This window comes from Podarcis pityusensis, assembly GCF_964106645.2.
Source record: "Podarcis pityusensis genome assembly, chromosome: 4".
Taxonomy (NCBI): Eukaryota; Metazoa; Chordata; class Lepidosauria; order Squamata; family Lacertidae; genus Podarcis; species Podarcis pityusensis.
The window spans coordinates 292,993-357,873 of NC_138027.1; the positions used below are offsets into that span (position 1 = coordinate 292,993).

Below are 64,881 nucleotides of genomic sequence, written 5' to 3' on the forward strand. Positions count from 1 at the left end.
TTCATGGACCTGGACTCTGCGGGGAGGGGGCTGAGCTCAGGCACCCCCTTGCTGCTCCTGCGCCCCCTCGCCACCCTCTGGAGCAGAAGAGGCAGGCCAGATGAGGAGGGGGCCCTGCCCGGCAGAAACCGTCTCTCCTCTCTCCCCCACCAGCTTTTCCTGCGGCTGCTTGAGGGGCAGGGGACTCTCCCCCCACCCCAGATTTTGCTCTTGGCTCTGGAGAAGGGGCCCCGCCTCCACCACCTCCTCCAGGCCACCAGGGCCGGCACTTTTGACACACTCCATGGTGGTGCTGGTGGGAAACAGCCACAAAAGAGGGGCTGGCTTTTTGGGGAGAGGGGGAAGCGGGGTTCTCCCTCTGGCCACAAGGCAGCTCCAGCCCCACACTACACATTTCCTGCCCTCCTTGCTGGCATAAACAGGGAGGGGGGCATCATCCTCTGGCCCCCAGCTGCTGTTCTGCTCCAGTACTTTTCTGATGGGGGGTGAAGTGGGGGTCCTGCGTTTGGGCAGCTCTGACCTCTCCCTAGTTGTGCTCCAAATTGTGGCGGTGGGGGGGGGGGAGCTGTGTGCAGGAGGCCTCAGTCTGGATGTGCTGCTATTGGGGTGGGGGGTGAATGTGAGGATCCCAAGCTGGGATTGCCCCCCCTCCCAGTATGGACCAAAAAGTAGCATGGCTTCAGCCTTGCGGGGAGGGGGGGAGATATGTGTGTGTGTGTGTGTGTGTGTGTGTGTGTGTGCGCGCGTGCGTGTGTGTTTTACGGCCAGTACCCCTGTGTTGTGTTCCTAGGTGAGGGGGCTCCATGGGTGGCGGTGGCAGGGGGGCACCAGGGTGAAGGAATGGGTGCTTCTTCCTGCTGGGTCCCCCAACCCTCTCTGTAAAGATTCCAGAATAAACGGTACGAATCAGAGCCTGCCATGCTCCTGTTGCCGACTCCAGGGGAGCCCTCAGCCTGGCACACTCCTACTCTGTGGCAGCCCCCCCCATCATTCCTCTTGATCTGTGTGGGATGGGGGGTGCAGGCAGGGGAGGGCTGCCAGGCAGGCAGCAGGAGGAGGCGCCCAGCAAGACCCCCATATTGCAGGGGGTTGTACTAGAAAACCCTTTGGGTCCCTTCTCATTCTGTCCTCCTCCCCTGCTTGTATCTCCGTTGAAGCCTACCTGCTGCATTGGAGGAACTGGGGGGCCAGGGAGGGCCTGCCTCTCTCCCCTAGGGGTCAGCCAGATGCCCTCACAAGGTTCCCTTCCAGAAGGGGCTCCTGCCCGCCCCCTTGAGAGACCCCCTGGCTCCTCCTTCCTGGCTCCCCCAGCAGCCGAGGCCCCCTCCCCATGTAGTCTGTTGCGTTTCAGTCGAAGAAGCATGACTTCCGTTACTAAGAGGAATGATGGAGAGATCCAGGAGGAGGAGGAGCGGGTGACCTTGGAGACAATCAAAAGGGTTGCGTAGAAATAAAGTGCAATGTTCTGTTTCTAACTGGAGAAAAGCTCTTATGTGGGGATCCCTCCTACGAACCGACCTTCTTCTGTGGGGGGATTCCCTCTGGGGCACACCGGGGAGAGCTGGCCAAAGTTGCTTCAGCTGAGAGTGGACTGGCATTTGCTCAAGCCCAGCTGGCTGCCCCATGGCACCGGCATGTCTAGGGCCCCTAAGAGGCAGGCAGGCAGGCAGAGGGTTCTTAGCCTGGTGGTGGAGAGCAGGAGCCCTGCGGGATCAGGCCACAGACCTATTTCCAGGGTGGGAACGCTCAGGCCTGGTGGCCAAAGGCAGCTCTCCACCCCCACCCCCCATCCCTCACAGGCCCTGCTCCCTTCCCTGCTTCTCTGTGGCATAGCTGGGATGGGGCTTTGCAAAGGGGGGGGAGTACTGGAAGAGTGAGTCTCCCTCTTCCTGGGAGGGTGCAGGGCTGGTGAGGGAGCCGGCTGGCCTTTGCTGCTGCCCAGAGATGTCAGGAAAGCAGCAAAGGAGCTTACGGTAAGCACAGATTCCCAGTTCCAGCCTCAACTAGCTAATCTGGAGAAAGCAAAGGCAGCTGTGCTGGCTCCTTTGTTCTCAGAATAGTGCCAAGGTGAGAGAGAGAAGTGGGAGGAAGCTGTAGAACAGGATGCAACCAAGGAAGTAGCATGAGCAGCAGGGAGCTCCGCTCAAGAGGTGAGAAGCACAGGGACAGCCGGGGGGCTGGGACTCCCTCTTTCCTGTGCAGACCTTCTTTTGCAAGCTGAGTTGCACCCAAACGTCCAACGTAAAGCCTCTTCATTGCCTGGGGAGGGGGGTGTCTGGTTTTTGCATGATTTGTCACTTCTCTCGTCTTGCCCACACCTGTGTGGCTCCTGCAAGGTTGCCTTCCCCCAGATCAATGTAATCCAGTTCCTGCTGCAGCCAGGCAGGTGCCCAAGGGGGGGTGTCTGAGCTGGAGGTCCTGATCTGGCCCCCGGCCCCCTGTTTTCCACCTGGGAGACTTGTCCCGTGGGGACACAAGGACCTGCCCCGCCTGACACAGCTCCCTTTGAGCAAAAAGCTGGCGTGCTCTCTTGAGTTCAGTTTTTTAAAAAGACTAGTAAAGGGACTTGGAAGAGGTGTCTAAAATTATGCATGGTGCGGAGAAAGTGGATAGAGAGAGCACGCACACACCAGGACACTAGACCATAAGAAGCACCAGTCCAGCATCCTGCTCTCACAGCCAACGGGATGCTCTTGGGAAGCCAGCGACCAGCACCTGCTCCTCCTGTGGCCGCTTCTGGGAGTCAGAGGGATGCTGCCTCTGACAGGAGGGAGCACACTGGGGGAGACACTGGAGGAGGGCGCCATACCTTGCCCTGCTAGAAGAAATGCCTTCTCTTCCCCATCCTGACTCTGCACTTCCTTGGTTGAATCATAGAATCATAGAGTTGGAAGAGACCACAAGGGCCATCGAGTCCAACCCCCTGCCAAGCAGGAAACACCATCAGAGCACTCCTGACATATGGTTGTCAAGCCTCTGCTTAAAGACCTCCAAAGAAGAAGACTCCACCACACTCCTTGGCAGCAAATTCCACTGTCGAACAGCTCTTACTGTCAGGAAGTTCTTCCTAAGGTTTAGGTGGAATCTTCTTTCTTGTAGTTTGGATCCATTGCTCCGTGTCCGCTTCTCTGGAGCAGCAGAAAACAACCTTTCTCCCTCCTCTATGTGACATCCTTTTATATATTTGAACATGGCTATCATATCACCCCTTAACCTCCTCTTCTCCAGGCTAAACATGCCCAGCTCCCTTAGCCGTTCCTCATAAGGCATCGTTTCCAGGCTTTTGACCATTTTGGTTGCCGCCCTCTGGACACCTTCCAGTTTGTCAGTGTCCTTCTTGAACTGTGGTGCCCAGAACTGGACACAGTACTCCAGGTGAGGTCTGACCAGAGCAGAATACAGTGGCACTATTACTTCCCTTGATCTAGATGCTATACTCCTATTGATGCAGCCCAGAATTGCATTGGCTTTTTTAGCTGCCGCGTCACACTGTTGGCTCATGTCAAGTTTGTGGTCAACCAAGACTCCTAGATCCTTTTCACATGTACTGCTCTCAAGCCAGGTGTCACCCATCTTGTATTTGTGCCTCTCATTTTTTTTGCCCAAGTGCAATACTTTACATTTCTCCCTGTTAAAATTCATCTTGTTTGTTTTGGCCCAGTTCTCTAATCTGTCAAGGTCGTTTTGAAGTGTGATCCTGTCCTCTGGGGTGTTAGCCACCCGCAGCTTGTTCTTTTATACAGTGGTACCTCAGGTTAAGAACTTAATTCGTTCTGGAGGTCCATTCTTAACCTGAAACTGTTCTTAACCTGAGGCACCACTTCAGCTAATGGGGCCTCCCGCTGCCGCCACACAATTTCTATTCATTCTGAAGCAAAGTTCTTAACCTGAGGTACTATTTCTTGGTTAGCAGAGTCTGTAACCTGAAGTGTCTGTAACCTGAGGTACCACAGTACATTTGCTTAGTCTATCTTTTCCTTCTAGACTTCATTTCCCAAGAGAAGCCTTCTTGCCTCCAATAGCTTATTTGACGCTAGTTACAGTTAGGTAGCCGTGTTGGTCTGCCACAGTTGAAACAAAACAAAATAAATAAAATTAAATTTAAAAATTCCTTCCCATAGCACCTTAGAGACCTTAGAGTTAGTTATTGGTATGAGCTTTCGTGTGCATGCACACTCCTTCAGATACCTATTTGACACTGCTCATTAACCATGCTGGCATCCTCTTGGCGTCTTTCCTGATCTGCAGTATGCACCAGCTGAGCTCCTAGTGTGTCTTGGGAGGTGGGGGGGGGGGGTCACCAGCTTGGATGGCTCTGAAAGAGGAGGGGCAAATTCAAGATTGCAACAACAGGATATCATAAAAAGAGGAATCCTGCTACCTGCAATCTCTGAGAGCCTCACCATAAAATGCCTGAGGTTCCTTCACAAATTGGCAGCCAGCCCCCCCCCCCATTCCTCTGGACTCCCTCACCTATTGCAGGCCCCAAAAGAAGAGGGGGAGAGGATCACTTGTGGGGCTCGGGCAGGAGGCCAGGAGAGGACTCCCTTAGTGGTGATGGAAGCAGGAGCCCCACGGCCTCCACCCCAAAGGCCTTGGTTGGTGGGGGCACTACAGGGAGAGCTCCAAGAAACAGCACCCCCCCCCCCCATATTTCGGTTCCTTGGAAAGGAGCGGCTGGGAGCACGTCGAGACATGCCGAAGGAAGCAGAGCCCAGTCCTGCCACGTCCAGCAGACCGCGGCCAAGCAATGGCATGCGGAAGGCGGGCTAAGGGGCCCCTGCAGGACCCAGGAGTCCGGCCGCTCCCTCTCTTGTAGTCCCGCCTCCCTCCCGCTGGGGGGCGGGAAGCACAGAAGGGATGAAGTCTCTTTGTAGGTCGGGGTGTGGCGCACACCTTAATATCTCTGAAAGAAAACCAACAGCACCTGTTGTGACGGAGTCAGGCAATGGGGGGGGGGGCTCCTTGGTTGGGGACCTCCAGCCCCCCGTCACCAGCTGAGATGCGGCCGCCGGTGCCCTTTTCTGGGCGTCTTCAGCCACCAGCTGAAAAATAACGGCTTAGGGACCCGAGATGGAAAAGAAGGAACAGTTGTTCGCCCCGTCGCAGCTGGCAGTGCCGCCCCCGGGATGGACGTCGAGGCAGCCGTCGGTTGCCGCGGGACAGGGGCGAGCGAGTCTTCCTGGACCTCGCCAGCCTCGCTTTGTGTAGGCAAGCCAGGACTGTCCACTCCGGTGGGGAGCCCTTTCCCGTCGGGGCTTCTTTGAAACCTGCGTGAGCTGCGGGGCAGAGGCCTGGCTGGGCAGCAACACGTCAGCGGGGAAGGGAGGAGGAGGAGGCAGCTGGGCGCCACCCTCGCCTGGCTTTTTCGGTGTTATCCCTCCGCGTGCTAGCTCTGGGCTTCATCGGGAAGAGGCCGATGCTCCCGCCCCGTCTCTTGGCGCCCCAGCCCTCAGGCGATACGTCTAGAGCCAGGCTGGGTGGGGCACGTCCGAGGCCGCCCCCTTCCGACGACTCCCTGACGCCGTGGGCTGGGAGCGGACACCCCCGACGGCTCTCGACGCGTCGGCACGCCTGTACTGTACTCTCTTCTCTTCCTACCGACAATGGTGACCGTCCGGAGCTCTCCCGCCTCGCCCACAGACTGGACGGGCCCCGCGGCGACCCCCGACGCCGACGCCTCCTCCCTCTCGACGGCTTCTCTGCCCCCGGACCCCGCGGCTGCCTCGCCGCCGCCTCCGCTGCCGCCGCCCCCGCCGCCGCCCGTCGGCTTGAGCCCCGGAGCGCCACGGGCCTGGCCGGGCGGGGAGGGTTGCTCGGGGCGGCGGGCGGCGCGGCTGCGCAACTTCAACTGGGAGGCCATCCCGGCAGAGCGCATCCGGGGGCGCCACAACCTCTGGACGGCGCCCGGGCGGCGTCGGGGCGACGGCTTCCCGCTGGACCTCGCCCTCCTGGAGGAGCTTTTCGGGCAGCGCCCGGAGCCGCCCGGGGGGAGCCTGCGGGGGCAGCCGCCGGCGGAGCAGGTGAGCCCGACTTGGCGGACGGCGACGCAGCGGGCTTCGCCCTCCCGGGCGCCCGGAAGAGGCCCCTGGGAGCCCCGTGGGTGGCCGCCTGTCTGGGGAAGTGGGGGGCGCGAAGAGATCCGCTGGGGTGCCAGACGCAGCCTTGAGAAAGGAGAGGAGAGGGTTGCGCGGCCCAGAGTGTGAGCAGAGTGGAGGGAGAAAGGCGTGGGGCTGGCCTGCTCTCTCCCTCAGGATAGGGGACCTGGCGTGGTGGTGGTGGGGTCAGTCCCTGGCTCAGTCCCCAACGGAGAGGATCCAGCGGAAGGCGAGGGGAGCGTCTGATCTCTCTTCTCCTGTCAGGGCAGAGGGAGCACCCGGAGAGCCAGGGGAGCCACTTCCCTGGTTTTGTCCAAGCCAGCTGCCTTTCGTGGGGCCACCTGTCCCTTGATGTGAAATGCAGCTCTTGGCACCTGGAATCTGGAGCCTTGGAGCTGGGCTGGGGGGCTCAGGGCCAGTCAGGTGGCGTCTTTCAAGGGTGACGCCTGCCCTGGTTGGATGAGAGAGCAGGGGAAGCAGCAGGAATGGTGGATCTTGTTTGTAAGAAAGCCTCTTCCCAGAAGGCAGCTGCCTGAGTGAAGCAGGACCGGGCTCTGGGCTTCTAGGAAGGTGCTGGGACAGGATCAGGGCCTCGGGGGTGCAGAGAGGTTTGTGTGTGTGACGCGTGGTGGCCGGGAGAGGCTGCACTTTCTTGCTCAAGTCCTTCCCTGCTTCTCTCCCTCCCTCCAGGTCTCCCTGCTGGACTCCAAGAAGATTCTGAACCTGGGCATCTTCCTCAAGCAGTTCAAGAGGTAGGTGGCAGGGCAGGCAGGAGGGCGGCCTTGGGCTGGCGCAGAAGGTGCCAGCGCAGGTAAGGGACCTGCCTCGTCTCTCTTCCCAGGCCGGTCCAGGAGATTGTGGCCGATATCCAGGATGGAGCAGGAGCCCTTTACGGGGCGGAGAAGCTGCTGGAGCTGACAAAGCTGCTGCCTGATGCGGAGGAGGTGACTTCTGGGAAATGGGGGGGGGCGGGAGGCTTGCTCTGCTCCCCAACTCCCAAGTGACACCTCCCCTTTTCTCTTTGGGAAGGCCAAGAAGCTGGCTGCGTTCCGAGGCTGCCAGAGCCGCCTCTCGGAGGCTGAGGTCTTTGCCCTGCTCCTCGTCCAGGTGCCCAGGTGAGAGGGTTGGCGTGGGTCCAGGGGGGAGCAGAGGTTTCAGCTGGTCCTTCTGCTCCTGCTGGGCTGCCCCAGAGCAGAGGGACAGGATGCCCTCCTCAAGGACCGGGAAACCAAGCATGGTGAGGAGCGGTTGAGGGCATTGGGGATGTTTAGCTCAGAGAAGAGAAGGCTGAGAGTGATCCTCAGGTATCTGGAGGGCCAATAAATAAAGAAATAATTAACGGTGGAAGATGGAGCTGTTTTCTGCTTCTCTGGAGGGCATGAAACAAGGGATTCAACTGTCAAGAAAGGAGATTCCAACTAAACATGAGGAAGGACTTTCTGATGTGCTTGATTCCTTCAGAGGTTTTTGAGCAGAGGGGGTGTGGCACCAGCCATGGATTCTGGAGCTGCCATTCCTGCGCTGCAGCGGCTGGACTAGAGGATCTTTGAGGTCCCTTCCAGCCCAGCAGTTCCATGATTCCCTCCTTCTCTTTGCCCTGCCAGCTACGTCCACCGCCTGAAGCTCCTGGTCTTGCAGGAGGAGTTCTTCCCGCAGCTCAACTCGCTGCAGTCGGCCATCCAGATTCTGACAGAGGCAGCCCTAGGTACCCATGGGGAGGGGGGGCATCTGAGTCCTGGGCATGTGGCTTGACTCTCCCCGCTCAGGGGCCAGACATTGCCTGGAGGCTGCAGAATGGCTATCAGCTTGTCCTGGTGGCAATGCAAAATTCTGAAGTGGGGATCTGTCGGCCATTCAGTTGACAGGGCTGGTGTCCCAGAGGCACTGGAGTCACCTGGCAGGGGTGCCATCCCACACACCCCTTCACCAGTATGGACTGGATTGATCTCTGTTGCCCCCCCCCCCATGATCTCATTTCCCCCTCCCCTCCCCCAGAGTTGTTGGAGTGTGAGGAGCTGCACGAACTCCTCCAGCTGGTGTTGAAGGCAGGAAACTACATGAATGAGGTGAGGGGGGTTGGCTGGCAGGGGAGGGAGAGGGCTGCCTCTGGTCTGGCAGGCAGGAAATGCCACCCTCTTGGGTCAGCCTCCAGGCCCCATGGGAGGTTGGGAGGGCAAGGGGGTTGAGGGGTCCCCAGTTGTAGGGGGGTGCTCCACTCCCGGTGTGCCTCAGAGGTGGCGTTACCTGAGCAGGAGGGGGCACCCAGTTTCTCTGCTTCTCAGCCATCCAGCTGGCAATGGGAGCACCTCCTTGCACCCCCACAAAAGCCTGCAACAGAGGGCAGAGGACCTGCCCTTCAGCGGGTGGCGCAACCTGGCCCCGAGTCTCTGCTCTGAGCACCGTGGGCAGTTGGCACCTGGCCAGCCAGGGCTTCTTTGGGTATGGGGCTGGTGAGAAGAGCTGGAAGAAAATGTGGCTTTGGGGAGGGGCATGGGCAGCAGCAGGGCAGGGCGTGAGCTGTGGCAAAAGAGGCTGGCCGTTGGGCTGGGATGCTCTGGCCTGTGACTCCACCTGAGGACAGCCCTGTTTCAGGAAGGTTTTAATGTTTGATGAGGATGTTTATCTGTGTTTTTGTTGGAAACTGCCCAGAGTGGCTGAGGCAACCCAGTCAGATCAGTGGGGTAGAAATTCTTATTATCAATATTATCCATAGACCGGTGTCCCCTCTTCCTGCAGGGAGGCTACGCTGGCTCTGCGCTGGGCTTCCGCATGTCCTCACTGCTGAGGCTCACGGACACAAAGGCCAACCGGCCAGGAATGGACCTTCTGCACTTTGTTGCCCTGGTGAGCTCTGCCAGCCCCTGAGGGGGCACAGCAGGTAGGAAGGGGGCTGGTGGGGTGTGCCCCATGTGGGTGGTGCCCTCAGCAAACGCCGGCAGAAGGAGGGCCAGAAAAAGGACTCCTTTCCTCATGATCGATCCCTAGTGTGGAATTTGCCCCTTTCACAGCTGCCATCCATGGGGTTGACGTCTCCAGCGACCATCCACTTATGACCCCAACATCTTGCTCCTGGTCTGTGTGGTATATATGTGAAATTAAGATGGTTTTGCTCCAGCTTGCACTCTTTACACCTGTTCACATTTGTCAGGGGTTCAGGAGCAGAGGCAAGGGCAAGGGAGGAAACAGAGAGCGAGGGAGAGGAGGCAGAAGAAAAGATGAGTGATGACGACGACCCGAGATCTCCGAGTCTTTCCAGTGAATCAGAAGATTCACAGAAAGGAGCACCAGTGGCCAGGGCAAGGGGGGAGCCTAGGGGGACACCCCAGGAAGATAGAGCCAGAGGGGACTCAGAGGGGAGCAGTTGGAAATCAGGACCAGCGTCACCGCCAGAGAGCAGGGAGGAGGAAGGGCGCCAGGGATCAAGCGCTGGCAGCTCACAACAGGGGGGAGGGCACGAGTCAGGAGTGGCCACACCTCCATCGGGGAGCGAAGAAACGGTCAGACGGAAGGTGGAAGGTTGGGCGCGCGTGCCAAGTTCAAATGCACAGGAAGGTGGCGCAGTAGGCAGCCCGGAAAGGGAGCCAGGTCCTAAAGCCCGCCGAAAGGAGGGAGAAGAGTCAGGGGGGTCAGCGTCAGCGTCAGAGGAATCCCGGAAGGAAGAGACCCCGGGGGGCAGAGGGACCCAGAGAAGAACAGTCAGGCGGAAAAGGTGGAGCAAGGCTAGGATATTAAGTTGGTGTACAAGGGGCGGAGACTCAGATGGAGCTTCGCCGATCTAACCATGAGACGTAGAGTTGCACGCAGCAGCTTGAGAATGGAAACTGTAACTCAATAAAGACTTTTATTTAATGATCGCTGGCTAGCGTGATCCTCTGTGAGCTAGGATCTGGAAGCAGCTCTGACAGTAAGCTCCATCCCCAGATTGTGGGCATCTACGTCCTCGCGGAGAGGAGAGAAAGCGGGTGCCTACTAGCGAGCTCACGAACGGCAGACAACATGACGGCCGAACAGCAGATAGTGGAACTCAGGGAAGCAGTGACACGACTGAATGCCGAGGCTCTTGCATCCAGGAAGAGAGAGGAGGACGCAGCTGCCGCCTACAGGGATCTCCAGGTCAGGTTGGAAGTGCTTACGAAGCAAGGGCAACTGACACCCAAACCGGAGGGGATTGGGTTGGGGAGACGAACAGGCGGTCTGGTCTCTCACTTCGATGGGAATTTGCAACAGTACCCCAACTTTAGAGCAGATGTAATGTGTGCACTGCAAATGCTGAACAAAGACTTTAGAGATGAGCAAGAGAAGGTGGGATTCATCATGTCCCATTTGCATGGAGATGCTAAAGCATGGCTGCGCAATTTGTGGAGAGATAAGGATCCGGCGCTCCAAAATGCGGATGCCTTTATTAAAGCGATGGATGGGTGCTTTTTATCAAGCATTGACGTGGATCTTGCTCGGCAGGAGATACATGGACTGAAGCAAGGGAGGGCCAGCGTAAGGCAGTACCATGCCCGCTTTTTCGCTTTGGTCAGTGCCCTGGAATGGGACAGAGATTCGGCTCCTGTAAGAGACCTGTTTTGGGAGGGATTGCACGGCTCGGTTAAAGATGAAATTGCGAGGGGGGAGAGACCCCGGACCACGCAGGAGATCGTTCAGAGGGCGCTGGCGGTGGGGGTGCGGCTGGAAGGACGTCCGTGGAGCAGGGACGAAGGGCGTGGAGGGCGCGAACCAGCCAGGGGCTCCTCCTTCCTTCCCAGAGAAGCAGCGCGTGCGCAATCCACGCCTCCGCCAGGAGGAGGAGCGGAACCTATGGAGGTTGGAGGTGCAAGGGCTCAGTCAGCAGCCAGAGCCCTAGCACCGGCAGCAGTGAAAGCGAAGCCTCCTAGAGGGAACAGGAAGTGTTACATCTGCGATGATCCACAGCATATGGCGAAAGAGTGTCCCCAGAGGCTCCACAAGCACACTGCAGCCTCAGCAATGGTAACTGCAGCAACGCAGCAAGGACAACCACAGCAGGGAAACGAAGGAGTCTGGTTGGAAGAAGAGGCACTGGGGCCCAGCCAGACGTGTCAGTGAAGCAGTCCCCAGAGATTTTACAGTCCATGGACCCCCTCCCGCCCAAACCGGTAGTGAGGCTCACCGCGTCGCTCCAGCTGCCCAATGGAATCACCATGGACGTGCCAATCACCATTGACTCCGGAAGCAATGCGGACTTTATAGGGCAGGACTTTGTCGACCGGCACGCTATACAGTTGCTGCCTGCCACGCTGCCCCTGCAGGTTGTCACGGTGGATGGCAGGGAGCTGCTAGGGGGGCAAGTGGTGAAGCAGACGCCACCAATGGTGATGCGACTTGGGAATCACAGGGAAATCATCAGCTTCAATGTCACTCAACTATCGGACACGCCCATTGTATTGGGCATGAGTTGGCTGGACAAGCACAGCCCGACGCTGGCTTGGTACCAGAGGCAGCTGACCTTCGGCTCTTCCTTTTGCGCTGAACACTGCATCGTGCCCAGGCAGGAAGGAGGGGAAGAGGAGTCACAGCTGCAGCTAGGCACGCTGCAAGCGGTTCCCCACAAGTACGCAGAATTTTTGGAGGTTTTCTGCGAGAAAGAGGCAGACAGGCTACCCCCCCACAGACCATATGACTGCAAAATTGACCTGATGCCGGGGGCGGCGCTGCCCAAAGGGAAGCTGTATTCCATGTCTGAGGACGAACTGCAGGAACTCAAAGAGTTCATAGATCATAATTTGGAGCGCGGTTTCATCCGAGAGTCCAAGGCAGCGGGGGGCAGTCCGGTATTCTTTGTTAAGAAGCGGGACACGCCCCAAAAAAGACTTGTAGTGGACTTTCGCATCTTGAACAGTATGACCAAGCCATCGGACTTCCCCATGCCCCGAATCGACGACCTCCTCGCAAAGGTACGGAAGGGCAGAGTGTTCACCAAGTTGGACCTGCGAGGGGCATACAACCTCATTCGCATGCGGGAGGGAGATGAGTGGAAGACAGCCATGTTCACGCCCCTGGGCACCTACGAATATAGAGTTATGCCTTTTGGATTGCAAAATGGCTCCCACGTTTTTCAAGCTTTCATGCATCACGTGTTGGCGGGGCTCCTCTACAAGACGTGCGTCTGTTTCTTGGATGACATCCTGATCTTTTCGGAATCGCAGCAGGAGCATGACAGACACGTCAAGGAAGTGCTGAGCAGGCTACAGCAACATAGGCTTTACGCCAAGCTGGAGAAGTGCCAATTCGACGTGACCGAGGTGGATTTCCTGGGCTACAAGTTGTCTGATAAAGGGCTCGCCATGGACAGCGCCAAGGTCCGAGCAGTGTTGGATTGGAAAAGCCCACGCAACCGGAAGGAGGTCCAACGGTTTGTCGGCTTCGCGAACTTCTATCGCAAGTTTATCAAAGGCTTTGCGATGCAGACAGCGGCCATCACGGACACGCTCAGCTCCAAGAAAAAGAAGTTCATCTGGACAGAGCAGGCGGAGCAGTCCTTTCAGGCACTCAAGCGTCTCTTCGCGTCGGAAGAGCAGCTGCTTCATGTCAACCCCAGCAGGCCGATGAGGGTGGAGACAGACGCTTCGGACAGAGCCGTGGGAGCAGTCCTGCTGCAGAAAGACCCGCAGGGGGTTTGGAGGCCGGGAGCGTTTTACTCAAGGAAGCTCAGCAAGTCCGAACAGAACTACACCATCTGGGACAGGGAGTTGCTGGCCATTCATGCAGCGTTCAAAGCGTGGAGGCACTTCCTGATCGGCGCCAAGCACACGGTGCAGGTCTGCACGGACCACAAGAATCTAGAGCACTGGCGCACGGCACAGTTCCTGAACCAGAGGCAGATACGTTGGGCTGAGTTCTTTGCGAATTTCGACTTCCGAATAGAGTATGTCCCGGGGGACACCAACATCATGGCGGATGCTCTCTCCCGTAAGCCACAGTATCTGGAGGAGGCAACGCCAGCGGCCGCCATGCACATCTTCGCACCGACAGTGTGGGCGTGCGCGGCGGCGACAGTTGACCTGGATGCGGTGCGACGAGCGTTGCAGGATGACTCCTTCGCGCAAGCAAAGATGGCAGAGGTGCACAGGGGCACGGCAGCGACCGACGAGTTCCAGCTGCGAGATGGTTTGCTTATCCGTAAAGGGGCCATCTACGTGCCGGGAGACGAACTTCGCGCCAAGGTACTGCAGCAGCTGCACGACGCGCCCACTGCCGGGCACTTTGGCAAGGAGAAGACGGTGGAATTAGTAGCCAGAGACTTCTGGTGGCCCGGAATGAGAGGGGAAGTCGCGGACTACGTGGCGAGGTGTGACACCTGCCAGAGGTCCAAACCAGTGCACAGACCGCCGGCCGGACTGCTGGAACCGCTGCAAACTCCGTTCGAGCCATGGGAGAGAGTGGCCCTGGACTTTGTCACGGATCTGCCCAGCTCGAGGGGCAAGACGGCTGTGCTGGTGGTGGTGGATTTGTTCTCCAAGATGGCACATTTCATTCCGTGTGCGAAGGTGGCCACGGCGGAACAAACCGCCAAACTGTTCATAGACCACGTGTTCAAGGTTCACGGTCTGCCGCGGTCTATTCTGTCCGACCGAGGGCGACAGTTCATCTCAAACTTCTGGCAGAGGCTGATGGGCTTCCTGAACGTCAAGATCAACCTGGCGTCGGCTAGACACCCGCAGACCAACGGGCAAGCGGAGCGGGTCAATGCCATCATGCAGCAGTACCTGAGATGTTATGCGAATCAACAGCCTGCGACGTGGGTGGATTACCTGCCTCTCGCCGAGTTCGCCTACAACAACACGAAGCACGTGTCCACGGGGGTCACGCCGTTCTTCGCCAACAACGGGAGGCACCCTAGAACCTTCCCGGGACTGGAAAGAATGGGGGAGGGGGAGCCGCAGACAGCAGATGCGTTCGCGTCGGAGTTGCAGGAGGTCCACGATCAGCTGCGGCGGCACCTGGAGCTGGCTAAACACGCATACAAGGTACAAGCGGACAAACACAGAAGGGTTGGCGAAGAGATCCATGTGGGAGACTGGGTCTGGTTAGCAGCCCACGCAGTGCCGGCCAGGTCGTTGGCGAAGAAGAAACTAGGGCATAAACAACTGGGGCCCTACCAAGTCGACGAACAGGTCAACCCGGTGGCTTTCAGGCTGGCTCTTCCGGAGGGTTCCAGAATGCATCCGGTGTTCCACAGATCGGTGCTCACTCCCTACAAGGCACCTCACAGGTTTCAGGAACCAGGAACGGCACCGGGTCCGCTCCGAGAGAGAACCGGGCAAGGGGGAGTGGCACAGGAGGAGCGCATCAACGAAGTCACGGAGATTTTGGACTCCAGATGGGGGGAAGAGGGGGTAGAATACCTTCTCGCCAAGGAGGGCACCCCGGCCAGTGCCAACAGCTGGGTGCCGGGCTACGCTTTAGACGAACCTCTGCTCAAAGAAGAGTTTCATGCCCTCTTCCCACATAGGCCAATGCCAGCAGACTTTTTCGACGACTGGCTTTTCACGCCCACGCTTTCAGCCAGCACGTTCCGGGGGTTCGACTCGGACGAGGAACCGACACCGAGCTCTGCCAGCCCCTGAGGGGGCACAGCAGGTAGGAAGGGGGCTGGTGGGGTGTGCCCCATGTGGGTGGTGCCCTCAGCAAACGCCGGCAGAAGGAGGGCCAGAAAAAGGACTCCTTTCCTCATGATCGATCCCTAGTGTGGAATTTGCCCCTTTCACAGCTGCCATCCATGGGGTTGACGTCTCCAGCGACCATCCACTTATGACCCCAACATCTTGCTCCTGGTCTGTGTGGTATATATGTGAAATTAAGATGGTTTTGCTCCAGCTTGCACTCTTTACACCTGTTCACATTTGTCAGGGGTTCAGGAGCAGAGGCAAGGGCAAGGGAGGAAACAGAGAGCGAGGGAGAGGAGGCAGAAGAAAAGATGAGTGATGACGACGACCCGAGATCTCCGAGTCTTTCCAGTGAATCAGAAGATTCACAGAAAGGAGCACCAGTGGCCAGGGCAAGGGGGGAGCCTAGGGGGACACCCCAGGAAGATAGAGCCAGAGGGGACTCAGAGGGGAGCAGTTGGAAATCAGGACCAGCGTCACCGCCAGAGAGCAGGGAGGAGGAAGGGCGCCAGGGATCAAGCGCTGGCAGCTCACAACAGGGGGGAGGGCACGAGTCAGGAGTGGCCACACCTCCATCGGGGAGCGAAGAAACGGTCAGACGGAAGGTGGAAGGTTGGGCGCGCGTGCCAAGTTCAAATGCACAGGAAGGTGGCGCAGTAGGCAGCCCGGAAAGGGAGCCAGGTCCTAAAGCCCGCCGAAAGGAGGGAGAAGAGTCAGGGGGGTCAGCGTCAGCGTCAGAGGAATCCCGGAAGGAAGAGACCCCGGGGGGCAGAGGGACCCAGAGAAGAACAGTCAGGCGGAAAAGGTGGAGCAAGGCTAGGATATTAAGTTGGTGTACAAGGGGCGGAGACTCAGATGGAGCTTCGCCGATCTAACCATGAGACGTAGAGTTGCACGCAGCAGCTTGAGAATGGAAACTGTAACTCAATAAAGACTTTTATTTAATGATCGCTGGCTAGCGTGATCCTCTGTGAGCTAGGATCTGGAAGCAGCTCTGACAACATTGAATTGCTTTTGCCATTGGGCCACCCATTTCCTCTGTTTATGAAGAGCTCCAAAAGAACCTCTGCAATCTGTTTATTTCTTTTTTTTACCATCCTGAACAATTTAGCATCAACAACATGATTTGGTGCCTCACTGCTCACCTCTTGCTCCAGTTTAAAAACAGATACTGGTCCTTTGGCCGGTCCGCTAGTTCCTCCTCTCAGTTTCCTGTTCTGGAAGAGGACCGGGGCCACCTTGGCCCTTCTTTTCTCCCCGTGGGGCGGAAGGTGTTGTTCTCTTCCCATGGACTCTAATCAGCTTCCTGGCTGAGCGGGGACTGAGCCAGATTCCCCCTCCCGCTCTTTCTCCCCTTTCCCTGCCTTGACCCTGCAGTCGTCTTCCTGGAAGGACAGGCCAAGGTCTCCAGGGCTAACTCACCACCTCCTTCCCCTTGCAGGAGGCGGAGAAGAAGGACCCAACTCTCCTGCAGTTCCCCAGAAAGCTGCAGCACGTGGGGCCTGCTTCACGGTGAGGAAGGGCAGTGCTCTGTGCCCCCATTTGGGGGGGGGAGAATGGGAATGAAGGGTTGGGGGGCATCCCTTCCAGTTCCTGCCCTTGCTCCAGTTTCTCATTTGCTCTCTTGTCCTTCCTGCTGGGCCTTCTGAAGCGGACTGGGCTTGCAGCTGGGGGGGGGGGCGTGAAGCAAGTGCAGCTCCCCAACAGCGTGTGACTCCCTTTGCAGGATCGTTGACCAGGAGGTGATGGTGGAGCTGGAGAGCCTGGAGCAGCGCCTTCTGAGTGCCCAGGGGGAGCTGGAGGGGCTGGGGCTGGGCGCCCAGGTGGGGCCCTTTGTGCAGGTGGCTGGGGTGGAGCTGCAGGCCGTCCGGGCCTCCCAGGAGGGCCTGAGCCAGACCGCAGCCACCCTGTGCGCCTTCCTCTGCGAGGACCCAGAGACCTTCACCCTGACTGAGTGCTGCCGCATCTTCCAGTCCTTCGGGGAGCGGTTCCTGGCTGCCGTGCAGGTAAGACCTGGCCCCCTCCAACGTGCTGGTGGGGTGGTGGCCTGAAGGGGGCAGTCTATGGGCCTCTGGAGGGACATAGGAAGGCGTCTTGTACCTACTCTGGTCATTGGCAGCCAAGGCTCTCCAGGGACATTCCCAGCCCCGTCTGCAGGCGCCCCTGGTGGGAACTGAACCCGGAGCCTTCTGCAGGCTGCTGAGTTAAGGGCCCTCCCCCCACTCCTTCTCTCCCCTCCCCCAGTCCTGATCACACATGGACCTTCCCCCCATCTGGAGGGCAGGGGTGGGAGCAGGGGACTCCTCTGAGGTGGGGAGGCAGATCAGGCGGGCTTAGAGCCCCAAAACACCACCACAAACTGGCTTATAAGTAGAAAACCAAATTTGCTAGAATAATAGCTAGAATAGAGATAGACTTGTAACCATTCAAGCAACAAACATACTAAGGTGCCACGTGCAAAACAAAGGCTGCTCAACAAGTAGTGTTTTCAAATCAAAGCCACCACCCCTCTGTCCGAAAAGCTGCATGATACAAAATAGCACTCCAATTACAATGTATGGTAAACCATAAAAATTAGAAAATATCAGTCTCATAATATACCTTACCCAGTCATACAAAACGGTTTGCTCAGGATAAAGAAAGTGCCTGATGAAGCGTGTAGCGAAACCTGTAAAATATCCGGAGAATGGGTCTCCTTTTGCCCACTTGCGTTATTCCCACCAGGGGGTGGCTTTGATTTGCCTCCCCGTGATTGATCCATGCACACATTGCGTGAATGGTTACAAGTCTACCTCTATTCTAGCTATTATTCTAGTAAATTTGGTTTTATACTTACAAGCCAGTTTGTGGTGGTGTTTTGTTGCATTGGCTTAGAGCTCCCTCACCAGTCGGGGCAGAGACTGCGGGTTGGGTTCCTTGCAGTGGCTCTGCCTGGGGCACCTGAAGGTCCTTGCATGGCCTCCTGCTTTGCTGTGGCTCCAGCACCCCCTTCCGGTGCTTCCACTGGTTGGGTGAGCATGTGCAGAGTGCAGGATCAGGTCCTGGCTCCCTCCTTCACGCAGCCCATAGTGGGACTGCGGAACTCCCTCCCACAGGAGGCAAGGCGGCCACCAACCTGGATGCCTTGAAAGGAGGATTAGACAAATTCCTGGAGGTGGGGAGGTCTTTGGAAGGCAGCTAGCCAGGGTGTCTCTGCTTCTGGGAAGCGCAGGAGGGGAGAGGTTTGGTGCTCGGAGGGGTCCCCGGTTGGCCCCGGTGAGAACAGGATGCTGGCGCAGATGGCTCTTCTTCTCATGTCCTCCTCCTCCTCCTCCCCCCCAGGACAACCAGGCTCGGGAGGCCGCCATGTGCCGGCAGCAGCGCCAGGAGCGCGAGCGCAAAGAGAAGCAGAAGCGGCGCTCCATCGCCAGCTGCTCGGCCCGCGACCCTGGCCTGCAGGACGTGGAGATGGACCTCTTCTTCCTGCGACCCCCTCGCTCTCGGAGGCGCAACCGGTCCCAGCAGGGCCTCCGCCCGGCCCTGGAGAGCCCCCAGAGCACCAGAGAGAGGGCCCTGCCCCTCGGCCGCCGGAGACACACGCTCACCGCCCTGCCCCCCTGCACAGAGCCCCCCAGGCCAGCGGAGCCGGAAGCTGCCCCGGCCACCCCCACCCTCCCCCCTGGCTGTGGCAAGAAGGCCGGGGGGCTCTTTGGGCAGGGCCTCAAGGCCTTCCTCAGGTCCCCCCCCATGGCCACGGTGGCCGCCTCCCCCCAAGGCCCTGCCTCGCCCGAAGCCCCCAGCGGCTTCCGCTTCCCCACCCTGTTCCAGAAGAAGACCCCCCAGGAGGGCCCAGAGCTCCCCACCTCCCCCCTGGCTTCCCCCAAGGACGTCTCTGCCCTGGTGGGCTTCTTCCGCCGCCTGAGTGTGGGGGAAAAGCCACGGCAGGGAGCCCAACTCTGAGACGGGGCGGCTGGGAGGGTCCCAGGGCAAAGCTGCTGCCAGGCAAACCCCCCCCCCAGAACATGGGGGGCCAGTTGGGGGGGCCCTTCTCTCCCACTGCCCACCTTGTACTGCCTCCACTCAAACTCTGCACTAGTCTAGAAGAACTGGTGTCTTGCTGCTCCCCTCCTCGCCCCCATCCTTGCAGGATCAGCCCCTCTTTCTCAGACCACAGAGCCAAGGGCTGCGGCCGGCAATTTTAAAGTCTCCCCCCCCACACCAATAAAAACACTTCTATATTCTCTCATCTCCCCTTTTTAAAAACTGTTCTGTCCGTTGACTCTCAATAAACTTTTTTGGAGCTATTTCTTGCCTGAGTGTGATCTGAGCCTTTGCAAACTCTTCCTTCCGGGGGGGGGGGGCTGGGGGGTGTTTAAAACCGGTGATTGACATCATCACCAACTGTCCAATCAAGGCCAAGGCACCTGCATCCATTGGATCCTCATCATGGTTCGATTTTGCTCAATAGCAACTCAGGGGAACTGGGAATAAAGCTTATTCATACAACAATAGCAACCCACAGACATGTAACTGAAACACGTCTCTTCGCTCTGTTGATATACAAAGCTTAAAAGAAATGATAAATGGAGATGATATAAAATGGAATTACAAACGATACAGAATGTATACAGAAAAGGGGAAATAGAAAATTGAGTATATGGTAATTCACACAAATATGACTGATTGAATGATTAATTTTCTATTTCAATCCAATAATGGCCTCATTATACCAATTGTTGTTTAGTCATTTAGTCGAGTCTGCCTCTTTGTGACCCCCTGGACCAGAGCACGCCAGGCACTTCTGTCCTCCACTGCCTCCCGCAGTTTGGCCAAACTCATGCTGGTAGCTTCAAGAACACTATCCAACCATCTCGTCCTCTGTCGTCCCCTTCTCCTTGTGCCCTCCATCTTTCCCAACATCAGGGTCTTTTCCAGGGAGTCTTCTCTTCTCATGAGGTGGCCAAAGTCTTGGAGCCTCAGCTTCAGGATCTGTCCTTCCAGTGAACACTCAGGGCTGATTTCCTTAAGGATGGAGAGGTTGGATCTTCTTGCAGTCCATGGGACTCTCAAGAGTCTCCTCCAGCACCAGAATTCAAAAGCATCAATTCTTCGGCGATCAGCCATATTTATGGTCCAGCTTTCACTTCTATACATCACTACTGGGAAAACCATAGCTTTTACTATACGGACCTTTGTTGGCTAGGTGATGTCTCAGTTTTTTTTTTTTAAAAAATATTTTATTAAGGATTTTCTTGTTTTACAGAAGTGTAGTGCCTCGTATTTTTTTTTCCATGTAACATTTTTACAAATCCGTTTCATTTGTTGAGGCATTAGGGGGAGAAGAAAAAGAAAAAGAAAAAAGAAGGGGGGTGGAGAGAGGGAAGATGGATAGGGGTGGGGTCGGGTGGTGGTGTTTCTATTATGTTTAATGTATGTAGAGTTTGGTGTCAGCGTTGCTTGTGTTGTTCACTTGTGTTCCTTTGGTGGTGAGTGAGGTTGGGGTTGGCCTAGGGTGTGGCTGTTCATTTGTGGTTGGCTGTGGTGATCTTTGTTTTCGTGTGTGAGTGAGGTGGGTGGGTGTTTTGGATCAGGTTAGCCATATTGATTTGTATGCTGTTGGTGGATTATTGTCATTGTCCTGTTGGGCTGTGTATGTGATAAAGGGGAGCCATACCGGGGTGAAGGCGTCTTCTTCTGTTTGTCCCCGTGTCAGTTTCAGTTTATTAGTTAATTTTTCTAGTAGTGCTGTTTCCCATACTATTTGGTACCATTGGTCCAAATGGTACCTGACTCCTGACAGGTCTCTCCAGTGTCTGGTTATGGTTTTTCTGGCTGCTGAGAGCAGGTGGGTTATGAGTTCTTTGTGGTGTAAATGGGCATTGTTGTCTTGGAAGATGTTTAGTAGGGCCAATTCTGGGGTGATGTCTATTATTTGCTTAGTTATTTTACATATTTCTTGTATGGCTGTTGTCCAGAATAGTTGGATTTTGGGACACTCCCACCACATGTGGAGGTATGTGCCTGTGGAGGTGCACCCTCTCCAGCATTTTGGTGAGGTTCCTGGGTGTATTAGCGCTAGTTTCCTTGGTGTTAGGTACCACCTATAGGTGAGTTTCAGTGTGAGTTCTTTTCTTTTCGTTGATATGGATTTAAAGGGGGGTTTAGACCACATTCTGGTCCATTGAGTGGGGTTAATCTCATAGCCTATGTCATTCTCCCATTGTTTTTTGATTGCGTCTAGGGGATTTGCGGGATTTTGGAGTAGTATTTTGTATATTGCGGATACCGTCCCTTTACCGTTTCCCTTTGTTGTTAGGAGGAGGTTTTCGAAGGTTGTCAGGGGCCTAGTTGCTGCTGATTTTACTGTTGGGTTGTTTAAGAGGGCATGTAGTTGGTGTTGTGTTAACCAGGGCATTTGGGTGTCTTCTAGTTTGTCTTGTATTTCTTGTGTTGACAAGGGTTTGTTATTTTTATAAAAGTCTATTAGGCGATATAAGCCTTTGGTTCACCAGGTTTTTATCTTGAGGTTTTGTGCTGCATGGTGGAATAATGGGTGGTACGCCAGGGGGATTAGTGGGGATGGGGTTGGAGATAGTTTGCCTATTTGTGTTTTCCATGCTTTGAGCATGGTCTGTGTGTACCTGTTAAGTGTTGTGGGAATTTTCTTTAGTTTGTTTGGGAGGAGTGGGTATGTTGTGGTGCAGGTGTTTTCAATTGTGTCCCTCTCTAGGTGTACCCATTGTTTTGTCTCATTTTCTAGTATATATGGGATTATGTGGCGTATTTGGTTGGCATTGTAATATGCTTCTATGTTGGGGATTCCCCATCCTCCTTCTGAGGTGGGGAGGTGCAGGTATTTGGGGCTTATTCTTGGTTTTTTATGTGAGAAGATGAAAGAGTGTAGTTTTCTCTGCCAACTGCGAAGTTGGGTTGAGGGGATCCAGATTGGGAGGGTTTGGAATAGGTAGGTTAGTTTTGGGAGTGTGATCATTTTGATCATGGCTATTTTGTCTGAGAGAGTGAAGTTCATGTTATTCCATCTCTTTAGGTCTTTGTTAATTTGTCGCCACAGGGGCTTGTAGTTGTGGAGGTACAATTTATTGAGGTTTCTGGTTATTTGTACCCCTAGGTATCTGAACTTGGTGTGGCAAAGTTTTATTTTGGTGACCTTCGTGAGTTCTTTTTGGGTGTGAGGAGGGGTGTTGAAGCACATAGCTTCTGACTTTGTAAAATTTACCTGTAGGCCCAACACCATTGCAAATGTGTTGAGTTCTCTGATTAGGGAGGTTGCTGTGCTTATGGGGTCTGGTGTTGTGACCATTAGGTCATCTGCAAAGAGCCCTAATTTATAGGTTCTGCCTTTTATTTCCACTCCCTTGATGTCTGTGGCTGCTCGGATGTGGATTGCTAGGGGTTCCAGAGCCAGGATAAATAAGAAGGGAGACAGTGGGCATCCTTGTTTCGTGCCTCTTTGGATAGCTATAGTGTTAGAATCCATATTGTTAGTTCTGCATTTTGCTGAGGCTTGGGAGTATATTTGTTTGAGGATTTGTAGGAAGTTGGGGCCAAATTTCATGTTAGTTAGTACTGCTAATATGTATTTCCACTCTAAGCAATCAAAGGCTTTGAGGATGTCTAGGGACATAATTGTCAATGGGAGTTTGGTTGCCTTGCTGTGTTCGATCAGGTTCAGTAGTTTCCTGATGGGGTCTGTTATATTGCGGCCAGGGACAAAGCCAGTCTGGTCTGGGGCTATTAACTTGTGTAGGAATATTTTTAGGCGGTTGGCCAAGATTGATGTGAATATCTTGTAGTCTTGGTTTATTAATGAGATTGGGCGGTATGATTCTACTTTGAGGCTGTCTTTTAGTGGTTTTGGGATGGAGACTATCTTGGAGTGGGTCCAGGTTTTGGGGATGGGGCCCCCTTTTATGATGTCGTTGAATAGGCGGGTCATGTAGGGTCAAAATTAAGGGAGAGAAGAATAACAGTGACCTCAATGTGGGAGTTTACTATAGATCCCCAAGCCAAACGGAGGACATAGATGATGCCTTCCTGGAACAGATGGCCAAGCATGCAAAAGGAAGGGAGATAGTAGTAATGGGGGACTTCAATTACCCGGATATTTGTTGGATGTCAAACTCAGCCAAGAGCATAAGGTCAAACAGATTCCTCACTGGCCTTGCAGACAACTTCATTGTCCAGAAAGTGGGAGAAGCAACAAGAGGAACAGCCATTTTAGATCTGGTCCTAACCAATGTTGATGACCTGGTTAGTGGGGTAGAAGTGGAAGGATCATTAGGCGCGAGTGATCATGCTCTTCTGAAGTTTGCTATACAGCGGAAAGGAGCAGCCAAGCATACTAGGACTCAATTTCTTGACTTTAAGAAAGCCGACTTCATAAAACTTAGGGAAGTGCTGGGTGAGATCCCATGGACAGTAATACTAAAAGGAAAGGGAGTTCATAATGGCTGGGAGTTTGTTAAGAGGGAGATAGTAAAAGCACAACTTCAGGCAATACCAATGAGACGGAAACATGGAAGGTGCCTAAAGAAGCCAGGGTGGCTATCTAAAGAACTTTTAACTGAGTTAAGATTAAAAAAGGATGTGTACAAAAAATGGAAAAGGGGGGAAACCACCAAAGAGGAATTCAAACAAATAGCCAGCACGTGTAGACACAAAGTCAGAAAAGCTAAAGCACAGAATGAACTCAGGCTTGCTAGAGAGGTTAAAAGCAACAAAAAAGGCTTTTATGGGTATGTTCGTAGCAAAAGGAAGAACAAAGAAACAGTGGGGTCACTCAGAGGAGAAGATGGTGAAATGCAAACAGGGGACACAGAAAGGGCTGAACTCCTCAATGCCTTCTTTGCCTCAGTCTTCTCCGATAAAGAAAACAATGCCTGACCTGAAGAATTTGGAGCAAATGATTCAGCAAAGGAAACACAGCCCAGAATAACTAAGGAGATAGTACAAGAATACTTGGCTAGTTTAGATGTATTCAAGTCTCCAGGGCCAGATGAACTGCATCCAAGAGTATTAAAAGAACTGGCAGATGTGATCTCAGAACCACTGGCAGTCATCTTTGAGAATTCCTGGAGAACAGGCGAAGTCCCGGCAGACTGGAGGAGGGCAAATGTGGTCCCTATTTTCAAAAAGGGGAAAAGAGAAGACCCAAATAATTACCGCCCAGTCAGTCTGACATCAATACCAGGGAAGATTCTGGAGCAGATCATTAAGCAAACAGTCTGTGAGCACCTACAAAGGAATGCTGTGATCACCAATAGTCAGCATGGATTTCTGAAAAATAAGTCATGTCAGACTAACCTGATCTCGTTTTTTAACAGAATTACAAGCCTGGTAGATGAAGGGAACGCAGTGGATGTAGCCTACCTTGATTTCAGCAAGGCATTTGACAAGGTGCCCCATGATATTCTTGTAAAGAAGCTGGTAAAATGCGGTCTTGACTATGCTACCACTCAGTGGATTTGTAAGTGGCTGACTGACCGAACCCAAATCATCAATGGTTCCTCTTCATCCTGGAGAAGAGTGACTAGTGGGGTGCCACAGGGTTCTGTCTTGGGCCCGGTCTTATTCAACATCTTTATCAACGACTTGGATGATGGACTCTAGGGCATCCTGATCAAATTTGCAGATGACACCAAACTGGGAGGGGTGGCTAACACCCCAGAGGACAGGATCACACTTCAAAACGACCTTGACAGATTAGAGAACTGGGCCAAAACAAACAAGATGAATTTGAACAGGGAGAAATGTAAAGTGTTGCACTTGGGCAAAAAAAATGAGAGGCACAAATACAAGATGGGTGACACCTGGCTTGAGAGCAGTACATGTGAAAAGGATCTAGGAGTCTTGGTTGACCACAAACTTGACATGAGCCAAGAGTGTGACGCGGCAGCTAAAAAAGCCAATGCAATTCTGGGCTGCATCAATAGGAGTATAGCATCTAGATCAAGGGAAGTAATAGTGCCACTGTATTCTGCTCTGGTCAGACCTCACCTGGAGTACTGTGTCCAGTTCTGGGCACCACAGTTCAAGAAGGACACTGACAAACTGGAACGTGTCCAGAGGAGGGCAACCAAAATGGTCAAAGGCCTGGAAACGATGCCTTATGAGGAACGGCTAAGGGAGCTGGGCATGTTTAGCCTGGAGAAGAGGAGGTTAAGGGGTGATATGATAGCCATGTTCAAATATATAAAAGGATGTCACATAGAGGAGGGAGAAAGGTGGTTTTCTGCTGCTCCAGAGAAGCGGACATGGAGCAATGGATCCAAACTACAAGAAAGAAGATTCCACCTAAACCTTAGGAAGAACTTCCTGACAGTAAGAGCTGTTGGACAGTGGAATTTGCTGCCAAGGAGTGTGGTGGAGTCTCCTTCTTTGGAGGTCTTTAAGCAGAGGCTTGACAACCATATGTCAGGAGTGCTCTGATGGTGTTTCCTGCTTGGCAGGGGGTTGGACTCGATGGCCCTTGTGGTCTCTTCCAACTCTATGATTCTATGATTCTATGGAAACCAACGTCCCCACTGTGGAGGGACGTGTGGATCCAGAATTGGCCTCCATAGTCACTTACGGACTCCCTCTTAAAACCGTGTTTACTTGGCTACGAGGGATCACCAAAGAAGAAGAAGATATTTCCAACCTGGGATCTTTGGCTGAAGGTTGGGTATAAAGGTGGGGAATAAAGGCCTGTGGAATAATTCTGCCTCTCATTTTTTTTCTCTTTCATCCAGATGACATCATCATTGAAGATTTATAGGCAGTGTGGACCTTGGGCTCCGCTGGACACCAGAGAGAGGCCACTGGGTAAGGAGGAAGGTGGTTTTTCTCCGTTTGGTCTCATTCTGTTGCTTTCCCAACTAATCTGTGTGGTGGGGTTCTTCTTGTTTTGGGGGGACAGTTGGGAACAAGGGTCCAGAGGAGAGGAGATGTATTGTTGCACAACTAACATATGAAATGGGCACAAACGTCCAACTGTACTCAGCAGGAAAGGCTTTCTGAAAGGCCCATCTGCAGTTAGAGATGCCCTGTTTCACCTGTGAGAGACGCAGGCACTCCTGGCGTCCTGCTTACCTTTTATCTCTTGCAAGTGACAGAACGATGCCGGCAAAACCTCCAGATCCATCTTTTCATGGGGGCAGAATGGAAGCAGCGGCTGTGGAACCAGATCAGGTCAGGGGAAGCTGCCTTGTGGGGACAGAGGCCGAGGGATGGAGCAATGTCATGGACTGGTTGGGCACAGAGGTATGGTGGGAGGAAGCAGCTGGGGAACCAGGAAGGGAAGACGGCTCAGAGCCGAAGGAGTGGAGGTGGAGGAAGGGTGAGCGGTCAGAGGGAGAAGAGGCCAGGCAACCAGGGGAGGGGAGCCAATGGGTCTCAAACCCTTGGTGAGGGAGGGGCACATTCTGTAGAGGGAAGTGAGGGGCGATGGGGAGAACTCGAGGATCCCATTGAGGAGAATTCTGATTCTCAACCTCCGCTGCCTTGCTTCAGGAGAAGATGTCGCAGGAAACCCCCCCCCCCAAATCATTCAGTTTGTACAAACTTCACACACACTCACACTCACACACTACATACGCTACACTTCTGTTATAAATTCATAGAAAATCAACCATACATCGGATTTGCACTGTTCCACTTTTATTTTGCTCCATGAAGGAAGGATTACAAAATGGGGAAGGTTTGATACAGGGCAGCCATAATCCCTTCAGCATACCAGCACATCCACAGGAGCCCTGCCCAGTTGCTATGCCAACCCTGATGGTCCTAGACAGAAGTCCATCAAGATCACAAAGAACTTGCATATGGGAGTGGATTCAGCACAGACTGGAACAAAGGACAATAATCAGCTCTTCCCTCTGGGGGCAGGAAACTGCAAACTCCCCTCTGTCACCTGGAAAGTACTCATGGGGAGGGGGAAAGGGGGAACCAGCCAGGTGACAGGACACTCAGGTTACCACCACAACTCCTCCCTCAACCCCTCCTTTCTGTGATGTATGTATGATGTTTCTGGGGGTGGGCTTGACCTAGAGGATGGGAATTTCAAAAGTTTTTATAAGGTCTTGCACACCATTTTTCTGTGTCTTTTCCTCTCTCCTGCAAGTGAGGAGAACACCGTGTTCAACAGTTCAATAAAGGCCAAGCCTACAGGCTGCTGTTTTGCTCCAAGTTATCCTGGTTGGTGTCTTTGTTTTTGTCCAAGGGAGCCCTCGGATTTTTCCGTTAACAAAGAAAAGGCTCCAGAGTAAACCCACAATGTAACTGGCTGTGTTTAACTATTGTTACGGAAATTACAGGGGGGGGGCACATCTTTAAAGTTAAATATTACTAATATTATGCCTGAATATATCCTTCCAACTTGACAGCTCAGAGAAGTCACCTAGCTTTTAAAATAATATTAAATCATCTCCTTTCCCAGTTCCCCCATTCCAAAGCTATTTTCCCCTTGCAAAGGACTCCAGGAAGTTCCCAGAGGTGACAATTGCTGGGCTCATTGTTAGCCAAAGGAGGCCAAATCTCATCACCTGACTCGCCTCAGGCTCCAGCCATGCAAAGGAACTTCTATTGTACTTTTGGGTGGTGGGCACTTAAGACATATTTGTCTATGCTAATCTTATACCTGAGTCTTGCCCTGCCATGTCTGCTTATGCTAATCTTGTACCAAGGACTTGTCTGGACATGTTTGCCAAGGTTAACCCCTCCCCTTCGAACTGTATTCTGGGATGTGGTGGGAAAGTTTTAAAAGTCCTTGTCACCCCATCCTCGGGGGTTCAAAATTTGCTCTTTGAACCTGTTGCGCAATGAACTTTGGTCTACAGCTATTTGCTCCAGTTGGTGGCTGGACTCCTTCCTTTATTCCGCAGGGACCCGCGGGCTCTGCCCGACCAGCTGGGTGACTGAGCAGCCTCACACCTAGATTTTCCCCTGACACTATATAAATTCTTTATACATCATATAAACGTAGCTCTTTTCACATTATCTAGTTAAGTAGAAGCAATTAAGGACCAACATTTAGAACAGGAAATACAAATAGATCAGTTCTTATAAACGTAATGTCCAAATAAAAGCTTTTTGTGCTCCATGTACTGGTATGTCTCAGCGAATACCAGTGTAGCAGGAACCCCCCCACCCCAATCATTCAGTTTGTACAAACTTCACACACTCACACTCACACACTACATATGCCACACTTCTGTTATAAATTCATAGAAAAATCAACCATACATTGGATTTGCACTGTTCCATTTTTATTTTACTCCATATGACAAGGACTATCAAAGGGGGGTGGCTTGGTTCTGGTCAGCCATAATCCCTTCACCATCCCAGCACATCCACAGGAGCTCTGCCCAGTTGCTATGCCAACCCTGATGGTCCTAGACAGAAGACCATCAAGATCACAAAGAACTTGCATATGGGAGTGGATTCAGCATGGACTGAAACAAAGGACAATGATCAGATCTTCTCTCTGGGGGCAGGAAACTGCCAACTCCCCTTTGTCTCCTGGAAGTGACTCATGGGCCGGGGGAAAGGAGGAACCAGCCAGGTGACAGGACACTCAGGTTACCACCACAACTCCTCCCTCAACCCCTCCTTTCTGTAATGTATGCATGATGTCAACCCCTCCTTTCTGTAATGTATGCATGATGTCAACCCCTCCTTTCTGTAATGCCAGGATCTGGCAACTTCTGTTTCAGTGTATCTGAAGAAGTGTGCATGCACACGAAAGCTCATACCAAGAACTAACTTAGTTGGTCTTTAAGGTGCTACTGGAAGGAATTTTTTTCTGTAATGTATGCATGATGTTTCTGGGGGTGGGCTTGACCTAGAGGATGGGAATTTCAAAAGTTTTTATAAGGTCTTGCACACCATCTTTCTGGGTCTTTTCCTCTCTCCTGCAAGTGAGGGGAACACCCTGTTGCAACAGTTCAATAAAGGCCAAGCCTACAGGCTGCTGTTTTGCTCCAAGTTATCCTGGTTGGTGTCTTTGTTTTTGTCCAAGGGAGCCCTCGGATTTTTCCGGTAACACCAGTCAAATGTAACTTTAAGAAGCAGTACTTGCAAAAGATAAATTTTTCCTTGTGATGTTCCACATCTGCCTTTGCAAAGTATGGCTGTTGTACACAGCTGCTGTATGCAGGTATCAGATGATGTATACGGAAGATCTTAACATGTGCCTTTGCAAAATATAGTTGTTGTATGCCGGTATCAGACGAAAGAACTTCAGTGTGACAAGGATTGCCCGAATAATATTGTTTCGCCCTGCTGGGCTTCGTCAGCCGAGCATAATCATATTTTGTGTATCAGATACATGGAACTCTTGACTACACCGATCCAGAGTGGAGTCCTGAAGATGGTGGGGTGGCATTTTGTAGGCCTCCTTCTGGCAACTCCTGCAGCCAAGCCGGCTTCTTATGCCTTGCTCTTCTTTCCTTTGGACCACCTCAGGGAGGCTGAGTCTTGCTGTCTGGGCACAGGCTTGCCACCTTTCTTTTGGCAAAAGACAGGGCAGGGCAAGACAGAAAGAGATACGAAAATTGATAGCATTATTTTGCCTCAAAAGATATCATGGATTTTTGGGTTTTCAGTTCCTTAGGATAGATGATCTATTCCCTGTGTAACTCCATGTGTCTCAGCGTTGAGTTGATTGAAGGCAGAGACGGGATTTCTACTGTGTCACAAAGATCAGGGAGTGAAATTCTACTAAATCGTGGACCACATGATTGCCCACTTGTGAAGACTTCTGAATCTGAAGCTCCTGGAACTCAAAGCGGAATTCCAGAGCCTGGTCAAGGGAATGAGAACCGCTTGGTGGAAAGAGGAAAAAGAACTGGAAGAGAATGGGGGGGGGGGGAGTTTTTCATAGATTTTGAATAAATGTGCAATAATTTGTTACTGTTTTGAATTTCATTGTGTTATTGTCTTCCATTGATCTGGACACTTTTGTTGTTGTAGCCTAAAATAGCATTAGCATTTTTTGCTGCTGCATCACTCTCAGGTTGACTCATGTTAAGCTTGTAGTCTACCAAGATCCCTAGATCCTTTCCCCTCATGTTATATTGGTGCAGCTGGTTCTTCCTGCCGATGTGCAGAACCTGAGATTGGCTAGAGGTCCTCTTTGCTGGCCACCAGGGCGTGACCATGTCGCAGTTGGTGCTGTGGTAGCTCTGTGTGGCATTAACACAGTTCAGTGCAATCGCCTGGTGCCAGTGCAGCTGGTGCCAGGCACCTGACATCTAAGCTGTCTCCAGGACACTCAGTCTTTTGCCTTGGAAGAGCATATCATGTTTGTGATGCAGAGGCTGTGGTAGGAGCACAGTTCAGGTAGCCTTTCTCCATTCTTGTTCAGGCTCCAAGGGGGCCTCTGCGGTTATCCCAGCTGCGACAACTTCTCCCAGCAGGACTTATTATTATTATTATTATTATTATTATTATTATTATTATTTTATTATTTATACCCCGCCCATCTGCTTGGCTTTCCCCAGCCACTCTGCTCCCAGCAGAACACTAAAAACAGAATAAAACTTCAAACATTAAAAACTTCCCTAAACAGGGCTGCCTTCAGATGTCTTCTAAAAGTCAGAGAGTTGTTTATTTCTTTGACATCTGATGGGAGGGTGTTCCACAGGGTGGTCACCACCACCGAGAAGGTGTTTGTAGTCTAGTTCCTCGCAGAACTTGTCCTTGATCTGTATATCAGAGCACACAGAGTGTAAACACTCAATATGTTAACTGGAGTGGAGGTAGTTGAGAGATGGAGAGAAGGCAAGCATTCTGAGCCCTCAGCTGGCAGTTCTATCGCAGACAGAAGGGAGTGCTTTGCTCCCAATCTCACACCGTGAATGTGTGGTTCTTTGGGATGCCCTCCTGACCACAAAAGGTGCAGTTCTTTTCACTGAGGCTGCCATTCGAAGCAAGTCTGGTCTCCTGTAGAGCATTAATGTCCATGTTGAGTGTTTTCAGCTCATGGTCAGTGATGTTCATCTTCCATGAGTCACTGACCTGCAGCAAGTCAGCAAACAAGCCAGAACACATGGTCCTAATGTTCCAACATGCTGGGTGCAAGAGGGATTGTTCCTTTCTTTTTTGCCTGATATAGCAGTATAGTCTGCCTGGTGAGTGAGACTGAGGTCCAATCACCCACTGAGGCAGGTGGCCAGTGGCCAGTCAGCACTTTATTGGTTGGGGACTGCCTGGCTTTATTGAGGTTGCGCACGTGTGTGTGTGTGTGTGTGTGTGTGTGCATGCGTGCACACACAGCATGATCACAGCGTTGCTGGGAGAAGGCAAAGGAAGGGGCACAACAGATCCCTCCTACCCACCTTTCTCTCTAGCAAGGAATTTATCATTTTTCTCTGAAAAGGCAGCCTGTCTCCTCAGTTCAGTCCAATTTGCCAGGACAAACTGAAGGGGAAGACTGTCATTGTCCAACAAGCAGTGCTTTTTTCTGGGGGGACATGAATACCACTAAACATTTTGTGAATTTAAGTTTGGTATCATTGAGGGGCAGTATTTCAATATGAGTAGGAAAATGAGAGGACCCCTAAACATTTTCTTTAGAAAAAAAGCACTGCCATCAAGAATGCAGAATGACCCCTGGGAACCTTCCTTTCTGAGGGAGGCTGGTCTGCTTTGAAGCTTTTGACCCCATGGGGGGTTTCCTTCCTTCCTGACTCCTCCCTTTCCTGCTCCTACCTGTCCAAATCTTCCCCTGATTCTTTCCCGGTCAGATTCCTGTTCCTGCCCTGGAATCCAGTTTACCTTCCCATCACACGGACTACAGAGTGGATCTCCTTGCTTTTAGCGCTCTTCTCCAGAAAGGCGTTGGTGAGGCTAGATCTGGGGACAAGAAATAGAACTCAGAGAGAGACTCTCGAACTCACCAGAGATGTCGGCTGCAGGATGCAGAATGGGAGGGAAACGAGCCACGTTAATAGATTGGGGGGGGGGGAGGGGACTGAGAGCCCTTCAGAGAATCACAGGGTCGGACGCAGACTCTCATCGTCTGGAGGGATGGCGGCTCCTTGAAGGACAAAGAGCTCACCTCCACCGGAGCCAACCAGTTGCGTTGCTGAGCCGCCCTGGGAGTGGGAGGAAGTGGGAGGAAATGTCCAGCCTCAACATGTCGGGGGAAGAAGGGCCGCTCCTGACGCTCACCTTTGGCCTTTACCTGCCGAGATGCTGCTCCGTTGAGCAGGGGCTTCTTCAGGCGGCAGGGGGCGCCACAAGCCCTGCTCTAATAGGCTACCGCTGGTTCCGAAATGCGCCGCCACGGGGCGCAGCGCAGGACCGCCTCCCGTCCAGGAGCGAGTCCGCGGTGCCGGTTCCTGCGGTCCCTGATACCTGCTCAGGTAGGACCTGGGCGAGCTCGGCGTCGCCACCTTTTCTGGGCGAGGTCGCCTGCCCTCAGCGCCCCGCTCTGCCTTTCATGCGCCGAGCAAAGCGCGAGGAAACTCCCGAGCAAAAGCGGAGCGAGCTGCGTCTCCCCGACGGCGGGGGCTGTTCCCGGTTCCCGGCTGTTCTTTGGGGCTGGGACCCCGCGGGCTACGCAGGACGCGGCGGCGAAGGACGGGCGGCATTTCTGCCCGGGACCTGCACAGGTGAGCAGTTCCCTGCGCGGCTTCTGGAGGCGCCCCCGGGACTGTGGCGCGGAGAGGTCTTTCAGCTCTGGAGGCGAGGAGAACCGCGGCGCTGGCAGCCCCGTCGAGGGCCCGGAGCCGCTGCGAGAGGAGCGACCCGACGGGAGGCGGGGTCCGCGGGTGGGCGGCCCTGGGCAGCGCCGAGGGAAACCGCGGAACTCCCTCCCGCAGGACGCGATGGTGGGTCCCAACTTGGATGAGGCAAATTCATGGAGGCGGAGAGGGCTTGGGAAGGCTACTGGCCAGGATGGCTCTGCTCCGTCTCCAGTCCGAGGCAGCAGCAATGCAGGGCAGAGCAGGCGGAGAGAGAGGCTCTTGCGCTCGGGTGCTGCCTGGCAGCCTCCCCGGGGCACCCGGTTGGCCACTGGGCAGCCAGGGGGCTGGACTAGACGGGCTCCTCTGAGATTCTTAGGGAACCCCCAGCTCCACAGGCAGTCTATCTCGACCCCTAGGTTTTTAGGAGTACTTGGCCCCTGTGAGGATGCTGGACGAGGTGGGCCGCTGGCCTGGCCCGCAGGCTCTCCTCGTGTTCTTATGGCAGAAGGGGGCGCGCAAGGAGGCCCGGGGTATCCAGGGGGCGGGGGATGCGGTGGAGCTGCGCGGTTCATGGCAGGCGGAGGGAGAACGACTTTGTGTCCCGACTCCCGAGCACAACAACAAGCCAGATGAAAGAGGGGGCGGCGGCCGGGAAAGGGAGCTGGACCAGCCGGGCAGCATTCCTGCTTCCTTCTGCCCCGCCTGGGGGCCGCTTGGCCCGGGAACCGGAGGATCTTGGGGGGCGGAGAGGCTGGGCGCGGCTCCTCCCTTGGCTGGCACGCGCGCGCGCGAGAGAGAGGAGGAAGCAGCCTGCGGGGAGAGGCCCCTCTGCCTCGACGGGGGTCCCTCTGGCGACCGGCTCCCTGGTCCAGCCTGGATGCGCCCGTGCGAGGGGGGAGGTGCCGGGGCCCCCCACGGCTGCAAGGCGAGGCGCTCGAAATCGGCCACCTCGCAAGGTTGTTGCTGTACGGATGACCAAACAGAGCATCTCATAGAATCAAGGAATTGTATTCGGAGGGCCATGCGGTCCAACCCGCTGCGATGCAGCAGGAATCTCCTAAAACGTCTATTGCGCCTTCTTCGCCTCCCCCCTCCGCTGTGGCGCCCAGCAGACCCGGGTGCCTTCACGCCCGACCAAGGGCTGCCCTGGCCCCTCGCTGGACCCACGAGCGCCTCCCCTCGCCCCACGGGACCGAGTCCTGGCTCAGATTGCGCTCCAGACGCCTCTCGGCGGCGCCTGTCGGGGGTTCCGTTTGCGCCTAGGTCACCCCCCCCCCCCAGTTCTTGACAGCCCAGCTGCCAAGCCACGCTCCCCGCCCCAAGTCGACCCCGTTTCGCGGGGGCTCGCTGCCTGGCCGGCGTGAGCAGTTGGTGTGAGCAGGGGGAGGGCCTTGAAAGCCCTAAACAGCCTCAGCCCAGTATACCTGAAGGAGCGTCTCCACCCCCATCATTCTACCCAGACACTGAGGTCCAGCTCCAAGGGCCTTCTGGCTGTTCCCTCACTGCAAGAAATGAGGTTACAGGGAACCAGCAAGACGGCCTTCTCAGTGGTGGCATCCTCCCTGTGGAACGCCCTCCCATCAGATGTCAAGAAAATAAACAACTACCTGACTTTTAGAAGACATTTGAAGGCAGCCCTGTTTAGGGAAGCTTTTATTGTTTGATGTTTTCTTGTGTTTTTAATATTCTGTTGGAAGCTGCCCAGAGTGGCTGGGGAGGGCCAGCCAGATGGTGTGGGGTATAAGCAATAAATTTTTATTTTATTTATTTTATTTTTATTAGAACTCCACCCCAGGAAGGAGTTTGCACCCAGGCATCCACCCACCCACCTCCTTTTGGGAATTTCCCTTCTCCCTGCCAGACTTTCTGGATTTTATTCTTTCTTCTGAGTGCCAGGAATTGCTGGACGACTGGGGGGCTGGCTCTCTCCCCCCAACCTCAGGGCAGGAGGGGGCTTCTGCAGACGGTCATTTCAGGAGGGCAGCTCTCCCTCCTGCCCCTGCTGCCACCCCCAAGAGAGCAGGTGGGGCTCCAGGATGGCATGCAGGAGGGAGGGGTCCTCTCTGGGGCAGCTCCTCCTCCTCCCTAATGCTGTGGCAGCGCTTATAGGGCAGAGGTCCAGCCAAGGGGTTTGGGGGGGCACACAGGTCAGGGCAAAGCCTCAGAGTAACCAGCCCCTACTCTGTGGGGGTCCCAGTAGAGAAGACTTAACCTGAAATAGTTCGGGGGGGGCAAGAGGAGGAGTGGGGAAAGGCTGCCCTGATAGGGGTTTTTTGGGGGGGGGGGCTCCCTCTTCCCCCTGCTTTAATCCACTGAGTGATACTACAGCCTCCTCCTTCCTTTGCTGCCCTTCAGGTGCCCAGCCCCATGGCTGTGGGGCAGAAGCCATGGGAGCTTTGATGCAGTGAGGACATGATCCTGCCATGGAACGGTAAGGCCCTGGGGAAGTGGGGCAGAGGATATGGGGAGAGGGGGGCACTCCTTGTGCCACAACCAGAGAAGGGAAGTGGCTGCAGGAGCCAGGCCTCTCAGTGTCCAGATAGGGGGCAGGGGCAGGGAGTGGGTGTCTTGGCCTAGGGGGCTGGGCATGTGCTTGATCCAGTGGGTGAGTACTGCTGCCCCGATGATTGAGTGTTGCCGAGAGAGGGGGCAGCCTGGCCCTGCCCTATTGATGCCCCTTGAGCAAGAGGGAGGCCTCTTGGGGGGCTGCGATGAGGCCCCTGCCACCCACCAGGCTCCCTCCAGACCCAGAGAAGAGAGGGGGAGAGGCTCAGGTGTCTTCTGGGGGTCTAGGGTCAGAGAATCTGAGAGCTGGGAGGGACCCAAAGGTCCTCTAGTCCAACCCCTTGCAATGCAGGAATGGCAGCGGAAGCATCCATGGCAGAGTGGCATCACAGTGGGATAAAGAGCTTTTGACAAAGTCCCTCACCAAAGACTCCCGAGGAAGCTAAGCAGCCAAGGAGCAAAAGGAGAGGTCCTGTTGTGCACCTGGAACTGGTGAAGCCGCAGGAGCAGAAAGCAGGAAGACATGGAGAACTCTCTGAATGCAGAAAGTGGAGTCCCTCAAACAGGGGCGCCAATACCAGGGGGCTGTGAGTGCTTGGGCACCCACTATAGTATAATTGTGGGAGCCAGGCACCCACAAATTTAATAATAATAATAATAATAATAATAATAATAATAATAATAATAATATTTATACTCCACCCATCTGGCCGGAAGAGAAGCAGTTCAGCTCCATCCTACACAGCCAGCCAGCAAAGCAGCCTTTTCCGGACTTCCGGGGTGGCGCCATCGGTAATGGCGGACTCCCTCTGATCCGGAGGGACTGACTCTGCGGAAATCGGGTCTGTTCCGCTACGGCGAAGCGGGGACCCTTTAAAAAATCACAGGCGGGTGAAGCCTTGACCGTGGGACTCGGCGGGCACCTTTCGCGCCCCCCCAATTTGTAAAGGAACCCAATTACGGGCTCCGGAGCGAAGCGGGGCAAGCGGTGCGGTGCTGAGAGTCAACTGCTTCTTCCGTGGAGCGAAGCCGCACAGCCGTTACCAGAGAGCGCTACCTTTTTCCTGTGACAATCTGGCTACAAAAACAACTACCCGTGAGTAGGTTAAATTTGGACAATTGGACTCTAAACAACGACCCGTGAGTAATTGGACTAAGAAATTCCTTTTAATTTGGCACTGAAGCGGGAAGGTCTAAACAGGAAGTCAGCCTTCCGCTTTTTGTAGAAAGATTAAAGCAAAGACATGGCAAGCTAGAGTTTAGAAAATCGTTTGTAAAGGATCAACTTTCATCATCTAAAATTACTGAACCCCCTTTGGAAGCAGGAGAAGAGGGAGGATTTTTTCTGGACTGTTTAAACCTGCAGAAGAGTGTGTAAAGAAAAGTAATTTTCCACCGTCTTGAACCTGGGAGCGGGGTGTCAGGACAGACGTTTTCGGAGTTCATTGACTATAGACAAACGTTTTTGACAGACAGTTATAAGAAGAGAAACATAGTGATTCCATTGTTCTCCTTCGCAGCTAAAAGGAACAAAATATTGACAAAATATCTGAAAAAGGAAACTTTGTTGTTAGATCTGCTTTAAAAAAAAAAGAGAGAGAGAGATGGATACAAATAGAAGTTCTTCCCCTAGAGGGAGCTTGTGAAACTGTTATTAAATCTGAACTGGGGAGCTTTGCAGCTGCAATAGATTAAGATCGTGGGATTAGACTTTGACCTTGCACAACAATGTACTCGGAGGCTCTGGTGCGTGCTTTCTGCAAGACAAGTGCTTTATTGGAACAGTTACATGAGAAGACGGATTTGATGACTGTTGCGATCAGAAATTTTGGACAGGTAGTGGGCATCTATATAGAACCCACTCAGGAATCAATTCAGGAGTGTGCTCTGACAGATCAGATGAGGGAGGAGGTTGTGGCTGGACCCCGGGAGGTAGAGATGGAGGGAACTGTGGCCCAGCAGGAACATGAGTTGTTGGATCTGACGAATGAATCTGGAAAAAGCCAGATTTGGAGAGATAGAGTCTTGTTTGGCTTGGAGATGGGGGGCTGGATAGACCCCCCTATGCAGGGATGTTTTGACTTTTCAAGTCTGACGTTGGGCCGGGAGGAGTTTGGAGTTGTGGGGGTCCTCAACTTTGGAGGGCCCTTGAAACATGCTTTTAAATACCACATGGAGTTCAGTGTGGACTATGGAAAAGGGGCTGATCTGTCAAGAAGGGATAAAAATATTGTTAAGCTGGAGTCTCCACGAGTGAAAGGAGCAGAAGACAAAGTAAAGTACAGGTATAAATATGAAGAAGATCTGCGTAAGGGACATGGAAGAGACTTAAGGGCCTCGGACATAAGATTACCAGGTTAATGAACTAGATGGGTGGGATAGAAAGAACTGACAAAACCCGAGACCAGGAGGAAGAGACGTTGGATGAAGATTGGAAGAAAGTTTTAAAAATTCTACTTAGGAATGTTTTCTAAAATTAATGAGTATTAGAAAAATGTTGGAATGAAATTATTTGGCTTTAGCAGAAATGTTAAAAAGAACTATGTAAGAATATGCTATGGTTATGAGAAATTGGTATAAATAAGTTTTAAGTTTTAGGGTTTTTTATGGTAAGATAAGGTTAAAATAGATTAAGGTAATTTAATGACAGAATATTATGAAAAATGGAAAGGATTTGCTGTGACAATCAACAACTAGAATACAAAAAAGGGAGGTGTGAGGAGGTCGATGAAATAAGGTAATGACAGTTAAGGATTTGGGAATATTGGATCTGTTTTTAAATTTTTGTGTTTTATTTTTGCTCTCTGATTTTGATGTGCTATGTGTTTTGTTTTTGCTTTTTGCTTTTGACTTTTATCGATTTGTATTGTTTAATTGCTATTTGTTTCTTTCTTGTTTTTTCCTTCTTTTTCTCTTTGTTTTCTTTGTAATTGTAAAAATTTCAATAAACATCATTTTAAAAACAAACAAAAACAAAGCAGCCTTTTCCGGGGAGTGGGGCTCAGACACAGACAGTCTCTCTGCCCCTCCCTGCAGAAACGGGTTCCTCCCTGGCTGCAGGTGGGAGGAGGAAGGGTTGCTGCTGTGCACCCACAGTCCCGAGAGCGAGGTGGCGCCCCGACCCCAAGGATCAGGATTGGGACTTGAGTTTTTTAGCTTGTTCATAAATGCTGGAGAGGTAGGAGTGAGCAGTGGGGGCCAATTTTGCTGATGGCACCCAAATTGTTCAGAGTGGTTAAAACAAAAAGAGCTCCAAAAGGACTGCTGCAAACTGAGTGAATGGGAGAGGAAATGGCCAATGCATTTCCATGTGAATACGTGTAAAGTGAAGTCTGTTGAGGCAAAAGACCTTCATTTTGCATATATGCTCATTGGGTCTGAACTGGGAGTGTTTTTGGAATAGGACCCCCCAAATGATCCAGGGAGTGGAGCGACTTTGGAACTTTTTAGTTTAGCTGAAAGGCAAGGAAGACACAACATGGTGGAGGCTTATAAAATTATGTGAGGCCTGGAGAAAGTGAGCAGAGAAACGTTTCTCTCCTTCCCTCCAAATACTTATGGGAATCAGATGAAGCTCAGGACAGAGATGTATTTATTCATGCAGCACATGGTTCAACTGTGGAACTCCCTTCCACAAGAGGCTGGGATGCCGCCATCCTGGACGGCTTCAGCAGAGGAAAGCACAGATTCACGGGGGAGAGTTTTGTTGTGCATCTGGCTGAGAACAGGATGCTGGACTGGAAGGGCCCCTGGCCTGATCCAGCCGGCTCTCTTCTAAAAGGCTCTTTAAGATCCTATCAGCAGCCAAGTGTCTCCCTCCTCATATCACCTCCGAGGAGGATATGGGGCGAGGGCGTCTTGTGCTCCTGACCTATTTGTGGCTTCATGGGAGCACCTGCTTGGCAAGTGTGGGGCACAGGATGTGGGGCCAGAGAGGCATCTGGTCGGATCCAGCAGCCAGGCTCTCCTGACGTGGACTGGAGCTCAGAGTCACCCACTCAGCAGATTCAGGAAAGAGAAGAGAAGACTGAATTCAGGGCCGCGCGATCTGGTAGACTTCCTGGGCATCTGGAGGCTTTAAAGAGGGAGGGGGCGTCTGCATCGGGCCCAGAGCTCCAAGGGGTGGCTCCCCGCGGGGCTGACCTTCCTAAAGGATGCGCGGGGGGGGGGGGGGGGAGGGGCGAGACACGAGGACCCTTCCTGGTGCGAAGAAGCCCCCCCCCTCCTGCCACTCCCCTGCAGCATCCTTCGCGGGTACCGAGATGCAGTTCCCATGACAACCACCATCGCTCCCTCTTCGCCTCCCCCTCGCGGGCAGGGCCCCTCCCTCGCCGCCTGCTGCCTGGCCTCGCCCGCCGGGGCTCGGGGGGCGGGCTCGACCCCCCCACCCCACCCCCCGCCGCCGGCACTGCGGAGGCGCCGCCGCAGCTCGGAAGCGGGCTCGGCGCGGCGGGCGCGACCATTCGCGCGCCGGGAGGGGGGAGGCGGGGCACCCCCTTGCTCCCGGGACCGGGGGCTGGCGCTGGCCAGACCGGAGGCGGAGGGGCTGGAGGCGAGCGGGCGGCGGGGGCTCCGCGGGGCTCCGGCGGCCAGCCAGAAAGCGCCGCTCTCGCCCGGCCACCCCCGCCGCTGGCAGTGGTACGCTCCGGCCGCCCAGGGGATGCGCTGAGCCAGCCCAGCCCAGCCGGATCGGGAGCTGCCGCCGCCGCCGCCGCCGCCGCCGCATCCCGGGCCTCGCCCCGCCGACATCCCCGGGTGATGGGGGCGCAGGAGGCGGCCGGCCCCTCCCGCTGAGCAGCCCGCCCGGTGAGTGATGGGGCCGGGACGCGGTCCCGGGGGCGCCCCTCCCCGGGCTGGCACGGGAGGAGGGCGCCTGGCACCGAGCCCCGAGGGGGCGGGCGCCTCGAGGGGGTGCCAGGCTGGCCCCTGCGGAAGGGGGCGGGGCGGATGCCTCTGCAGCCCCCCCCGCCGGCGCCCTTTGGCCCCGGCCCAGCCTGCCGGGGGAGGGAGGGGGCGGGCTGGGCCAGCGCCCTCCTCCTCCTCCTCCTCCTCCTCCGCCTCCCGGCCCAGCGGTCTGGCACACCGCTGCCTGGCCGGGCCGCCCTTCCAGGGGAAGGGGAGGAGCCGCCGCCCGCCCGCCCGCCCGCCCGCCGCTCCGTCCCTCCTGCCAGACCCGGAAGGTCCCCCGGGCCGCCGTGCCATGGCCGGAAGGCTGGCGGGGGGCTCGGGAGAGGCGGGCCCCGAGGGCGCCCCCGTCGCCCGCAGAAGCTGGGTGAGCGCGCCCGGCGGCGGGCCGAGCGGGAGGCTGGCGCGGGCCGGGCTCCGGCCTGGGCAGCGGGGGAGGGGGCTGGCGGGCCAGGTGGGGATGCTGCCGCCCTCTCCTCTCCCGCGGCATCTTCCGCCAGCGTGGCTGCTGCTTGGGGGTGGGGCCCTCCTCCGCCTCCCCCGGGATCCGGGGCAGAGCTGCAGCTCGGATGAGGAGGGGGCAAGCGGCCCGAACCCATTTGTGGGGAGGGGGTGTCCTGGGAGTCCTGCACCCCGGGTTTCTAGGGGTGTCGGGTGCGCGCCTGTGACCGTCGAGGGTCACCCCTTGCCTGTCCCTCCTTGGCAGGCCATCCGCCAAGAAGGAGGAGGAGGGTGCCAGTGGGGCGCCCCCCCGGCCGTCGCCATGGCGAAGCGGGAGTCCAGCTCTAGCCCGGTGGTGCGGCAGATCGACAAGCAGTTCCTAGTGTGCAGCATCTGCCTGGACCGCTACCACAACCCCAAGGTGCTCCCCTGCCTGCACACCTTCTGCGAAAGGTGAGAGACGCGCCCCCTCGCCGACGCCTGGCCCGGAAGGGAGCGCCCCCAGCTCGGCTGCCGCTGCTGCAGTGATGCGGCTTCCTCGGCTGAGCCCGGCAGGCGGCGGGAAGGCTGCTTTTATTGGGGGGGGGGGGACTTTGGGGCTCTGTTTCCCTTGGGTGGGGGTGGGCGAGGCATCGGCTGGGTCGAGATTCCCTCCCTCCTGGGAGCAGGGAGCCTCTTGCGGAGCCCCTCCCATCCCTCATGAGGACTAGAAGAGTCGTGCGGTTTGGCATCAGGAGTTGTGTCTGCAAGGCTTTCATCCTGGGCAGAAGTGGCTTTGGCTCTTTGCACCGCAGCCTTTGTCTTGCCTTCTGCCTCCTCTTGGAGACCAGGTGTTGGGATTTGCAGGAGGGGCAGAGGCTCCTGTGCCCTGGCATCTATTTGCCCCCCTGGGCCTGATCCAGATGCAGGGCATTTCTTAGGTTCTCAAGGCCTCTTTAATAATTTCAGAAATGGTGAATGTCTTTTAAGTGGAGGTCCAAATGTCTTTTCTCAAAACAATGCGTCAGCTAAAGAATGTTGGGTGTAATGGAAAGAGAAGTTTCTGGCGGGGCAGCCAGGCCAGTTGGTTACAGCAGAAGCAACACCCGGCATCTTGTGGCACCTGAAAGATTGGCACATTGATTGTGGCACAATCTGTCATGGACTGCAGTCAGATGCATGGAGCCTTATCCTGACTTCCTGGTGCACCGATGATTGGTTTTGGCTGTGGGGGAACTGAGAAAAGTGAGATCAGAGGGAACTGAAACACAGAAAGCTACAGGGAGTGGCAGTTTCATGGTTAACTGTGGCAATTCATAAAGCAGGTGTTGATAATGCAGACATTCTGGCATTGGGAAGCCACTTAGCATATATAATGTGCTACACAGTCATTCAGCTTTCGGATATCTGGCAACTCAGCAGTTTCATCTCGCAGCCTTGAATGAGCTTCATAAGCTCATTTGCAGAGTGTCCTGGGATGTCCCTCCAGCCCCTGGCTTGGGAAGATGCCCATGTCAGACTTGCGCCCCTTGATCCTTCTTCCTGCTGGCCTTATGTGGGGCGAAGGAAGGAGGGCAGCGGCGGCATCTGTCACATGGGGAGATGAGGCGGGGAGGGAGGGATGTGCCCCGGGCGTTTTGAGCAGTGGTGGGGCAGATGCAGCCCCCATCTGGGTGCCTGCCGTGTGGCTGCTGCTCCTGAGGAACTCTGTGAGGTGGCCTGGGAGCAGGTCCAGCCTTGCAAGAGGGACTTTGGGTCCCCGGCCAGGATGGGCTGCCGGCCACAAGGGCCCCGTGGAGCGCTTTCAGCCGGGGACTGCAAGGGACAGGAGGGGGGGGGGGCTGTCGTTTTCTGGGTCTGTCCTGGAGCATGTTGTTTCTGGAGACCAGCCTCTCAATTGCAGCGCAGTCTGACAGACACCTTTCTGTTTTGCCCTGGGGAAGGACAGAGGCCAGGAAGCGCCTCCTTTTTCTTTTTTATAAAAAATTAGCTTTTTACTGAAAGGTATTACATTAGCAAATCCTAACTTAAAGGCATACGCTCTTCATGTATCAGCATATACCACATGGCTGCAATATAGTGGTATACTTGCAGGATCCTTCCTCGCTGCTTCTGGCCCCACCCCTGCTGAGTTGGCATTTTTATTGTATTTTTAATATTTTGTTGGAAGCTGCCCAGAGTGGCTGGAGAAACCCAGCCAGATGGGCAGGGCATAAATAATAAATTATTATAATTATAATTATCCAGTTGCAGATAATGCTGGACCCTCGGCCGGCTCTTGCATCCCTTGCAACAACGGTCTTGGCCTTTTCTGCTGCTGCCTCACGCCAGGGCTCACCCCTGGTTCTTTCCTCACTGGGACTTCTGAGCTGGGGCACCAGGGCAGGACGCTATCAGTGATGCTGTGGGGGGTGCAGTGGGGACCCTCCTAAAAACCCCTTCATGCCAGGACCACTCTGGGCTCCACCTTCTGTCTCTAGCCTAGGCTTCCTCAACCCCGGCCCTCCAGATGTTTTAAGACTACAATTCCCACCATCCCTGACCACTGGTCCTGCTAGCTAGGGATCATGGGAGTTGTAGGCCAGAAACATCTGGAGGGCCGAGGTTGAGGAAGCTGCTCTAGTAGCCTGTGAGCAGTTTCCTGCAGACTCTGAAGGACACGCCCTGATCTGGCACCACAGAGGATCGGACCCAGAGCTCTGGGGCTGACTCAGGGGCCTTTCTCAGTGGGAACAAAGGAAGGGCAGGGAGGGGATCATGGGCACCACACCCCCTGGCAAAACAGTCCTGGGTCATGCGCAGGTTCCTGGCGTTGGGAAATGGCTTCAGAGTCAGAAGTCTCTGGGCTGCAAGCTCTTCTAGCCTGGCGCTGGCCCTTAGACTGGCAGCCATGCCCAGCTTGGCCCTGGCAGTGCCTGTCAGAGTGGCCACCTTGGCACTGGGCCCCCTTCCTTGCAGGGGTTTCTAGAGGGGGCAGCAGCCTTTCTGGGCTTGATTGTCCTGGGGGGGGAGTGAAGCGGGGGAGAGTCAGCTCTGCCAGTTCTGTCTTCTTTACACCTTCATAGTCTGTCGCCTGCCTGCCACCCTCTTCACCCCGTTTGCAAGCCAGGCCAGGGCAGACGCTGGCAGGAAGCAAGCAGACGCTATATTTGTAGTCTGTAAATAGGCCAGGAAGCCAAATGCCAGCCCAGGTCAAGGAGGCCTGGAGTTCGCCCTCTGAGCAGAGTGGCAGATTGGGGGCTCAAGGCTGGGGGGGGGGGATGGTGCCCTGGTACAGTCGGGGGTGGGCCCTGGGGGGATGGATGGGGAGATGAGCTTCCTGAATTTGCTGAGTGTGTCAGACGTGCCAGGCAGAAGGGTCAGGGGGGAGGCTCTTGGGGGGGTAGTTGCCAACTCCCCTGGCAGAGGTCAAGGGGGCTGATTCCTGTGATCTTTCCATTTGCAGTGGGTCCTGGATTGGAGGCACTCTCTCTGGGTCTCCTGCCCCTTGAGCCTTCGGGGAGGGTGGGCTACGCGGACAGAGGAGAATGGCCCCTTGCGGCTGGAGGGGCAGTGTGTTTGCCAGGGCTGTCTGGGGAGAGGTTGGCTTCGCCCGCCCTGAGCCAACGTGGGGCTGGCTCCCTTCCAGCATTGTGCTCAGATCTGGGAAGCCGCTGCCGGGTGGGGACGGAGAGTGCCCAGATCTTCTGCCAGGCATCAGTCCGTGTGACCTTGCAGATGGTCCTGCCTCACTGGGGGGCAGGTTGGGGGGGGGAGTCAGTGGCTCAGGTGTGTGTGGGGGTAAACCAAGGGGCAGGAGGGGTCTGGAGAGAGAGAAGGTGTTTCTGGGGCTTCCCACCTGAGAGAGGAGCCAGGAAAGGGGGGCCGGTGCTGTGCCACCCCCAGGCTGCTTGGGGTGGGGTGGGGGGCTGCAGGCGAAGAGTGGCCGCCTGGCTCTGCTTGGGGTGGGAGGGGCAGGGAGGAAACCCCAAGTTGGCCTGGAAGATCTTGGGGGTGGGTCGTACTCCTGGAAGTCAGTGGGGAGAGACCTTGAGCAAAGCTCCCCCCCCCAACAGACCCCCCTGCAGCTTAAGTCCCAGGAGGCTTGCCAACTGCAGAATTGTAGTGCTGGAAGGGGACCCCAGGGGTCTTCAAGTCCAACCCCTGGGCCTGCTGGAATCGGGGAAAGAGATATCTGCTTCTAGGGCACAGGGCTGACTTGGAAAGGGACCCACAGACTGCAGTGGTCAGTCGCTCCTCAGCCCCACTCATTTTGTACCCACCCCCACCTGGGGCCATCTCACCTCTGTGTCTGTCTCCCCTCCCCCTCGCCTCTGCCCTTCCATGCCCCCCTCCGGCTTGCCACTCCCCCCCCTCCGCTTCATCTCTGCCTCCGCCGCCTTCCTTGCCCCCCCAGCAGTGGGCGCTTGGCCCCCTGACCCCCGTGTCTCGTCTTGCCTGCTCTGCCCCAGGTGTCTCCAGAACTATATCCCGCCCCAGAGCCTGACCCTCTCCTGCCCCGTCTGCCGCCAGACCTCCATCCTGCCCGAGAAGGGGGTGGCCGCCCTCCAGAACAACTTCTTCATCACCAACCTCATGGAGGTGCTGCAGCGCCAGCCCGACAGCGCCAGCCACGAAGACGCGGCCGCCGCCATGCTGGACTCGGTCAGCGCCGTGCCCGGGAAGCCTCTCTCCTGCCCCAACCACGAGGGGAAGGTGAGCCCCAGGGGGTGCAGGCGGGCGGGGGACCCCGCTGCCTCCCTGCCCCTTTCCCCTTCCTGGCCTGCTGGGCCCCTCCAGGCTCGCTTCGTGGGGAGGGGCACCTGGGACCCCTCTGCAGGCCCAGCGGAGGCTCCTCCTCCTCCTCTGCGGAGCTCCACCCCCTGAGTCAGGAGGGAGGGGCCTGCTCTGGCAGGGGGCTGGGCTTGGGTTGGTGGGGGAATGGGCCGACCCCTCACTGTATCCAAAACTAACTGGGTGCCAGTCGTATTATGCGACAGGTAACCAGCGAGGAAGTGGCAATGTTTTGTCGCCAGGTTTGGCGACTACCATCTCCATCTGGCTGGCTGGCACTGCTGCCATGCCACACCAGTCAGCTGGCTTGTGGGGCAGCATGGCACCCAAAGAAACTCGTCTTTTGATGCCATGCTGCTGTGCGGATCAGCTAATCTGCGGGGCAGCACAGCACCTCAAGATGCACCTTCTGATGTGGAAAACTTTAAAGCCCTAAACGGCCTTGGCCCAGTATGTCTCCACCCCCATCGTTCTGCCCGGACATTGAGGTCCAGCTCTGAGGGCCTTCTGGCAGTTCCCTCAGTGCGAGAAGCAAAGCTACAGGGAACAAGGCAGAGGGCCTTCTCGGTGGTGGCACCCAGCCTGTGGAACGCCCTCCCACCAGATGTCAAAGAGATAAACAACTGCCTGACATTTAGAAGATATCTGAAGGTAGCCCTCTTCAGGGAAGTTTTTAATGTGTGACATTTTGATGTATTTTTAATCTTTGTTGGAAGCCGCCCAGAGTGGCTAGGGAAACCCAGCCAGATGGGCGGGGTACAAATAATAAATTATTATATTATTTTTATTATGGTGCTGATCTGCCCACGGATCACTTGGCTTGTGGAGCACCAAAACAGACACATCCATTGGTGGGAGCCAACTGATTCGTGCAGCGCCCTTTATATAGAACTTTTAAAAAATGTTTAGGCTTTCATTTATAAAAAAAATCCAGAAGCTTTTCTACTCAGAATTACAGGAGCAGACATTCCTAGGAATGTAAGATAAAATTTTCTATAAGCCACTGTCACTGCGAAAACCCTAATAGCAATGAATTGGAAAAGTGATAAAATCTCTTCCAGGTCAGAATAGTTACAAAAATTAGTTGACTATGCAGAGCTAGGCAAATTAACTGAAAAAATGAAAGATAATTCAAAACAAGTACTTATTGCAAAATGGTAAGTTTTCAAAACATATACTAAGAATAGTTGTTGGAGTATGAACTTGGTCGCTGCCTTCAAATTACTTCTGTAGCTGTACTAAGTAAGAAACAAGGACACAGGAGAAATACCGTATTTTTTTGCTCTATAAGACGCACCAGACCACAAGACGCACCTAGTTTTTGGAGGAGGAAAACAAGAAAAAATATATTCTGAATCTCAGAAGCCAGAACAGCAAGAGGGATCGCTGCGCAGTGAAAGCAGCAATCCCTCTTGCTGTTCTGGCTTCTGGGATAGCTGTGCAGCCGGCATTCGCTCCATAAGACGCACGCACATTTCCCCTTACTTTCTAGGAGGGAAAAAGTGAGTCTTATAGAGCAAAAAATACGGTAATACTTTATTATAAAATGAATGGATAGGTTTATGCAGTAAGTTAGTAAATATTAAATGAAGTATGGAGACGATGGGAAGTTAGATGTACCTTAAGAAGATTTATTGTCAGAACATAGGAGTTTATTTTTTGTTAATTTTGTATTTCTTGTAACAAATGACGTAAATGTATTTTTTGTTGGTGTTTAAGCATAATAAAACACGTTTTTTTAAAAAAAACTGATTTGTGCAGCGCCCACTTTGCAAACCAGCTGATCGGTGGGGCGCCTGGGCATTCCGTTGCGGCGACTGGAACCCAGGTTTTCTGTCCCAGTTTCTAACCCCTCCCTCTGCCTCTCTCTCCCTCCCCCCGCCAGATGATGGAGTACTACTGCGAGTCGTGCGAGACGGCCATGTGCCACGAGTGCACGGTGGGGGAGCACCGGGAGCACGTGACGGTGCCGCTGAGGGACGTGGTGGAGCAGCACAAGGCCTCCCTGCGCCAGCAGCTGGACGCCATCAAGAGCCGGTACCGCCCGGGGCGGGGCAGGGTGGGGGTGGCACTGGCCAGGAGGAGCTGGAGGGGGGCACTTGCAGGCAGGGGCTGGACTGACCCCCCCTTCCCGCCCCCCAGCCTGCCTCAGTTGACCACGGCCATCGGGTTGGTCTCCGAGATCAGCCAGCAGCTGGTGGAGCGCAAGAACGATGCCGTGGCCGAGATCGGGAGCACTTTTGCCGAGCTGGAGAAGGCGCTGCACCAGCGGAAGGGGCTGCTGGTTCGGGACCTGGAGGCCCTGTGTGGAGCCAAGCAGAAGGTGAGCCTAGGCCGGGACAATGCTGCCCTGCCCTGCGCTGAGCGCCAGCGCTCAGGAAGGTGTGCAAGAGCCTCTTCACGGAGCCTCCATTTCCCAGAGATCTTCCCATGTGCTGTTTCATAGATTCTCTCTTAAATCCCTGAAGGTTGGGGATGGGGCAGTGACTCTCTGCGCATGCCTAGAGGTCCTCTTCTCCAGTTCGCTTCTTCCAGGGGCCAGGCCTGGCTGAGATTCCCCACCCCCGGGCCCTGGTGACTTGGCCACAAGCGGCTCTTTGTGAGAGTTCAGGCAGAACGTAAATACGGGCTTCTCTAAACAATTGTTCTTTGGAACAATGAAGTGCGTCTCTGGGGCGCCAACGTCCAGCCCCACCCACCCCGGCTGCCTTTCCCCTCCCCGTCTTTGGCGTGGGCCCCCAACTGGCCGGTGGCCAGCCCCTCCCTCGCTCTTAAAACTGCAGAGTGCATGGCTGGTTGGCCAAAGGGCAGATCGTTCTGTGGGAGGCACTGCCCTGGCGCTTTCTCACGGCTACACTGGGGCTGAGCTGTGGGGCAGGTGCTTTGCCCCCTGGCAAGGCGGGCAGCATTTGTGTCTGCCTCTTGCCCTGGGCAGCAAACCTGCCAAGCCCGTATTTGTGATTCCTTGCATTCAGGCCCCACCTTTTCCTCCAAGGAGCTCCAGGTCCATCCTTCTTCCCCTCCTCATGTAATCCCCACAACTGTGGGGCAGGTTAGGCTGAGAGGAGGCAGAGACTGGCCCCTCGGGGTCACCCAGTGAGTGTCATGTCCAGGTGGGGGGATTCGAACCCTCGTCTCTCCCAGGTCCTAGGTTGAAAATCTAACCGCTAGGCCACACACAGTGATGTGTCCCCCCATTTACAAGAGCCACTTCGGATGGGGGAAGCCTGAATCAGCCCCCCTGGAGGAGGGAAGTGCTTGATGCAGCCCCCCCTTCCACCTGTTCTGCCTCCTGGGGTGAGCGCCACCTGCTGTTGTGCCCCCCACACCGAAATCCCAGCAGAGGCTCTGCCCCTCCCATTTTGGGGGGTTGGACTAGATGATCCTTGGGTTCGCTCCCAACTCTTCGATTCTATGAGTTTTTAAAGAGAGGCTAGAGGGCCTTTGTGTGCCTCCTCCTCGAGAGGTGCGGAGGGTGGCAACAGGAGAACGAGGCCTTCTCTGCAGTGGCTCCCCTTCTGTGGAATGCTCTCCCCAGGGAAGTTTGCCTGGTGCCTTCATTACACACCTTTAGGTGCCAGGCAAAAACGTTCCTTTTTAACCAGGCCTTTGGCTGCCCTAATCAACATCCTATACCCTTTAAAATGTGGCTCTTTTTTGGGGGGTGTTATTGGATTACTTTGTTTATTTTGATTTTATATATTGTGATTTTTTTTTGTGAACCGCCCTGAGACCTCTGGATATAGGGTGATACAGTGGTACCTTGGTTTATGAACTTAATCCATTCTGGAAGTCTGTTCTTAAACCAAAGCATTCTTAAACCAAGGCGCACTTTCCCATAGCAGTGGGGGACTCAATTTACAAATGAAACACACTCAAGAGGAAGCGGAACATGTTCTTATTCCAAGGCAAAGTTCACAAACCAAAAGACTTACTTCCGGGTTTGCAGCGTTCTTAATCCAAGTTGTTCATAAACAAAGGTGTTCGTAAACCAAGGTACCGCTATATATAAATTCAGTGAATGACTGAGTGAATGAATCTGTCAGGGACAGGGATGGACTTTGGGCTCCGTGTGGCCCTGAGCTGGTTGTTCTGCCCGAAAAGCACCTCTGGCCAGGGGTTCTGGAGCTGCAGTTGCTGCGTTGTTGGGGGCTGGACTAGATGCCCCTTGGGGTCCCTTCTCTGATTCCTGCCTCCTCCCCTCTCAGGTGCTGCAGGCGCAGCTGGACACGCTCCGGCAGGGCCAGGAGAACATCCTGAGCAGCTGCAGCTTCACGGAGCAGGCCCTGGACCACGGCTCCGAGACGGAGGTCCTGCTGGTCAAGAAGCAGATGACGGAGCGGCTGAGCGAGCTGGCCGGCCGCGACTTCCCCGAGCAGCCGCACGAGAACGCCCAGGTGGACTACGTGGTGGAGACGGAGGGCGTGCGCAAGTCCATCCTCAACCTGGGCGTCCTGCTGACCACCAGCGCCATCGCCCACAAGACGGTGGCCACGGGGGAGGGCCTGCGCCACGCCGTGGTGGGCCAGTCCGCCTCGCTGACCGTCACCACCAAGGACAAGGACGGGGAGCTGGTGCGCAGCGGGAGCGCCTGCCTGCAGGCTGAGGCCACCGCCCCCGACGGCTCGGCCCTCAGTCACGAGGTGCTGGACAACAAGAACGGCACCTACGAGCTGCTCTACACGCCGCGCCACGAGGGAGACCACCTGCTCTCCATCCGCCTCTACGGGCAGCCCATCCGCGGGAGCCCCTTCCGCGTCAAGGCCGTCAAGGCCTCCGACGTGCCGCCCTCCCCGGACGACGTCAAGCGCCGCGTCAAGTCCCCCAGCAGCGGCCACATCCGCCAGAAGGCCGTGCGCCGCCCCTCCAGCATGTACAGCAGCGGCAAGAAGAAGGAGAACCCCATTGAGGACGAGCTCATCTTCCGCGTGGGTCAGTCGCTGGGGGGCTGGCCGGGCAGCGAGGGGCAGCGCATGGGGACAGGCCCAAGGGAGGCCCTGGAGCAGCGGGGGGAGCGGTCTTCCACACGGGTGCAGCGCCCAGCAGCTGCCTGGCCCCAAATCACGAGGTCAGAGGCAGCAGTGCTCCAGAATCCCAGATTCTGGAAACAGCAGCAGGGAAGAGCGTTGCTCCTGGGCCCGGATCCTGGTTCCCGGTTTCCCACTGTGGGCCACTGGTCTGCCACTCTGAGAACAGGATGCTGGCTCTTCTTGGCTTCTTACTTTACTATTACCTTATTGCTATTCAAAGAGATGCAAAAATACAAACCCCTTACAAAGTATCTCCTTTATAATCTGCTGAAATTAAAACAGCTACTGAATCTATACAGTCATACCTCGGGTTACAGACGCTTCGGGTTGCGCGATTTCGGGTTGCGCACCGTTCCGAACCCAGAAGTACTGGTTACTTCCAGGTTTCGGTGCTTGCGCATGCGCAGAAGTGCTAAATCACACTTTGCGCATGCACAGAATCACGACCTGCGTGTGCGCAGACGCGACGCTGTGGGTTGCGGATGCTGCGGGTTGTGAACGTGCCTCCTGCACAGATCACGTTCACAACCTGAGCATCTACTGTATATAAAAAAGGCAGGGGGAAAAAGATCACGGGGTGGGTCACGGCATAAACATACAGCATGAGAACACAAAGAAATGGAAACAAACCAAGAACCCCTCTCCCACAAACCCATTTTCAAGGCCACAAATGGGTCTTTACTGGCCCAGTGCCCGGTTATGGAGAGATGTTTTTGCCTGGCGCCTGAAGCTGTGCAATGGAAGCTCCAGGTGAGCCCACCTGGGGAGAGCGTGTCTTGAACCCCCAAGTGACCAAGAGGACAGAGCCCTTCTTCTATTTATTTTATTTTATTTATTGAATTTATATACCGACCTATACTCAGAGGTCTCAGGGCGGGTCACAGTATAAAAAATCCCCATCACCTTGGTTGAAGGTGCCATTTAGCTCCTAGCTTTCATATCTCAGTTTCTAACACTGGTTTTTGGACTCCCATCGGCTTCACCTAGTATGGCTAATGCGAGTCCAACATATGGAGGAGGATGCCATTTTGGCTACTGCTGCTATAGGTCGTCTGTATTTTGGCAAAAACAATATTATTCCAACTAAAGTCTACTTGGAGTAGACCTATTGAAATTAATAGGCCTGAGGCACTTGTTCCGTGGTTAGTCTTACTTCATTAGATGCAACCCAGTGGCTCAGAATGGCCTTCTTCAAATTTAGCTGCTAGCTATTCCATTTGTAACCCAAACGTTTCCCAGGAAGCTCAGCAATGAGGCTTCCCAACACTTGGCTGAGCCCAGAATTATAGCAGGACTGCATTCCTATGATCGTACCAGGACTGACTTCTGAGTAGAGACAGACAAACCTGCCAATGTTGCTTCTGTAACTTCCTCATTTCTCCAAACTTTAAATGCAATTCTCTGCATTTCCTCAACAATTTGTGATTATTATTATTTTTTAAAGATCCTCACAAAAATTTCTCAGCTAATTCCTTAATTCTTATGGGGTGGGTGGGGAGAGCTCCTGGGCCGGGTGGGGTCGTGGGGTGCCTGCTTCCTGGGGTGCTGCGTGAGATGTGGGGCTGCTTTTCACCCCTGTGCCCCCCCCCCCCGGCTGCAGGGAGTCGCGGTCGGGAGAAGGGCGAGTTCACCAACCTGCAGGGCATCTCCACCTCCAGCAGCGGGCGCATCGTGGTGGCCGACAGCAATAACCAGTGTGTGCAGGTAGGGACCCCCCCCGCCCCCTCCATGGCCCGCTTGGGGAGAGCGATGGGGCTGCCCCTCACGCCCCCTTTCTCTCTCCCGCCGGGCGCAGGTCTTCTCCAACGAGGGCCAGTTCCGCCTGCGCTTTGGGGTGCGGGGCCGCTCCCCAGGCCAGCTGCAGCGCCCCACCGGGGTCACCGTGGACCTCAACGGGGACATCATCATCGCCGACTACGACAATCGCTGGGTCAGCATCTTCTCCCCTGAGGGCAAGTTCAAGGTAAGGGAGGCAGCGGCAGGGGGGAATTTCCGTTCCTCCTGCATTAAGGGGGGCACCCAAAGGGTCTCTGGCGACCCCCAGCAGAACTCCCTGGGCAGGGCCGTGCCCTTCCACTTCCTGCAAAGGCCTGCCAACTCGGTGCCCTCAGGTGCCCTGAGCAGCTCCACCAGGCCAGCCGCTGTTCAGGGAAGGCCCCCTCAGTGCGTCCAGGAAATTCGGGGCGGGCTTGGGGGTCCCATTGAGGACCTGGTGGTTGGACTAACCCAATGTCCCCACCGGGTCCTAAGGAGGGAGCTGCTGCACACCTGCCCAGGTAGAGTCAGGTGGAAGGGGGACAGGTGACGCGATGGGGAATATGGCAGGAGGGCCAAAGTCTGTGTGTGCATTGGGGGAGATGGGCCAGAGCTGAAGGCTGAACCCCAAATCTAGACCCCATGTGGGGGGGGGTCACAGTTGGGGCCTTAGGCCAGCTCAGGCTCTCGGCTCACTATGCCTGCCCTGGCTGGCAACATCTCTCTTTGACCTTCCCTTGTCCCCTGGAGATGCCACCCAGGGTGGGGGGGGGTTGAATGTGGGGCACCCAGTTCTGTGACCTGATGGGCACCCCCTGGGGACGGGTAGGGTGTTGGGCCCCCTGTTTATTTCTCCCTCTGATGCCGCCCCCCAGACCAAAATTGGAGCCGGCCGCCTGATGGGCCCCAAGGGGGTGGCCGTGGACCGCAACGGCCACATCATTGTGGTGGACAACAAGGCCTGCTGCGTCTTCATCTTCCAGTCCAACGGGAAGCTGGTGACCAAGTTTGGCAGCCGCGGCACCTCGGAGCGCCAGTTTGCAGGTACCCTCGACGGTAATCCACGCCAGGTTCCCTGTTCTTACTGCATGCCTTGGGCTTCTGCCGGGGCCAAGCGGGCTGGGGGCCCGGCAGGGGAGCGCTCTCTGCCGCCCGCCTCGGGGGCCCAGGGCTGCCCGGACCCCTTGGCCGTCCGGGGAGGGGGCTTTCCTGCGCTCTCTGCTCTGTCGCTGGCTTGGCTCCTTGGCCACGGACCCCGGGCTCCTCGTGGCCGGCAAGGGAGTGTCTTCCCTGCCACTAACCCTTCTGGCGGCTGGTGTGGCGACTAACATGCCTCTGCCTGTGCCCCCCCGGAAAGGAAGAGTTGGAAGGGACCCCCCAGTGATGCAGGAAGTGCAGCCAAGGAATGCCTGACAGGTGGAAGCCCAACCTCTGTTATAAACCTCCAGAGAATCAGAATGGGAGAGCAGGAAGGGACCTCCAAAGGTCTTCCAGTCCAACCCACTGCAATGCAGAAAGGCTGGTGTGGACAGTGGGACCTTGGTTCTCAAACTCAATCTGCCCCAGAAGTCCGTTCCAATACCAGAGCAATCCAAAACCAAGGCATGCTTTCCCATAGAAAGTCATGCAAAATGGATTAATCCGTTCCAGACTCTTAAAAACAACCCTTAAAACAGCAATTTAACATGATTTTCTCTATCTAATGAAAGCAATAAACAATGTACTGCAGTCACACAATCAATCAATCAATCAATCAATCAATCAATCAATCAGTAGCTGAACTGGGTTCTACACAGTCACAAAAGCAAAACAAAAAAGAGCCACAAAAACACAAAAGAAATAGCAAAAACAGACAGACCTCAGCGTAACACTCAAAACAGCACGTTTGGCTTCCAAGAATTTTTTTACAAACCAGAACACTTAACTTCCGGCTTTGCAGTGTTGGGGTTCCAGGTTGCTTGAGCCCCAAGGGACCACTGTATCTTCCTTCCTTCCTTCCTTGGAGAGAAATCTCTCCCCCAATTTCCTGTAAATAAAGGCGCCCTCTTGTGACGAAACTGTGGTATGGCTACCCGACTGTCATTGCTGAAAAGTGAGCATTTGCCTCTCCAGCAAACGGCACATTGGGTGCGATTTTTGTGGGAAAGGAGTGTGAGGAGAAAGGATCAGGTCTCCCCAGGCCAACCCACGTGGCCTGGTCCTGATCCAGACGCTCTCAGGTGCAATAAAGAAGCAGGTGGAGGAAGTCATAGAATCATAGCAGTGCAGAGGTGGAAGGGAGCCCCAGGCCACATCTAGTCCAGCCCCTTCAGTGCAGGAATCACAACTTACAACATCCCTGACAGACGGCTTGTCTCTTGAGGCCTCACTTTTCAGTGGGGGGTGTGTGTGGGATTTCAGAGAGAGAGATCCACTGGGAATCCTGCCACCTTGTGGCCCCATGGATTTGGCCCCATCTCTCCTGCAGGGTCTTCTCCTGACCCCCCAGCACTGCCCCTCTTGACCCCTGACCCCCACAGCCCCCTCCTGGGGGCGGCAAGCAAAGTCTCCTTCCCTCTCCCTCTCCTCTCCTCAGGACCGCACTTTGTCGCCGTCAACAACAAGAACGAGATCGTGGTGACCGACTTCCACAACCACTCCGTGAAGGTGAGCGAGAGCAGATCCCCGGCGGGATCCACCCCACGTGGCCTTCAGAGTGGATTCCTGGCAGGCGGGGAGGGGGCTGCCTGCCTCCTCTGCTAATGCACTGAAGCCCAGCGCCCCCCACCCCCATTTCCCTCAGTGGGGCTGGGAGGGGCTCCCCCTGCCCTTTGGAGGGAACCAACTGGTTTTAATGTGAGGCATCAAAGGGGCTTCCTGGTCGGTTCGGATTTGGGGCCCAGCGAAGCGAAATAAAACAGCGGCTGGACTGGGGGGGCCAGACAAGGACCCTCGGCTTTGAGAAAGTCTTGCAATGCTGCAAGACACAAACATCTTACTAATGTGGGCAAACTCTTCCGGTCCCCACAGAGCCTTGTTCCTTTGGGTGCAGGGAAAATCCAGTGCGCAGTGTTTGGGGCAGGCCAGGCCCCTCAGCCTCTTTCTACTGGGGGGGGGGGGTCCTTCCCAAAGTCAGTCCCCAAAAGCGTCTCCTGTTACGGCTGCAGAGAAACTCCTGCCTGCAATCCGAGAGATGCCGCCAGTCAGTGTAGAATGCACTGCAGTGGTACCTCAGGTTACGTTACCTTCGGGTAACGTAATTTCGGGTTGCGAACGCGCCAAACCCAGAAGTGTACACTTCCGGGTTTCGCCGCATGTGCATGCGCAGAAGCGCTGTATCGTGCCGCGCGCTTGCAGAGAAGCAGCGCCTCTGGATACGGACTTTTCAGGGTAAGTACGGACTCCCGGGACAAATTAAGTTTGTATCCGGAGGGTCCACTGTATAGCATGCCATCCCACTTCTGACACCAGTGTTGCACACCATTCTGCTCGTCCCTTTGGGGGGCAGGAGGGGACTCAGTGCCCAATGTCTGGGGCAGGCAAGCCAGGCCCTCCTTCCCCTCCCATCGCACAGCCCAAGAGGAACAGTGGGGCAGGGAGGGCAGAGAGGCCGAAGGGGAGGGGCACCTGGCCAACCCTGTTCCTGCCCCCCCCCCCAGGTGTACAGTGCTGACGGAGAGTTCCTCTTCAAGTTTGGCTCACACGGCGAGGGGAACGGGCAGTTCAACGCCCCAACGGGGGTCGCCGTGGACTCCAACGGGAACATCATTGTGGCCGACTGGGGCAACAGCCGGATCCAGGTACTGGGGGCCAGTGAAGGGCAGAGAAGGGCGGTGGGGGGCCAGCCCCATGGGTGGGTGTGGAATTGATTCTGAAGGAGAGAGACCTCAAAGCCCCAGGGGTCTTTACCTTCTGACCGCAAAGCAGTCCCACTCCAAGCCCAGGGGCTGCACTCTGCACATGCTCTGCAACCATCTTCTCTTGCCTTCAGCTGCTACCTAAAAATTTGCCTGGAGTCTCTTTCTTGAGCCACCTGGCAGTCAAATGATCCTGACCTGATGGTGGAAGGGGAATTTCCCCCCCGGCAGCCCACTCCCCAATATCCGTAATTTAAACACTTGCATTTGCAAACTGAAAAACCCTTCCCTACCTGTCTTGGCCAGGGGAAAGGGACCACCTTATTTGGGGGGTTCTCCCCCCCCGGCCCTTCCTTGACCCCCGGCTGCTCTCCTTCCAGGTCTTTGACAGCGCAGGCTCCTTCCTGTCCTACATCAACACCACGGCAGACCCCCTCTACGGGCCGCAGGGCTTGGCGCTGACGTCCGACGGCCACGTGGTTGTGGCCGACTCTGGCAACCACTGCTTCAAGGCCTACCGCTACCTGCAGTAGCCCCGGGGGGCAGGCTGGGCCCGGGAGGGGGCGCGGGGCTTCCCCCTCCTGCCCACCTGCTGGCCTTAAGGACGATGGGCTCGGGTGGGGGGCTGGACCCTCAACGGGGGGCCTGCCCCCCAGCGCTGGGCGGGGGCTCTGGCAGCTGAGTGTGACGGTGCCAATCGCTATCCAGGCAGCTATAGGTGCACTAGGGGCGGGGGGCTTGGGGGGGGAGGGAGCGTCGCCCGCTTGGCTTCTCCAAGGACTACTTTTTGGGGATGGGGGAGAACTCCCTTGGTGGGCACCACAGCAGCCGCTGCTTGCCGGCTTCAGAGGCTCTGGCCACCCCCTTGCCAACTATCCCGGGGGTCTGGGACCCCAAGAGCTGCCCCCTCCCTCGCCCCTTGCTCCCCCTCCCCCGGATTCTCTCTGCACTTTATATCCAAGGCAGCCCCCTCCCCACTTATCTGGCTCTTTGCAGGAGGGGGCAACTGCCCCCCAGCCCGGCTGCAGGTGGGAGAGAGGAGAGGCTGCGGCCTTCTGGGCAGGCGGCTGCCTCCCTCCCTCCCCTCCCACAGGGGGTGGGCTAGATGGCCTTGGGGGTCCCTTCCAACTCTACAATCCCACGATTCCTTTCTGGGCATCCAAAGCAAGGAACAGGGGCGGCTTTCCTCCTCCAGGCAGGAGCTGCGGACCAGTTTCCCCCAGGCGGTAGGAAGAGGCATTGATTCAGGGCAGCTCAGCTGATGGGGGGACCAGGGCAACTCCACTGCAGGGGTTGGGCTGGATGACCCCTGGGGGTCCCTTCCAACTCTACAATTCCCAGATAACCAGCGCCCTTGGCCAGCTTTGGATTGGTGGCACTTTGGCCTGGCTGCTTATTCCCCCACACCTTTGCCCCGCTCCGCTATGGGGAGAATGCCTGATGGACACAGCCACTGGCTCTCCTCCCAGGCTGAGATGCCCTCCATCACCATCTTTTTACTTGTGGCTGGGGGGGCACAGCAGCCCTTGCCCCCTTCCTGCCCTGTGCTGAGCAGCTGGTGCTTTGCCCTCGAGAACCAGCCCCCCCGCCCCTCTCCAGAGGGGCTGCTTCTAGACCCAGGGAGCCTGCCCACCCCCGACAGACTTGTGGGGAGCCTTGGCCCACCTGCTCCCCCCGGACCCGAACATGCTCCTGCCAACAGCCGCTCCACCCCCTGGACAACCCCCCGCCCCTCCGGACCTGACACAAGCACTCCTGTCTGCTGGGCTAGGACAAGGCAGCCCCGTGCTCATGACAAAATGTATGTAAAAAATAAATAAATAAATAAAATAAAAGTATTCTGAAAGAACTACTGGGCCACTGTCTTCCTGCACAAGAGGTGTGGGGGGGGGGGAGCTGGGCTGTTGGGGGCCGCCTTGCTTATGGGGCTGCCGCTGGAGCAGGGCTTGGGAGTCTCTGCCTGCAGCAACATATTTTTTTTACAAATTTTACATTTTAAATTTTTGTCATACTAACTGGAGCGTTCAAAGGCTAGTGTTTCTCAATTGTTGGTGTTTATACTACATTTTTTTAGATTTGCCTTGAGACGATCTTTAAACCTCTTTTGTTGACCACCAGCATTACGCTTTCCATTTTAAAGTTCGGAATAGAGTAGCTGCTTTGGAAGACGATCATCAGGCATCCGCACAACATGACCAGTCCAACGAAGTTGATGTTGAAGAATCATTGCTTCAACACCGGTGATCTTTGCTTCTGCCAGTACACTGGCATTAGTTCACCTGTCTTCCTAAGTGATGTGTAAAAATTTTCGGAGACACCACTGATGGAATCTTTGGAGGAGTTGGAGATGGTGTTTATAAGTGGTCCATGTTTCACAAGCATATAGTAAGGTTGGTAGTACAATAGCTTTGTAAACAAGCATTTTGGTTTCCCTGCCAATGTCCCGGTCCTCAAACACTCTGTACTTCAATTGGGAGCTGCTGGGTGTGGCGAGGGGTCACATTAGGAAGGCATTCAGAATAAACGGGAGCAAAAAGTCCCATGGTGGCTCCTTGGCAATTCCTCAGGCCTGTCTTGTTTGGGCTGGGCTCCTGGCCTTCTCCCAGGGAAGGCGGGTCTGCGGGTGGGGCAACATGGCCATGGAGGTCCCTGCCAACACTTAAGGCAGACCGAGATACAGTGGTGCCTCGCAAGACGAAATTAACTCGTTCCGCGAGTTTTTTCGTCTTGCGGTTTTTTTCGTCTTGCAAAGCATGGTGTCGGAAAAGTTTTGGAAAAGCTTCAAAAATCACCAAAGTCTTCAAAAACCTCAAAAAAGGCTACCACACCGCGTGCTATGAGTTGCTCCTCGAAGTCAAGTCGCAACTGTATTAACGGTTTTAAGAAAAAGGAAACAAACTTGCAAGACGTTTCCGTCTTGCGAAGCAAGCCCATAGGGAAAATCGTCTTGCGAAGCAACTCAAAAAACCAAAAACCCTTTAGTTTTGCGAGTTTTCCGTCTTGCGAAGCATTTGTCTTGCGAGGTACCACTGTACACAGCCTGTTTGCCAACCAGACGCCTCTGGGAAGGAAGCCCCCCCCCCCCCCGAGAGCCGCCTTCTGCTGCCGGAAAGCCTCAGTCACTGGCATGCAGGATGCGGCCCCTCGCCCCAGAAGTGGCATGCTGGGATGAGTCCTAGGGCCTCGCTCCGAATTCTTTTCCTTTTTTGAAATACTTTTATTGGCTTTTATAGGTACAAATTTGTCTCAACATCATTTCCATACTTATTTCATGAGTCTCCAAATCTCGTGACTCCCTCCCTCCCTTTCATGAAACTCATACCCAATATTCTTTGATCTACATATCAATAAATTCTCCACAGCTTCCATTTGTCTAAGTGATCAACAGCTGCTTTTGCTTTACAAGTGATTTTTAGAGTCCAGCTAACATTTCAATTTGCTTACGATGCTCTCTTAGATTCAGGTAGGGAGCCGGGTTGGTCTGATACAGTCAAAATATAAAAATATATATACAAATTGTCCAGTAGCACTTTAGAGACCAACTAAGTGTGTTCTGGGTCTTAGTTGGTCTGTAAGGTGCTACTGGACAATTTTTAAAAATATATTTCAAACGCTCTCTTACGTACATTATAAATTTCCCCCATTCTTTTTCAAAGTCCTTAACTTCTTGGTTCCTCAATTTCACGGTCAGTTTTGCCATTTCAGCAGAGCCCATCATTTTCACTTGCCCTTCTTCTTTGGAGGGTATTGTTGCATCTTTCCATTTTGGGGCTAATAACATCCCCGCTGCCGTTGCTGCCTAGATAAATAACCTTTTCTGCTGCTTCGGAATCTTGGTACCTGTAATTCCTAATAAGAAAGCTTCTGGGCTCTTAAGAAAAGTTCTTTCAAGCATGTTTTTCACTTCATGATACACCGCCCCCCAAACTCCCCCCCCCTTCTCAAGAGCCCAAATGGAGGCTGCGGCAGCATCGGACTCCTGACCATGTGCAGAGCGCCCTGGCCGCGGGAGCAGCCGCGGGGAGCTGGCCCGGCCCGCCCCGCCCGGAGACCCCTCCGCACAGCCTGGGGCTTCTGGGCCAGCCGCGGCGCTCTGCACACGCCCAGAGGCACGCGGCTCTCTTTCCCGCGCGGGCGCCTGCGCGGCCCCGCCCCCAAAGCCCTCTCGACCAATTGGAGCAGAGAACCCCCTCCAGCCGCAGGCCCTGATTGGGCAGAGCAGCTGCCAGGGAACTGCAGGGCGGCGGAGAACCCCGCTTCGGAGCCCGAGAAGGACGGAGGAAGCGCCCCGTCGCCGCGCCGCCATTTCACGCCCGCCTCGCCAGCCGGCCAATGAAAACGGGGGGAAATCCGGTATCCCGAGTGTGATTGGCGGGACGTGCCGCCATTCATTCGCCCGGATCCTCCCGCTCTCTGGTCGCGGCGAAGCGGAATCCCCGCCCACAGAAGAACGTCACCTGCCTCTGACGTCAAGCGCCCGCCTCTCCGGCTCTCGCGGCGGCCAATCAGGTGGCGCCTCTTTCTCTTCTTTCTTTGAATGGCTCCTCCGCTCCAGCGACACGTCGGCAGCTCAGCCGCGGCCCTGGGGGCGGGGCCTACTCCGGGAGGGCGGGGCCTGCGGCGTCACGTGCCTGAGCCCGGAAGAGGCGCCTGGAGGCTCCGCTGGGTGAGGCCTCTCGGTCTCCAAGGGGCGCCCTGGCTCGTGGAAGCCCGGGGTCAGGTAGGCTGCGTCTGGAGCCGGAGGCGCCATCAGAACAGGGGCAGAGGCTGCTGGATCAGGCCTTCCCTTCTCTCTCCCTGAGGCCAAATGTGAAGTTGTGGGTGAACCTATCAGACGACACAGCGATTCTCCAAACAGCTCTTGTTTATTCACAGGCCAGGACAGAACTGAGCTGAAGGGCTCAGTCAGGCTGCTTATATAGAGCTCCACTACAACGCAGCTGTAACCACTTTCTGTAACTATCCAATCGCTGAACGTCACTTTCGGTCCCTTATTTGCATATGTGGACCTGAGTGAAAACTATCTACAGTATCCCCCTGCTGGCCCAGGGTGAGAACTTCGGTAAAGGTAAAGGGACCCCTGACCATTAGGTCCAGTCGTGGCCGACTCTGGGGTTGCAACGCTCATCTCACTTTATTGGCCAAGGGAGCCGGCGTACAGTTTCCGGGTCATGTGGCCAGCAGGACTAAGCCACTTCTGGCGAACCAGAGCAGCGCACGGAAACACCATTTACCTTCCAGCCGGAGCTACTTGCACTTTGACGTGCTTTGAACTGCTGGGTTGGCAGGAGCAGGGACCGAGCAACGGGAGCTCACCCCATTGCGGGGATTCGAACCACCAACCTTCTGATTGGCAAGTCCTAGGCTCTGTGGTTTAACCCACAGTGCCAGTACATCACACCAAATGCCCCTCAGAACCCAGGAAGGCAGAGAGAAGGCTTCTGGCCCGAAGCAGCGCCTCCGTGCCTTCTCAATGTGCTGCATCAGGAAGATTTGGGGCCTCACGTGGCGGGACAGAGCCTCCAACAGAGATGTGCTCTCCAAGCCCCCATTCCCAGCACGTTCGCACTTCTGTCCCAGCGACATCTATGCTGGCTTGGTCATGAGCACAGAATGGAAGATGCAGCAGGATCCCCAAGGATGTGATCTATGCGGAGCTGGCTTCTGGCCGTTGGCAAACCAACTACGCTGCAAAGATGTCTGCAAACGTGACAGGAAGGCTGGCAACATCAGGCCTGCCATGTGGGAATCCCTTGCAGATGAGCATAGAGCCTGGAAATGGTCGGGTTGTGCATCCACAGCAGTGCCCAGAGGAGGAATGAGCGCTGGCAGGGGCAGAGAGAGGAAACGCCCTAGTGCATCTGCAGCAGCACAGCTGGGTGGGCACCTTTGCCCCAGATGCAACAAAACAGGCCTTTCCCACATCCGTCTCTACAGCCACAGCAGGCGCTGCAAGTCTTCAACAGTTTGAATACCCCCCCCCCCACTGTCTGCCAAGACAGACTGATGCCCACAACTGCTGCCTCTGGACCCAGGGGTTCCATGAGAACATAAGCAGAGGGTTGTGGGCCAAGCGGTGCCCAGGGCCACTTCTGCTTCTACCACTGAGGCTCCTGGTGCTGCTGCTGGCACAGGGCTGCCTCCTGAGCCCAGTGGTCCTGGTGGGGAAGGAGGAGGAGGACAGAAGTGTGCGCAGTGAATGGAGCGTAGAAAGAAAAAGCTGTCCACAATATCTTTTCTTAGTTTTCTTTTCAAAAACATAACACCCAAACACTGCAAGCCACCACTCCTCCTCACCGGCAGCTTACAAGACATTTGATCAAATTAAATGCAGTTTCAATTAACCAATTATCTTACCACATCCCTTCCTGCACCGGGTGCAGAAAGTAACTCCCCTTTTAATTAGGCAAAAAGTCGAGAGACCACAGGTGTGCAGCTAAGCAGGTCAAACTGCAAACATGCACCTCTGAAACCAGCCTGGTTCCTGAGTATCATTATTCACCTCTTTAAGATAAAGAAAAACCAACAAGAAGGACATAAGCAGAGCCTTCTGGATCAAGCCAAAGGGACAGTCTGGTCCTGCCTCCTGCTATCCCTGTGGCCAACCAGGTGCCCTGAAGCAAAATCTGCGAGCAGGACCAGATTACAAGAGCTCCCTTCCCTCCCGTGGTTCCTGGTATTCAGAATCAGAGCAGAGCTGTCTTGCCTAGTGGGCATCCATAGTCTTGCTTTCCTCTGTGAATTGCCCAATCATCTTTTAAAGCCATTGAGGCTGGTGGGCATCCCTGCCCCCTGCGGGAGGGAGTTCCCCAGTTTTACTCTGCGCTGTGTGATGGGCTTCTTTTCTCTGTCCTGAATCCTGCAGCGTTCAGTTTCATGGGATGCCCACGAGGGAGGGGATAAAGCTTTTCCCTCTTCTCTCTCTCCGCATAATCTCACACGCTTCTCTCCTGTTGCCGCTTACTTGCCTTTTCTCTAAACCCCCAAATCCCAAACGCTGCCGCCTTCCTTCAGAGGGGAGTCCCTTGGCAGACCGGGGAATGGACCGGCTGCCGCAAAGCAGCTAAAAGCCTTTGGCATGTGGGTCACTCCTGCCGCTCGGCTCTCGGGAGAAAGAGCCCGATCAAGGGAGGAGAATTTCCGAAGGGATGGAGGCACTTCACCACCTGGAAAGAGCAGGGGAATTTGCAGTTATTGTCTGCCTGGAAACGGGATTGTGAAATGCTGGAAGTTCCCAGCCCCGTGTATTGAGTGCACGTTGGCCGGAAGCACAGGCAGCTTTGAAGGTGCCCCCTTGAGAGAGCCCTGAACGCTCATTGTGTGCTGATGAGGGGCTGCACTTGCAAGACTCACAGGCCAGGGGAAGTAGAACTGGCCAGCAGTGGCTGAGCTGGCCGCTCAGGGGATGCCTAGATGACCAGGCTGCCTGGCCCCAGCTCAGTCTGGCTTTTTTTTTTTAAGAATATTTTTTTATTAACCAACCAATCACATCAAATCAAACCAAATTACATAAATTCCAAATTACACAGCCGAATTTTAAATTTTTGTTGGGGGTACCCATATTTCAAGTTCCGAAGGGATTCAATCAACTTCTTGCTTCTTACTGCTGTTTTAATATCCACAAATCTAACCTTATGATGTTCACAGTACTATCCAGTCCTTTCTTCTTATTTTTCCACATCTCTTGTTGTTATTTTCATATATTTTTCCTTTCTCTTTGTGACCTCTGATAGTCTCCGCAAGCTGGTTAGAACAGTTTGTAATCCTGCGTGGATATTAATTTTTTTATCCAGTAGCCATATCCAGACGTTTTCCATATAACATCACTTCCATACATCAAAACAGTCTTAGCGTCATTAATCTTCACCAATCTGCCTCCTTTCTCAGAACCTCTGAGGAGATTCACTAGGAATGCAGTCTGAAAACAAATCCGTTCTTCCTCCCGGCTATAAATCCTTTGGCAAGATGGCGACTCCAAATTAATTGCTGCGCCATTCCCAAAAGCTCTTATTGCTTCTCAGTCTCCATAAAGCATACTTTTGGTTAAAGTTTATCTCCACACAGACCTTAATCATCCTGCTTGGGTCAGTTCAACCAACGTTCTAATGAGGAGACGCTCTTGTAAATCACATAGAAGGAAAGTAAAAAAGGTTCCCCCCCCCCCATTCAGCCCCGTTGTCAACATACCCCGCCTTTGGTGTATCTTCATTGTAAAATATTCCTGTTTCTCCAGCCCGTCGTCTTCTTTCGCAGAGGTCACTTAAATTAGCAGACTTCCCTCCCCTTCTTCACTTGAAATATGTGCATTTGCTTCTTTTGTAATTAATTATTCCAAATTGCTGCAGCTAGTGCGCGATCAGAGACAGCGTCCAGGAGAGCCGATGTCCACACGGGGGCATTCTGCCTAGGGCCCTCACCCCCTTCTTTCGAATTTGGGGGTGATTTATGGGCACAGCAGGCAAGGGCAGTGTTCCCCATTTCCTTGGGGCAACAAGGGAGGCTGCCTACTCCCATAACAGCCTCTTAATTACCCCGTGTGGGTCGGAGAGATGGTATTGTCGGCCATCTTCCAATGTGCCCCATAGTGGCTCAGTCTGGCTTTTGGCCTGGTTTTGAGACCTGAGGGGGCTTCTGCTTCCCTGCTTCCTGGCGCAGGTGGAACGACAGCCCCCCTCACTCCCAGGAAGGTGGGTTGGGAAGCTCTGCTCCTGCTCACAGCCTTCCAAATCGTGTCCCCACCAAGGAGAGCGGGGTGTGTGCTGCGTCCTGGGACTACGACTTTAGCCAACTTTGGCCATGCACTTGACCACTGGGATACCTCTTCCCCTCGGGGCTTTGCAGCCTGACCTACGTGTCGTCCTCACCCACACGGTAAAGCCTTTGCCAAAGCCGAGTTGGGAGTCTGAGGGCTTAGGCTTTCTACTCTGGCTCAGTTTAAGGCTTTCACTAAGAAATTCTTGCATCAAGAATCATAAGTTGGCGGCAACTGCTGGAGAAGTCGAGGAGGCATAAGCGGCCGTCCCCTGGGGGCTGTGGGGCATCAGTTGTGTGGGGAAGGGGCATCGGAGGCCCTCAGCTCCCCACCTTGGTCACGGGTCTCACAGCCAGGATCAGGCCTCATGGATAGCTCAGTTGGTTTCAGCTTAGTGCTGAGAACACCCAAGTTGCAGGTTCGATCCCCGTGTGGGACAGCTGCACATTCCTGCATTGCAGGGGGTTGGACTAGATGATCGTCGGTGTCCCTTCCAACTCTGCAA

General features: G+C 54.9%; 3 protein-coding genes across 12 annotated transcripts in view; all 3 read left to right on the forward strand.

Moving 5' to 3' along the window:
* ARFIP2 (ARF interacting protein 2) overlaps nucleotides 1–1,475 on the forward strand; it is a 7,357-nt gene extending 5,882 nt beyond the window's left edge. For all 3 annotated transcript variants that reach the window (XM_081002282.1, XM_081002284.1, XM_081002283.1), the window contains one exon: nucleotides 1–1,475. This exon is cut by the window's left edge and continues 201 nt beyond it. The gene's annotated coding sequence lies outside the window, so the exon portion shown is untranslated.
* A 4,131-nt stretch (nucleotides 1,476–5,606) lies between these two features.
* LOC308476019 (FH2 domain-containing protein 1-like) lies at nucleotides 5,607–18,978 on the forward strand (the record flags this gene model as incomplete). The annotated part of the gene is made up of 10 exons (XM_081003373.1): nucleotides 5,607–6,023; nucleotides 6,789–6,850; nucleotides 6,940–7,042; nucleotides 7,128–7,213; nucleotides 7,703–7,803; nucleotides 8,094–8,164; nucleotides 8,835–8,942; nucleotides 16,173–16,243; nucleotides 16,458–16,737; nucleotides 18,053–18,978. The coding sequence occupies 10 exons, from the start codon at nucleotides 5,607–5,609 to the stop codon at nucleotides 18,668–18,670; spliced, it is 1,917 nt and encodes a 638-aa protein (XP_080859499.1). The 3' UTR covers nucleotides 18,671–18,978.
* Nucleotides 18,979–34,755: 15,777 nt separating this feature from the next.
* TRIM3 (tripartite motif containing 3) lies at nucleotides 34,756–57,473 on the forward strand. 8 transcript variants are annotated; one of them, XM_081001969.1, is made up of 12 exons: nucleotides 34,756–34,847; nucleotides 40,530–40,704; nucleotides 44,682–44,925; nucleotides 46,889–47,040; nucleotides 47,146–47,326; nucleotides 49,212–49,935; nucleotides 51,634–51,737; nucleotides 51,829–51,996; nucleotides 52,664–52,844; nucleotides 54,364–54,434; nucleotides 55,427–55,567; nucleotides 56,005–57,473. In XM_081001969.1, exons 2-12 carry the CDS (start codon nucleotides 40,574–40,576, stop codon nucleotides 56,155–56,157), a joined length of 2,250 nt encoding a protein of 749 aa, XP_080858095.1. In that variant the 5' UTR covers nucleotides 34,756–34,847; nucleotides 40,530–40,573; the 3' UTR covers nucleotides 56,158–57,473. The 8 variants fall into 8 exon arrangements, with proteins under 8 accessions (XP_080858095.1, XP_080858093.1, XP_080858094.1 ...); XM_081001967.1 differs by having other exon boundaries at nucleotides 34,756–34,831; nucleotides 40,517–40,704; XM_081001968.1 differs by lacking the exon at nucleotides 34,756–34,847 and adding an exon at nucleotides 39,621–39,711 and having other exon boundaries at nucleotides 40,517–40,704.
* Nucleotides 57,474–64,881: the final 7,408 nt, after the last annotated feature.

What these genes read in the sequence shown, in the direction of transcription:
- TRIM3 (XM_081001965.1), top strand. Translation starts at nt 40,106, where the DNA reads ATGGCCGGAAGGCTGGCGGGGGGCTCGGGAGAGGCGGGCCCCGAGGGC. An exon ending in CCGTCGCCCGCAGAAGCTGG is followed by an intron (nt 40,178 to 40,516) that starts GTGAGCGCGCCC and finishes CCTCCTTGGCAG; the next exon opens with GCCATCCGCCAAGAAGGAGG. An exon ending in GCAATAACCAGTGTGTGCAG is followed by an intron (nt 51,738 to 51,828) that starts GTAGGGACCCCC and finishes CGCCGGGCGCAG; the next exon opens with GTCTTCTCCAACGAGGGCCA.